At 32.2% G+C, this 57,939-nt stretch overlaps 6 protein-coding genes across 12 annotated transcripts; 4 read left to right on the top strand and 2 right to left on the bottom strand.

Annotated features, from left to right (window-relative positions):
* Positions 1-2,579: 2,579 nt before the first annotated feature.
* On the top strand, positions 2,580-3,716 carry LOC102577578 (hydroxyproline-rich glycopeptide precursor). The gene is given in 2 exon segments (NM_001288316.1): positions 2,580-2,680; positions 3,051-3,716. Coding segments are annotated over 2 exon segments (438 nt in total). The 5' UTR covers positions 2,580-2,595; the 3' UTR covers positions 3,404-3,716.
* Positions 3,717-8,485: 4,769 nt separating this feature from the next.
* On the bottom strand, positions 8,486-13,360 carry LOC102579955 (uncharacterized). Of its 2 annotated transcripts, none has more exons than XM_006366200.2 (6): positions 13,060-13,360; positions 12,277-12,522; positions 12,016-12,189; positions 11,772-11,878; positions 9,768-10,075; positions 8,486-9,288 (listed from the first exon to the last, which is right to left on the bottom strand). In XM_006366200.2, the coding sequence occupies exons 1-6, from the start codon at positions 13,216-13,218 to the stop codon at positions 8,699-8,701; spliced, it is 1,584 nt and encodes a 527-aa protein (XP_006366262.1). In that variant the 5' UTR covers positions 13,219-13,360; the 3' UTR covers positions 8,486-8,698. The 2 variants fall into 2 exon arrangements, with proteins under 2 accessions (XP_006366262.1, XP_006366261.1); XM_006366199.2 differs by having other exon boundaries at positions 12,277-12,525.
* A 10,998-nt stretch (positions 13,361-24,358) lies between these two features.
* LOC102580497 (protein ASPARTIC PROTEASE IN GUARD CELL 2-like) lies at positions 24,359-26,718 on the top strand. Its single transcript, XM_006366201.2, has 2 exons — positions 24,359-24,613; positions 25,297-26,718. Exons 1-2 carry the CDS (start codon positions 24,469-24,471, stop codon positions 26,559-26,561), a joined length of 1,410 nt encoding a protein of 469 aa, XP_006366263.1. The 5' UTR covers positions 24,359-24,468; the 3' UTR covers positions 26,562-26,718.
* A 224-nt stretch (positions 26,719-26,942) lies between these two features.
* Positions 26,943-32,693, bottom strand: LOC102580849 (probable folate-biopterin transporter 3). The gene is made up of 5 exons (XM_006366202.2): positions 31,782-32,693; positions 29,006-29,265; positions 28,614-28,709; positions 28,162-28,332; positions 26,943-28,002 (listed from the first exon to the last, which is right to left on the bottom strand). The coding sequence occupies exons 1-5, from the start codon at positions 32,143-32,145 to the stop codon at positions 27,391-27,393; spliced, it is 1,503 nt and encodes a 500-aa protein (XP_006366264.1). The 5' UTR covers positions 32,146-32,693; the 3' UTR covers positions 26,943-27,390.
* Positions 32,694-34,862: 2,169 nt separating this feature from the next.
* Positions 34,863-39,276, top strand: LOC102581186 (AP2-like ethylene-responsive transcription factor At1g16060). Its single transcript, XM_006366203.2, has 8 exons — positions 34,863-35,437; positions 35,532-35,614; positions 35,896-35,904; positions 36,138-36,226; positions 36,363-36,436; positions 36,538-36,588; positions 37,723-37,799; positions 38,651-39,276. The coding sequence occupies exons 1-8, from the start codon at positions 35,292-35,294 to the stop codon at positions 39,055-39,057; spliced, it is 936 nt and encodes a 311-aa protein (XP_006366265.1). The 5' UTR covers positions 34,863-35,291; the 3' UTR covers positions 39,058-39,276.
* A 2,227-nt stretch (positions 39,277-41,503) lies between these two features.
* On the top strand, positions 41,504-53,832 carry LOC102581520 (probable serine incorporator). 6 transcript variants are annotated; one of them, XM_006366205.2, is made up of 8 exons: positions 41,854-41,941; positions 42,788-43,027; positions 47,108-47,316; positions 48,226-48,418; positions 49,874-49,941; positions 50,067-50,130; positions 52,377-52,678; positions 52,811-53,832. In XM_006366205.2, the coding sequence occupies exons 3-7, from the start codon at positions 47,280-47,282 to the stop codon at positions 52,381-52,383; spliced, it is 369 nt and encodes a 122-aa protein (XP_006366267.1). In that variant the 5' UTR covers positions 41,854-41,941; positions 42,788-43,027; positions 47,108-47,279; the 3' UTR covers positions 52,384-52,678; positions 52,811-53,832. The 6 variants fall into 6 exon arrangements, with proteins under 6 accessions (XP_015160296.1, XP_015160299.1, XP_015160298.1 ...); XM_015304810.1 differs by lacking the exons at positions 42,788-43,027; positions 47,108-47,316 and adding an exon at positions 41,504-41,571 and having other exon boundaries at positions 41,691-41,941; XM_015304811.1 differs by lacking the exons at positions 42,788-43,027; positions 47,108-47,316 and adding an exon at positions 41,523-41,571 and having other exon boundaries at positions 41,733-41,941.
* Positions 53,833-57,939: the final 4,107 nt, after the last annotated feature.

The following is a 57,939-nucleotide window of genomic DNA, read 5'->3' on the forward strand; positions in this document are numbered from 1 at the left end:
TATATATATAGTTGGATAGTGCGGAATTAAGGACCACAAACGCAAAATGGGAATTAATTCCAAGAAGCAGCTTTTCTTCCATATTTGGAATTTCTTAATTAAGTGCTATATGCTTTAGCAAATGTCCTACATTGTAGGGAAGAAGAAAGCCACAGCCATATACATTTTTAAGTAAATTAATTATTTTACCTAATTAAGCTCCCTATTCATGTTGCTAAGTGGAGTTGGTATCTAGTATTAAAGTAGATATGTTAATAATTATTTACTCCTTAATGGCTATGCAAACATTTCATTTGCCCACGAATGACCACAAAAATTAATTAATTACTATCTTAGCTTTTTAAAACATAGTATCTGATTTGACATAAACTATAAGTAATATATTTTTAGCTTATTCTTTATATTTGCATGTCATGTAATATGATGTTTTGTTGGTACATCTCTTTTTGAGCTTTAGTGCTACTACTTTTGCTTTACTACTTTAAGCAACTATATTTGTGGAGCGTGGCATGTTTCCATTAATTATAATCTTTTGATATGATGCCATAATCTATCAGGAAAAAGAAATAAATTAAATCAACAACGCCTAATTAATTAAAATTCAATTGATGAGTGCGACAAAAAGGAAAATTTTGGTTAATTACTCCCTCTATCCACTTTTAATTGTCATGTTACGTTTTTTGAAAGTCAATTTGACTAATTTTCAAAGTTAAATTAGATTACATTAATTCAATATTTTAAACAAAAAATTTAGATATTCAAAAACTATACGAAAAGTACTATAAATTCCATTTTTTGCATATCAATATGATGAAAAAATAAATCGTAAAATATTAGTCAAAGTTATTATCGTTTGACTCTAAAAAAGAAAATTATGACAATTAAAATTGGACGGAGGTAGTATTATTATATAAGAGAGAACTTTAGAAACCTTCTCTCTCCGATTATGCTCTCTCTCTCTCTCTCTCTCTCTCTCATGTTTTGTTTTTCTAAAGCCAACTTAACAAATCTTTCAAAGCTAAATTTGATTAGATGATTAATCCAATGATATTTTCAAATCAAAATTAAATTATGATATTTGAAAATTATACAAAAAGTGTTATAAGTTATTGTTTTTCTTAGGTTATTAGATTATGTACTTTGACACTTGAAAAATTAGAGCGGCTAACATATTTTAAAGGTATTTCACAAATTAAAGCGCGTGTAAGAGAAATTTACTAATATATTTGGTGGAACATATGACTTTTAATTTCTTTTGCATCAATTAGAAATTGTTTCCTCATATAAATTCATGATAAACTTTATCAAATTTGCTTTAATTTTTTTATCAGAAGTAGGCCGATTGAATTAGACCTAACATAGGTCCAATGGGTGAAAATCGAGAGAACATTGTACGTATGTTTTAATAATTAATATAATAAACAATAGTGAATTCAGAGTAAATAATGAAGTAATTTTTCACGTGGTAATTGACTCTATTTGTGGCCAGTTTTCTTGTACTCAAAAACGAGTGAGGAAGACTCACCATTATAATTGACTACAACTTTTAGTGATGCTGACAGCTTTTACTTTTTGGGTTCAAATTTGTCTTTTGAATTTTGCAAAATGATTTGTATTTGTCATGCAAATATATAGCTTGCCGTAATAAAATATGATAAGGATCTGAAAAATATTTCAACTTTGGTCAGATTTGTTGTTGCGATACTAAACTTTCATGAGGACCTAACCTCTCTAGACTATTTAATACCGTATTTTAAATATATATATGGCCACGTAGATATAAAAAATAATGCAAAATTATAAATAGTAATGTGTCCACATGGGCACATATATACTTTTAAAATACACTATTAAATAGTTCATGGGGTAAAAAATACGGTACTAAATAGTCTAGGAAGGTAATAGATCCTTATTGAAAGTTTAGTATCGCAACAACAAATCCGACCAAAATTGAGGTATTTTTCAGACTCTTATTCCTAATAAAATTGGTTAAAGTATGCCTTTAATCACTAACACCACCAGTTTTTCGATGTGTATGTGTATTTATATATATTGGGATTTGGGAAAATGATCAAATGTTTTTCTTCATTGTAGTAATATTGTGGTAGTCAAAGTGGAGTCGGTTAAATGGTAATAGAGAGAAATAATAGATATAAAAGTATGGTATATATATTAGATGTATGTGTTACACTTTTATAGGTAGTTTTTTTTATTTTTATGTATATATATGTATTAGATATTGAAACTCTTTGTTTACTTATTTATATTTTAAATTCACTAGTGAAAATCCTAGTTTCGCGACTAATCCTAACTTAATATTTACAGACTCATATTTTACTCCTATTAATTATACCAACGCAATAGGAACAATAAAAAACTGTGTTTTTAATTTGCAGCATTAGATCCTGTTATAGACTAATTATTAATTGTTTACTAATATATTATTCTACTTGGAAGTTAACATCAGTTCTAATAAAGAAGGTTAATTTGGTGGTAATGCACTACTCACTTTAACTTTTTTTTCTTTTGTTTTTTGTCTATAAAAGGAGACATGAAAGAGAGGGAACAAATAAGGAATTAAGATCAGTAGCTAAAATGATTCTCTTCTTCAGAGCTTTCTTCTTTCTTATAATTATCAGCTTTTTCATTTTCGTAGGAGCTCAAGCAAGAACTTTACTAGGTACTACTAATTTAATTTAATTATTCTTTAGTTAGCTACCTACATATATTTACAACATAAGTATTCATTAATTCTTTTTAGTTAATCCACTTGAAAATTAATGTTATGGTGGGCTGCATGGAGAAAGTAATATAAATTTATAATGTTGTACTAGTAATTAAGAAGATTAATATGGCACTCTTTTATTTTTTGAAACACTTCTTTTCTCATACATATCTACATCTACTTGAGGGGAATAATAATTGCTTCCACAGTTTGAACATGTATATCTAACCTCAGCGTTGCTCCAAGGCTTCCCTTCTCTCTATATATATTATTGAGTACTCTAATTAACTTGAGAAGTTAATAAATTTTTGTTTACTTGGTTTAGGAAATCATCATGGGATGGTGAAGTTGAAGTTGGAAAGTGGTAATTATGGAAGGACACCATATATAACACCTACACCACCAACATCATCTCCACCAACAAATCAGGAAATAGTTAATGGAAGACATGATCATGTATTACCACCTCCTTCTCCCAAGCATGAACCAATTATTGGCCAACTCACAACAATTAGTACTAGTCCTCATCATGACGCCGCCGCCGCGCCGCTCATGATTACAGTTGGTGGGAGGCACGATCATGTAGCGGCACCACCACCACCAGAGCCACAAGATGAGCAAAGGCAGATGATTATCACATCCTCTTCTTCTACTTTGCCTCTTCATGCTTCCTATTAAGTGTTGAAGTGGACCTCAACCCCTGTTCTGATACCATGTTGAAGTTAAGCTTTTAAATGAGATAGTCATACACTTCAACATTAAGCTATGTTATGGGGACTTTATAATATAAGTGTAGTATTTTATTTTATTTTATGTTATAAAAGTAGCTAGAATATATATGTAATCTGGTTTTAGTTCACTTGATGAGTTACCTAGCTCTCCAGTCTCAAGAATAGTATGTGTAATAGACGTCTTGTAATGGAGTAACTACGTAGTTAGTAAATGAATTTGAGGGAGTGATATATGGTTTTAACTTATTATAATTATAAAATAATGCAGTATTGTTATCAAACAAGAATGTATATTTTTTTCTGCTGAGATCGATATTTATTCACGACTTGTAAATATTTGAGCAATATTTAATAATATACTCCCTTTGTCTCAACTCTATGTGCACGATACTATTCGATTTGATATAAACTTTAAAAAAGAAAGAAGACTATTAAAATATGTGGTTTAAAACGGTATTCTGTAGACCATTTATAGTCCGACTACTAATCATTTTCATTACGGATAAATGAGAGTATTAAAATTAAATTGTTTCCAATTATAAGAAGCTGGCATTCCTTTTTAAACGGATTAGTAGTAATTGCATTAATATTTAGAGTCAAAGACTTAATTAAGTAGTTAAGTTACATTTATATAAAATGTTACTCATATTTATAATTGCAGCTTAAGGAAATAGCGAGCTTACTCCTAAGTCCTAACGTACTAATTAAAAATGTGTTTTTTGCTGCATTAGATCCTCTCATTGATGTTCAATTTAAATAAAATTTATAATATTCTACTTAACATTACAGATCAATCAATTCCGTTAAATTTTAATATATTCTACTTAGATGATTAGAAGTACAGAGATTACACTATCTAAGTTTTATTGTGAATTTGAACATAAAACATTCAAGTTTTTAAAAGTAAATTTTGCATATTTAGAAAGTATATAGAAGTATGCAAGTCAGAATAATTCAAAATATTAAGTGGCACATGAACAAATTCTGGTCAAAGAGAAATTCCTTTGACTTCTCATCACATAAATTTGGAAGAGTGAGTACTACTCTATATTTAAAATTAATTTAATATTAAATTTTATATATTATTCTTACAAATTGTCACTAAGATCAACCTCCGTCTAAATACACAAATATTTATGGCTTATTTATAAATCACTTAATATAGGATAAAAGTAATGAATGAATCAAAGTTACTCCGCTTGTCCATCTTTACTTGTCTATTATATTATTTTGGAATGTCCAATGACTCCAATCAATACTTGTCCAGTTTATAAAATCAATGAATAATTTATTTTTTTATTTTTATTTTATCCTTGCTATTAAATATTATTTAATTTTCAACGTTTAGATAACTTATATTATACATCCTTGATTTGGTAAAACTATTCCTATCATTACTGCTTCTAAATCACTGTGTCAAGTCAATAGTGGACTAGAGTAATTTTTTTTCATACAATTATTTAAGTAAATAATTGGATGTGCTCAACAGGCAATTCAGTGAAAAACAAAATTTAAAGACCACACATTCGGCCGCTATTTATTCTAGCAAAGCACAACATATGGGCACTATTAGAAAAAGTGATACTTTTGATATTTGATATATAAATAAACTTTAGTTAGCTTTACGAAAATAGTTTAATCTATATTATATGTAACAAATTTAGTCATGTTCTTATTTCGTTTCAACACTTAAAAACAAAATTAAAGTGAACTAATAGATTAAAGATGAGAATTTTTTTTATCTTTAATATATAGCTTTAATTCGATATGAGTTGTCCTCAATTATTGTAGGCCTTAAACACATCATCTCCATCATGTGTGTAATCACAGTAGGTACTGTTTGCATTATAATTTAGGTGAGTACGTGTTGAAAATTGTGGATATTTATATTACAACTAGTAGCAAAAAGATTTATAAATATTCAAATGAGACAAGGATCGAAACAAGTAGCAAAGAAAAATACAAGACTTTGACTCCTTACCTCCTTTTTTGAGCATGGCCAAGTCAATGTTTTAATTTAAGAAATGGTCTGAATGAAGTTTAATCATTTCACACTACACACCTACTCTTTGTTTTTTTTAAATAATCATAATTGTTCGAGTTTATATGCACTGATGCACATCTCGATTAATTCTACGAAATACTTGACTACCTTTTACTGATACAAGTATTGGAGTTACCTGTCCATCACAACTCAAATACATATGAGATTTTTAAAAAATCATTCAGTATTTTTATTTTCGTCAGATTTGAATCTGAAACCTCATGATTCTCCTAAGACCGCTCTTTTAAGCGATATACCTACTCCTTCAAAACAACATCTATAAATACCCCTTTGTACTGCTCTAGTACTTAACACCAATATAGTAGCTAGTGTGTTATTACTAAAATTGAGAAACATGCAAATAATCATTACTTGTACATTCATTCTCATGGCAACATTCCTTTGTTCCCAACAAAGAAGTGAAGCTAGAATTTTAGCAAGTCATGATGATCATACAATCATTACACAAACCCTCATGACAGAGAAAATAATTGAAAGGCCATCAATTTCATCTCCACCACCACCTAAACCATCACCAAATTCCAAGCAAATCTCAGAGGTCTCTCCTCATTGGGCTAATAATAAATTGGCTCCCAACAAAGGAAATAGTTTAGGAAGAAGGCCAAAGTCCCCTCCACCACTTCCACGGCCAGCCCCATCCACTGGCCATTTGTTTTCATCTTGAAAACCGGGGCTACTCTTTCAAGTCGCGGGTGCCGTTACAACTAATTGGTTCGATTTTGAAGATGGAGCATACATGCATGTTAAGATTAATTATGCTAGCTAGTTGTTACATGAGTAATGCTAATGTAATTTTATTTAATTAATTTGTACGTGCTTGATCAAGTAAAATATATTACTACAAAAATGACACACTGTAATATATTTCACTATGATTTAATTTCCCTTTGACACTCTAATACATGAATGTCTTTAATTACTCCTTTTGTCCTAATTTAGTTGTCGTATTTTCACTTAAGAAATCATAAATATGTAGTAGTATTTTTTTGCTAAGTTACCTCGATTTTTCTTCATTAAATGTGCAATCTATTCAAAACTTGACGGATAGAGTAGTTTGGTTTTTAAAGAACATATGCTCTACGAGGCATAAGTTCAGTTGCTCAAGGGAAAAAATTAAAGATCAATCCATTTTAAGGCCAATCGGTGCCTCTTTTTTTTTGGCAATAGGTTGGCACTTATAATTTTCCTTTCATGATCAAATTTGTTTCCTTTAGTTTATGGTTCCATGGATATTCTTTCGGTCAGATAATTGATAAAGAAACGTTCTCCAATCCCTTTGATTTTTCATGGTTGGACGTTTAAAAATATTCTGACTAGGTATTGCTACTTTGCTGCTTTGTCAATATATACATACTGCTTTGAAAAGTAAACCCCCACCCCCCACCCCCCACAACCATTATAATTCACATTCACATAGGCACTTTCATGTCCATTGAGTCTACAACTCAGAATGATTTAATCATAAAAACCTTTAAAGTAAAATATAGACTGTGGTACAATGGATGGGTCTGCTTCTCCCTTAACTATAGGTTTTCGATTCAAGCTTTGAATATTAAAAAATCCTTGGTAAGGCTGGGCACCGGATCGGGTTGTACCGGTACTGTTCTGGTACCATTTCAGTCCGTTCCGGTCCGGTAGTCTTCGAGACGGAATGGGACACCGTGAACCGGTACTCGGAATGGAACGGTATCACGATTTGATACCGGTGTACCGGTACCGATTTATCCCGGTTTATTCCGGTTCCGGTTAATTATTTTTTATTAATTAATTTATATATAGGCATATTTTCAAAAAAAATAAAATTGAATTGGATTGGATTGATATTTTTTTAATTTGTGTCATTGTTTTATCCTTAATTTTATTTAATTTTTTAAAATTACAAACTTAAGTTATTTAAATTACAAGTTATAAGTATAACTTATAACATATTAATAATTAATAACTTATAAACTTCAAAAGATTCAAAATTTCAAATCTTGAAAATTTAACCTTAAAAACTTTAAAACAAAAAAACTTTATTAAACATAAACTTGCAAATTTAATAAGTAAAAATTAAAAAAAATATCTTTAAAATAAACTTAAGTAAAATTACATTATAAATTTCAAAACTTAAATTTCAAAACAATTAATTTAAACTTAGAAAAATAAGCAAACATCCATATTTTCGTAATTCAAAAAATCAAAACAACTAAAAAAAATTATTATTATTTGAAATAGCTATATGTGTCGTCCCGTTTATCCCATCCCGTTCCATTCCGGTCCGGTCCGGTTCTATCCCGATATATAGTGGGACGGGACGGAACCTAGTATCTACCCGGTAATTCTGGTCCGGTTCAACCCGGTACCGATCAACCCGTCCCGTTCCGATCTGATGCCCAGCCTTAATCCTTGGTAGGGAGTATTTTCCCTCAAATGGGGCCCCACACGGGAAGAACCCGAATTTGTCGAACTCCAATATAGATACCCGAGGAATACAAAAAAATCATACTGAAATGCCTAAAGTGGTTGACATTGACTACGAATATTAAGTTCATACTGGGTCTGATAAGTTGACTGATTCCACTTGTGTAACAGTACAATCTTGACTCGATTCGACATCCCATGGTCAACCTGCAATGTCAGTCACTATAATCTAGTGGGTTGTTGGATTTTATTTTATTTTTGTTAGGACACTTGGAATATACATCAAGGACTCATTTTGGTCGGAGAACAAGTTATCCCAAAATTGGTAATTCATCCACAATGAGAGATAAAAATTAACACTACAATGCCCAGAACAACTAATCCCCGAATAAACTACAGGGAATCTCAAAACCGTTCCAGTATTTCGGTTTTTTTGTCATGCACGTTAAAATCTTGTCCTGTGTTGTCTAATTCTCATGTTTTATCCTGCGTTCACTGGGCAAAATCTGAATATCATGTTCACTGTAACTTTATACTTGGCAAAATAATGCAGTAGTGACAAACAGGAAAGCATTGGAAAACTTTCACAGCACTAAGTTTTGTACAAAAGCACAAAAACGGTCTAATTCTATCCATGAACAGTTCTATAACGATGCATCAAAGTTTCAAGTTCTAAGCTGAACACAGTACTGTTGCTAACTTAGTTTTTCAATATATACAAGAGAACTACAGCCATCCTTTGCAATGATTACCTGATGTAGACTTGAGCTAAGACTATCTAGCCTGGTTACCTGCAGAATCATCGCATAAGAACAAAAAGTGGGGCAGTGATGCTATCCTAGGAAGATTCAGCAACAGATCACCGACAGAGTCCTTCCTTGACATTGTTGAAGTCGGCTTGCAACCAGAGAGATCAGTTGATTCATCCTCTGGCATAGAAGGATCTTCTACATCTTCTCTTCCAAGCGGTGCGGTGGGAATGAAATTTATTTCATTAACTCTTCTTTCATCCGACACAACATCACCACAGTTCTCACTCGCATGAGCTGTTGCAGGATCCTTTTGGAGAAGGCAGCACAGAGAATTGACCCTTGACATAAGAGATTTCTCATCTGATGATGACACATTTTGAGTGTCACTAAGCAAGGATTTGGAGATCTCTTCCAGGATTTCCGAGCTTCGTCGTTCATCATTGGCGAGGTTGATGACTTTAGATGTCGTCTGCTCTGATACACGTTGCTCAAGCTGGCTCACTAAATCACTCATTGATACAGAGGGATGTACTCCAGACACTCTGAGTTGATTGAGGTTACTGAGCCCTTTCCGCTGCTCCACTTCCCTACTTTCCATATCTTCACTCGCCCCTGTATCAATAACAGCACGTTGAATGTGAAGTTACAGAAAAATAAAAAAGAAATCCAAGAGAAACAGCACACTAACGAGAACAATATACATCCAGATAGCAATATAGAAGCAAATCTTGATCACTTAGAATAGGCCATAGAATGGTTGAGAACAATATACTTCAACATAGGATAACATGTCCATAACCCGATTCTGCAATATGGTCATATTCCTCTTTTTGAACAGAGACAACCCCCTCAATGTGGATTATGTTCAAGAAACACACAACTGTACCACCAAGACATGACTACAATAAAATCAAGGAAACGGGTAGCAAACTTCCTCTCCACTCTTTGAAAAGGAAATGACGATCAATTTGTCACTTTTTCAAAAAGGTGGGGGATAAGGGATGATCATCGACATCTTCAAAGACATACTCACCATAGAACTCAATTCAAGAAAACTTAAATGCACTTCTCAGATAAAAAAACATAATTACCTGATCTTGGGGATGGCTTTTCTTGGTGAATACATTCCAAAGGTCTAGGATCTTGCTTATTTTTGGAGGAACACTGAGCTCCAGAAGGTGAAGTATAGTCAATAAAATTCGGACTCCCCTCATTATTCAGATCAAATTCACGGTCCCTTTCATGTGTGTCTTCAAAACCCGACATCTGGGATTCAAAATAAGGAGAATCTAGAGTCATCTCTGCTTGTTGACTCAGAAAATTAAGACGAGGATCACATTGCACAAGCTTTTCAATATGCTTTCCCAACAATCCATGCGGACACTCTAAGTAATGTCGCCTACAACCAAAGAAAATTTGAAGAGTTTTAACATCAAAACTGAACCACATTAAGACGAGCAAGGAAATGCTAGAAATTGTAAACAGACCAAACACACCCTACAACCAGCAGAACTTAAAAACCTAATATACTTGCAATCACTATGATACAATATAAAAGCTACTATAGGTGCAACATGCTTCAAAAATTAGCTTTTTACAACAGATTAAACTGAAATTCGGAAATTTAGTTGGGCTTTTAGATTCAAAGCTGCATCTACTGAGACATTCTATTCGGTTGCAACACTGAAATGCTCTTTCAAAACTGCATTAGGCCACAAGGATAATCATTAAGTAGAGATAGCAACGGGGAAAGGCAGAGAGGTTGCCGTGCAGGTTCAACCTTCACCCGAAAGACTTCAACCCATGCCGCACCACTCCGCATAGAAAACTTTCTATTTCAAACCTGTCCCAGCCCCTACCCGCCCCAACCCACATAAACCTGCCCTGCCACATAGCCACTTAATTCTAAGCATGGGATAGTTCAAAATATTTGTCACTTGTTATGTTTATTACTCAAGAATGTGAACAAATGAACTGTTATTACATCTTAAAGATTGGTTTGGAACTAAGATAATAAAACCTGACGATAAGCAAAAAAATTCATAAGAAATGTCAAGCTCTTCCATTCAACACTTGGATGAATAAATTCGATGAAGAGTAATGCATTCATTTCATTTATATTTTCTCACTTCTGTTCTTAAGTTTTGCCCCCACCTCCCTGACTGAGTACTGCCTTCTAAAAATTGCTTCCTTCTTCATGTTTTCAATTAACATATAAAAAGTGTTAACTTGGCAGAGTCATAAAAAGTGTTTGAAAATTTTTATGGCAACATTTTGTAAGTCCAGACATCTGCAATAAGTGATTGATTGTAGTTGCAGAAATTTATCTAATTTGTAATTGGTCAAAAGTGCTAACCCGCAACGGCATTGAAGTTTTAAAAAACACGCTTGAACCCACCCGCTACCCATAAGTTTAAACCCATACTTCCCGCATAACCTTAACCTGCCCCACCGTGTTGCCATCCCTACAAGCATTAACCATTAGGCACTAAATTGAGTGCACAAGCAACCCACTCCACCTTATCTTTCTAGTATTGCCTCTCTCCTCTTCAAAAATAACTAAGCCTCGATCACAAGTTTCTGTCTCGCCTCGCCTAACGTAAAATAAACTAGATAGGAAAGAGAGAGTTTCTGCATGAATAATGTATTCTACAGTCTTATCATCCTTCCCAGACCCCCACCCCAAGCCATTTTAAAAAGTTCAAATTAAGAAAATGGTGTTTCTTGGCCTTCTCCATATCAACAATTACTACTTGCTAGATGAAATTCCAAATCTAATAAGACCACTACTTATCATATAAATCCCTGTGATAGCCACGAAGCATTTAGAGCACTTTACTCTGTCAATAGAGTTGAGTCATGCCGGGCAAACCTCTTTCTGGATTTAGCTTTCTCTCATTATATTCATGCATCAACTAAGTAGATCAAACAAGTGATTTGAAATACTCGCCGAAGTGGGGAAAAAAAGAAGGGGAAAAGGCTAGACAATAGATGCCCACGGAGATGTCAAGAAAACAAGATAAAATTGGCTAACAACTAACAATGGCATAATTATTACTTGAGGAAGAAAAGAACTACAGGGGTAATAGTAAGACCTGTGTATGCTAGCCTGTCCGTCAGTAAAATCTGAAGTTGCTTGCCAAAGTGTGTGCTTTCTGGGTTGTGGATCTGTCTCCCTAAAGAAAAGAGGTTGCCTTGCCAGCTGCAATACAAGGATACATAGCACCCTCATCAACTAAGGTTAATAAGGAGAGCAACACTGGAGCCTATTCTGCTAATGCAGTTAAGGAAATAACTCCATAAAGACAATAGCAAAAACAAAATTGTTTTACCCCTTACCACTATATCCAAGGTTCCTGGTGCATCATCTGGGTAATTTGCCTTCAACCCTATAATATCAGACCACTGGATCTCTATCTTATTCTTGAGACCACCATCAAGGACTTCCCATACAAGCTTATGCTTGGCAAAGTAACATTTTGCAACCAAATCTCCTTCATATCTCGACTTATACTGTAGAGACAAAAATATTCAATTCACTTGTGGAACATTCAGACTGAACATTATTTACAAATCATTAAAAAAGGGAACTGTGTATACCTCCCAGGTTCCAATTCTCAGAACTGAACCAGGAAAATTCGAGGCCTTGAGCTTTTCTATCATTGCAGTGCTTCTTTTCTGCTCCTTCTTCCCAAGACTTTCCACCATGGAGGTTCCCCCAAGCTTCATTTGGATCATATCCACCAGTGATGGGCTCTTTTTTAGCCGCAAACCTAACGGACTGGGTTCATCTAACGAGACGAACGATGATGAAACAGGAAAATCACAAGCTCCTTCACCCAGTTGCTGCTGCAAAATATCCTTGATTCAGATCTCAGAGAAGATAATACGATTACATACTCAGTATTGTCCTACCGGTAGGGTGTACACGCAGACCTTATCCCTACCTTCGTGCGGTAGAGAGGTTTTTCAGAACAGTTTGAAGGAAGTGCCTCAGAAGATAACAATAGACGTAAATCCACTGGCATCTCCTTAATCAATATCAAGGAATCAATACTGATAAGCCAAGTTCTTATTCCCAATTTGGTAATTGATAATTCTCCTACAAACATTTCTAAAATGGTTATTTATACTCCTTTACTTCATTTATTACTAAGCACTTCCTAATTTGGTAACTCCCTAAATGTTTGATGCAATTCAATAGTAAGTCAAACTAACATCATAAACTCTATTTGTAGTCAAATTCAGAGCACATGTTAGTAGATAACAAGATGCACACAGACAAAAGTGTTAAAACGAAAAAAATGCACAAAATTCTACGGATCAAATAGAGAAACATCGCTTTAAAATTAGAACAGCAAAGAGAAAGAGAGAAAAACCTACTTGCAGAGAAGAGTAAAGCTTGGATCGCTTGTCGAGTTGGCAGCGTTCTTCATCTGAAAAGTTTTCAAGGTCTACCTCCCTCTTCACCGGCAACATTTTCCCCCTCTGCCACCGCAAATCCGACGGCGCTACGCCGGTGTAATTCCTCGACGGATGCATGAGAAAACGACAAAAAAAAAAGTTTCAGATTGAGTGAGTAAGACCAATACCAAAAATATCAGAGCCGTGCTGAGTAGAGTTGGAAAATTCCAGTGAAAGTCACGCTTGTGAGATGAAAGAGAAAGCAATTTGTGTTTTGGCTACTACTAGCAGACAATTACTTCACTTTTCTTTTATATTAGGGAAAATAATTATTTATTTTTATAGTCCCTTAATTCTTACTAAATTTTGCCAAATCCCTCCATCATAAATTACTTGCCATGTTTCATTTTAAATAAGTCAAACTCTTTGAGTTTCAATTAACATTTTAATTGTCTTTTTATTAAATAAATATAAGTAGAATATATAAATTAATTTACTTTTATGGCAGGGGGGAATAAGATATCTTATTATAAAGCATGTTATATTCAATTAATTACTTATAATGTATATTTTTTTGTCCTTTTCAAAATTAGAATTATTGTGTTGGACCAAAGGAAGGGTGTTTGACTCGATGGTCTATTAGAAATAATATTTTTATTTTTAAGATAGTTATGATAAAGTCTACATACAATGTATCTTCTTTTAAATCTTAATTCGAGATTATGTTAATTATATTGTACTGTTTTACTTAAAGAAAAAGTTTTATAACAACATTTAATTACTGGATTGATTTTTCAAAATTAGAATTTTTGTGTTGGACCAAAGGGAGGGGTGTTTGACTCGATGGTCTAACATCGAGTATTTATTTTCAAAATAGTTATGATAAGGTCTATTTACAATGTATCTTGTTTTAAATCTTAATTCGTGAGATTATGTTAATTATGTTGTACTATTTTATTTAAGAAAAAGTCTTATAACAACATTTAATTACTAGATTGATTTTTTTGAAAAAGTGATTTTGAGCAATTTTTTAGGTTAATATTTTTTCAATCATAAATTATAAATACATATTTAAATATAACTTAATTTTTAAATATGTATTTAACTTTTTAAAAAATATTTATATTTTATAGTTCTAGATACCCTATAAGTTTGTAAATACTATAATTATATATTTTAGAGTCAAGTGCTTCAAAAAATGGGATTAATTTTACATGTTTCTTGTGCAAAAATCATTGCGTCAATTGAAACATAAAGTGACGTTTGTTTGCGTAAACAGTTTGACCATTTGGAAAAATAAATTAAAAATAGAAATATTTGTTTAAGTTTTTTCATAAGCGTAAACTAATGTCATTAGGACTAAGATGTAAATATTAAAATATAAGTTAGGACAGAAGTACAATGTACTCCCTCAGTTCTCTTTACTTGTCACTTCATTAATGTTAATATTTGTAGTAATATCCATATTAATGTAGTCTTAGATATAGATATAATTCTGGTACTTAATCAATGAGGAAGGTAGAATAATAATAACATATTTAGGGAAATTCTTTAAATTAGACGCAAATTTTATCACTATTTTTGAGGTAGAGATGAGTTTCCATAGACACTCAACTTAAACAAAAAATAGATCAAAGAGGTATAGAAAAAGAGACAACAAAAATAATAGAGAAAATCCTGACAAAATATCATTGACACTTTATCAAATCATCTTAAATAATAGTGTTTGCAAGAATTTTTAAACATATAGAAAATAAATTAACCACAAGCAAAATCTGAAAAAACATGATTTTATTGGTAAATAGTGCGAGTACAATTTTGTTCCTCCCTTGATTTTTCTCTCATAAAATCTCTTACAAGATTTCCCTCATAAGATCTCTCATAATATTTCCGAGGGCCGTTAGTGGCGTATTTCTCGAACTAGGATGATTTGAATTTGATTTCTTTATGAATATTTTATGAATTTGCGCAATATTCGAGATGTCTTTTTAAGAGAATATAATAATTTTTATATAGGCATGAACTAGTGCTTATGATTGAATAGCCTCCAAGAATTATGTTTGAAATTGAAAACATAGTCTCAACTCGAAGTGAACACGAGTCCCATAAAATTTCAATGACTATAAATAGTCATAACAAGATAAAATAACAATCAACCCATAAATAAATATAATAATCAAACTCGAAGAATAAGAAACTACAAATATAATACAAATGACTAATATCGTATAAAAGAATAAGTGAAACAATGATATCTAACTAACCGCATACCTTAATTCATGTTTTCTATAACTTTTTATCCAAGGACTAAGATCATGTCCTGAGTAAATTGAAATTGTGTCATGTTATAATCACATCTCCTTATTACTTCTACTTAAAACCACTCATTGTCAACCTCTCACCTCTCGGGGCACTAGAGCATTCCCCCACCCACGTGCTGGACCCTCACGATAAAATGCGTGGGAGCCCACAGATCCGAAAAGGTTCGTGTATTTGTACGATTTCCGGCTGTGATTTAAGGACAGGGAACGATAAGAGATCGACACGTAAGATGCTGAATTGGATGCTTCACAGATGGGATAATATTTGGATCATTCTTTTTTTGTCGTCTTATGGATCAAGGAAAAAACACGCGTGTCGGCACGTGATCTCTTCCTTAATAAAAACTTCGGCGGCCTTACTGTTTCTTTTTAAGACCAATCATATGTGATTTTACACCCTTTTTATTATTTTTTATTTATTAAGTGTCTATTATATGCTATAGAGAGTGACTAGGGAGAGTTGGCAAAATAGCTACTACCCGTTTGATAATGCGATATGGAATCATGACATGATATCATAATATGAAATCATGAGATAAAATTAAAGTTTTGCTTGGACATGTGATATATAATTTTTGTGTTGTATATTTTCTCATAAACATAAGAATTTCATAAGTTGTAAAACTATTAAAATAACCCTAATTATTTATTCCATCTTACGAAATAAAATAAAAAATTATAAAATCGCATAATAAATTATTATAAAGCTATTTGTTCTCCACTTAAGTAATTGTTTCACCTAACTTTAATTGATCAAATTTTAATTCAGTAAAAAAAATTAAACATAAATTATAGTGTATTAGTCTTTAATATAATTTTTTCACATAATACGGACAATCTCCTCACGTTGAACTTGCATTTCTCGATCATATGACCGAGAAGACGAACCAACATTGTTACTTTGAGTCATTTGTTGGTCTATATCATCCGCACCTATATTTTCATGTTCATAGACCATAAATATTTCATCAATCATTTGGTATTCTGGCAAATAATTATGTAACACTGCACAAACTATGACAATTTTCGCTTGTGTGTCAATATCATAATGATTCATGTCTTGTTTCACTTGTGTGCAATTACACATTTTCAGTGCATTAATTTTGTGCTAAAAATCAAACATATTGGAAGCAGTGTTTATCAAACATACATCACCAATTTTGTCTTTTTTCATATTAAATTGCTTTAAACATTTTCATATGTAGCTGAAAGAGACGTTTTTTTTAATTATGAAAAATAAAAAAAGTATTACTCCCTCCGTTCTTATTTATATTCACCAAATCAATTTCTACTTTATCATTTATATTCACCAAATTTAAAGTAATAATAAATTTTATGTTGGTGAGAATAATAAATTTTAAAAAGTAATGATGTGATTATAAATTTTATTTACATGTGAAATAAATGGTTAGTAGATATAAATGTGGGTTGTTTTAGCAAAATGTAAACTTGTGAGTCAATTTTTGTATTTAAAAATCTCAAATCATGATATGTAATTTTCATATCATGGTTTTTGGAGAATATAGAATTTCATCCCATGATATGAAATCATGAGATGGAATCAGCATGATTTAATAGGCGTTTGGCCATGCGATACCATATCACGATATGGAATCGTGAGATGAAATCAGCATTTGGACATGCAATTTCACGCTGATTCCATCTCATGATTTCATATCATGGGATGAAATTACATATTCTCCAAAAACCATGATATGGAAGTTCTATATCATGATTTGGAATTTTTACATACAAAAATTGACCCACAAGTTTATATTTTATTAAAATAACCCCACATTATATCTACTAAACATTTATTACATATGTAAATAAAATTAATAATCACATCATTACTTTTAAAATTTATTATTCTCACCAACATAAAATTTAATATTGCTTTCAATTTGGTGAATATAAATGATAAAGTAAGAATTGATTTGGTGAATATAAATAAGAACAGAGGGAGTAATACATTTTTAGGTTTTCATAATAATAAAACTTTTCTTTCGGCTACATATGAAAATGTTTAAAGCAATTTAATATGAAAAATGACAAAATTGATTATGTATGTTTGATAATCACTACTTCTAATATGTTTGATTTTAGCACGAATTTAATGCACTGAAAATGTGCAATTACACACAAGTGAAACAAGGCATGAACCATATGATATTGACACACAAATGAAAATTGTCATAACTTGTACACTTACATAATTATTTGCGATAAGACCAAAGGGGTGATGAAATATTTATGGTCTATGAGTATGAAAATATAGTTTCGAATGATATTGACCAACAAATGACTCAAAGTAACAATGCTGATTTGTCTTCTCGGTCATATGATCGAGAAATGCAAGTTCAACGTGAGAAGATTGTCCGTACTATGTGAGAGGATTATATTAAAAATTAGTACACTACAATTTATGTTCATTTTTTTTATTGAATTAAAGTTTGATCAATTGAAGTTAAATGAAACATTTAATTATAAGTAGAGAACAAATAACTTTGCAATAATTTATCATGCGATTTTATAAATTTTTGTTTATTTGATAAGATTGAATAATCAATTGGGGCTATTTTAATAGTTTCACAACTTATGATATTCTTATAATGTTTATGAGAAAATATACAATACAAAAATTTCATATCGCATGTCCAAACAAAACTTCAACTTTATCTCATGATTCCATATTATAATATCATATCATGATTCCATATCGCATAGCCAAACGGACCATTAGTGTCCATTAACCGCAATAGAGAGTGACTATTTCATATTCGTATGGCATAAGTCCCCATTCGACAAAAAAACTCTCATTATTAAGGATTTTCTTCACATCCAAAATTTGAGCCCGAAACCTCTGATTAAGAAAGAAACAGTCTATTCGTTGATTTTTATAGAATCGTTTAAAAAAAATTTACTCTTTCGATCTTATATTCGTTGTCATCACGGTTTAGCATAAAATCAAATTAAACTAATTAAATTAATTATGAGTTATTTAAATTTAATTTAAATTTTTAAAAAAATTAAACCAAAGTTAAATTGATATTGTTGATTTTATAGAGAAAATATCTTAATATTATTCAAAATAAGGTTAAGCTAATCTTATTGATATTTAAAAAGTCATAAATTCTAAGCTATGTAATTAATATTGTTCACTTTCACGAACAAATAATATTAGGGAAAATGATTTTTTTTTATCAGTTCTTGTTTGATTTTGGTAAATAATAAGTATTCTGGAATAAATATTTTTAGCAACATTATTAACTTATAATATGAGATAGAGATACTAAGAGCTTAACTATTACATTCATTTATATTTAGTTATTATAGTAAGTAATTTATTTATTTACTTAAAATTACAAATTTTATATTATATGAAAAGTTAATTTGAGATAATATCTTAGATGATTATTTGAGTGATTCTTGTTAAGAGAATTATCCTTATTTGAGTGGTTTTTGTGTTGTAAAATAAAATAAAATGACATTTTTAAAAGAAATATTCTTAGTTGAGTGATTTTTGAATTATTATAAAATAAAGTTGAGTGACTATCTACGATATTATCTCAAATAAATCAATCCTTTATACTCATTTAGGCATATCAAATATTATTCACTCAAAACACATCCAACGAGAGTAAAATGATAGGAATTTGAGATTAAAGCATAAATAAGTATTTCCAACATCAAACATAAGTAACTTACACTGATAGAAGAATGTGTTAAACTGTCATTGATGTTGTGTTTTGGTAATAATGATATCATTAAGGTTGACAATAAATTTCGTTGAAGTAAATGAAATGAATAAGAACGGTTAATATGACTTACTTTTATTTTTAGTCCGTTCTAAAATAATAATAAATTTATATATTAAGTAACAATTTAACTTTAAATTATCAATTTTATCCTGAATGAAATGATTTATAGCCACACAAATTTCTATCATTCATTAAACTCTGTGCCGAGTCAAACTATCTCACATAAAATGAGACAGAGGGAGTAATAATTAAGATGAAGCAACTCATGCCTACAAGGACACAAGTCACAATTCGAGTTATTCAAGTTCTTTAATTTATAAATTTGATTCTTCCAAAATCCGAAATATTCATAAAGGTGAAGTACTTGTAACACATTATCATCTTAGTAACATTTGTTTTGAAAAAAAGTTTATTTGTATGTCTTGTACGATTAAAATTGTGTCAAGTTTATTTAGATCTAACAATTTAGTAAATTCAAAGTTTGTGAACTTAAAAGTATAAGATTTGGATCCATCAATTTATGAGATAAAAAAGAAGTCTCACTTGACTAGTACCTTTACGTGAGAAACATAATTTTTTTAAAAAAATATTCGTTCACGTTTCCATGTTTGACATTTTACTTGAAGTAAAAATATCAGAAAATTGATTGAGACTGCTTCAAAAGAGTCAACACCTATAATGTCATCTAATATCGTAAAAAGATAAAAATGAATTAATGATGTACAAGTTGCTTATTAATGATGTACAAGTTGCTTGATTATATATGTTACGTACTAGTAAGACTAATGAGCCAACAAAATTAATGTAATGATCTTAGGACCAAATATGTCAGACTGTGTTTATAAATAATGTACTAACATACAATTTCCTCCGTTTCACAAAGAATGACCTAGTTTGACTTGACACAAAATTTAAGAAAATAAAGAAGACTTTTGAATCTTGTAGTCCTAAATTAAAGTTATGTCAAATGTACAAAATTGCCCTTTAATCTTGTGGCCTTAAACATGCCACGTGAAAAACTGAAATTAAAATGTAACCAAAAAAAGAAAGAGGTTATTCTTTTTGAAATAGAGGAAAATAGGTCATTCTTTTTTAAACGAAGGGAGTATTTGTTTGAAATAGTTATTGATAAGGAGATGAATGATGTCCTCTTAGAAGGAGAAAACTCTGACGAAAAAACGTTGAAAATTCAAAATAGAAGATAGTATATTGTTCTTTCTATTTTAATTTAGACATAATATAATAGTGTGTGATTAATTAACTTGACATGAACTGACATTTATATATAACATCCAATTTTGGATGTGCACGAGTGAATTTTCAACAATATGCTTTACTTAAATTTCAGCTAATAGCTAAAAGTGAAATTCACCTTATTATGTATCATTCATTTTTAGCAGCACTGAATTTCTCGGTACAACATCAACTAATTTTTTTAAAAAAAAAAGTCAAAGAAGAAGCTAATTCTAAGTTGATGCAAAAAGCTAAGGTTGTAGTTTTATATTTAGTTGTTTGTTGTAGTAACACATGTTAAATGTCAATGTCGAAGATAATTAATTTGACACAAAAATTACTATTATTGAAGAAAGTGTGGATACTAACAAATGAAAACATAAAGGAAACGAATAAAATATCTAAAGGAGCAGGTTGGTCGTTGACCCCTAAAAGACATTTTCTTATCGATTAATTCAATAATTAAATTGTTAAGAATCACTAATCAATTAATCGATATTTCATTTTATTTAGCATATTTACAATTCGATAACCACTAGACTCAATCAACAATCACATTTAGCTATATTTAAATGAAAGTCTTCCTTTTATTACTTCCTATACTATTTTTTCGTTGTTGTAGAAGGAACTGAAACAACCTTTGGCGATAAGCCCTTACAGGCCCAATTCATAACTACAGTGCACATATATGTCGTTCGAAAATTTGCATAAAATATCACATTAACCAGAGTTCTCGGGTTTGAGTCTTCAGTATAAAAAAAATCTTATTGGAAATGTTACCTCCGAATGGGCCCTACAGTGTGCGATTCGAATTTAATCAAGGTTCCAATACTTACTAAAATCACAACGTGCCCGTCAAAACTTGTAAACAATTGCACACACAAATTCAATCACTTCGGCAAAATTTATTAACAATTGAACAGGATAATAAAATGAATATTGTACTAAAGTTATGACATATCGATCTAACTTGTGATCAATTGAACACAAACAAATTCTACTAATTTTGAAAGACTTATACATGCATAATTAAATAAGATAGGAGTGATGAAAATTGTACCAAAGCTAATTAATGATGCATCTCTAACTAATAACTTGTAAACAATTGAAATTTGAACATACAAATTTTGTCAATCCAATAATTTATTTTTTTTTTCTTTTTTTTTTAACCCTCCCTAGGAGCTCCCACCCCTTTTTGCTCCCTTGGTGACTCGAACTGGCAACCTTTGGGTTGGAAGTGAGGGGTGGTTCCCATCCCATAAGACTTGTGAATACTTTAACAAAATAAGTAAATAAAGATCGTAGTAAAGATTTGGTGCAACCATCAAAATAGCCCTATTTCTTCAAATATTATGCTTGGACTCGAAAATTCCTTAGAAAAAAAAGGGATAAGAGTCTGAAAAATACCCAACTTTGGTCGGATTTGTTGTTGCGATACTAAACTTTTATAGGACCTATTACCTACCTTGACTATTTAATACCGTATTTTTTACCCCTGAACTATTTAATAGTGTATTTTAAAGGTATATATGTGCCCACGTGGACACATTACTATTTATAATTTTACATTATTTTTTATGTTCACGTGGGCAAATATATATGTTTAAAATACGGTATTAAATAGTCTAGGGAGGTAATAGGTTCTCATGAAAGTTTAGTATCGCAACAGCAAATTCGACCAAAGTTGGGGTATTTTTCAAACCCTTATCCCGAAAAAAAATAATCGAGAAGTTAACTACTCATTCACTATTATTGTTTAGCAAGTCAAATAACTTTTGCTTAAACTGTACGTGGTTCTTACAAAATAGATTAAAAATATGTTTAATTATAAAATGTTGAATTATATATGTAAGTGTAATTCTAAACATGCAAGGTTATTTCAAGATAATTAAAAATAAATATCTTAATGCTCACCCAACAGTAGATGTTTCTCCTATCCCAAAATAATTGTCCTATTTTACTTTGAGAGAATCAAGCTACTCCCTTCATTTAATTTTATTTGTCTTCTATATTTAAAATAAACATATTTCATTTTACTGGTTTATTTTAGTAAATTAAAAGACCCGTTTTCAGTTTCAAAACATAATTAATAAGGATACTTTAATAAAATACACTTTTAATTAAAACTTTTAAAGGAATATGATAAATCAAGGATCAAGTAATATAAAACAGAAAGATTACAATATATGAATTTTAATGTGACTAATAACATGAGTTGTGGTGTAGTTGTGGAACTGCTTCATTATTAAGATCTCGAGTTCGAGTTCTGAGTATGAAGAAAATCATGTTGAACCGCCATCTCCGAAGGGTGCCTTCCGTGTCTGATATGAATTTAATCGAAGCTCCAATGTGGACCCTAGACACCAGCTAGCTCGAAACAAGAAAAAGAATTTTGATGTGAATTAGAGGTAGAAGCTTGATGTGATCCTGCATGTTCCTCTTTTTCGTTTTATGTATGGCAAAGTTGCTTTCAGTGACAAAGACTTGTCAACTTATTAGGCTCTTACTGGATCCATCGAACTTTGAGAAAATGCTCATCTAAGTCATCCGTTAAAAATTTGGCTCATATATGTCATTTCCGTTTGAGAAAAAGCCCATCCATGCCATTATTTGTTAACAAAAAATAGTTCTAGTTTTGAAAAAACTATTTTTTACACGTGGTCAATTATGGTTCGGCCGCGTCATTAATTAAATTATTTTTTCAAAGAAAAAAGGCTCAAATAGCTAGGCATTGAACTTTGAGAAAAGGTTCACCTATGTCATCCGTTAAAAATTTGACTCATATATGCCATTTTAGTTAACAAATAATGACATGGATGAGCCTTTTCTCAAACGGAAATCACATAGATGAGTCAAACTTTTAACAGATGACATAAATAAGTCTTTTCTCAAAGTTCGATGGCATATTTGAGCCTTTTCCAGACAGGTCAGTGCTAAAAAATCACAATTTTCCCACTGAATTTTCAGTTAAAAAATGTTCAGTGACTATTTCCACAAATTATCGAAAGACTCTTGGTGTGTCCTACATGGTGTGGACATATAATGTAGGCTTAGGAAAAGGGACAAATTAAGACACAAAAAATTGACAACACCAGCATAAGTAACTCCATTCCACTGCCTCTTTTTGTTTTCTTTCAAAACTCCACACTGCATTGTTTCACTTTGGTAGCTAGTGTGTGGTATTGTCATAGTTGATTCCGTGAAGGGACAGTGAGAGTACTCTCTTTTATCTATGTTTGTCTAAGCAAACCAATGACATTGCTAATATACATACTCCAACTATATATACAATTAACTTTGTCTTCCCTAGTATCTGCACGTGAACTCTCAATAATTTTTCATGCATTTGTGGGTCCTAGATCCTTGTCAGCCGGGGCCGGAGTTACCATGTTAGATACGAATTTAGATGAACTCAGTAACTTTTGCTTAGATCATATATTATGTTGGAAATTTATTGGATCATATCCATCCATAACTCATAAGAACTACTTTAATTAGTACATTAGTTCCTAAACCCTAGCTTATAATGTATAAATACGCCATTATGCGTGTTGGAAGAACAATTTTTTTTACATTAGTATGATGGCTAGGGTTTACAATCTCCATCTATTGAGGATATCTAGGTTGTGGTTAAAGGGAGTTCATTCTCTTTTGTGAGGATTCTTGACAATCCGTGTGACACGAGTCATAGTTGTTGCAGATCCGTTTTCGTTATGGAGAAACTAGTAAGTTCCTTAATTAATATTTTACCAATTATTCGAGATACTACATATTTGTGTTAGAAAATTCATTACACATGCATCAATATTAAATTCCAGTAGCACTAACGAAAATGAGTTATGGGTTTGTACGTAGCAAATTCAAAACTCATAAACTTTAAATTCTGACTCAGCGGGCTCTGCAATCGCCAGCCTCTATTTTTTTGTTCTCATGCTTAATTCCAACTCATAAGAATCTCATCCACACTCTAGACTCTCTCCCCTCCATTCTCTCTTCTCATTCTTCCCATCTTCTTTTATTTTCCCTAAATACCTTCAAATTCCATCTTCAAAAGTTGTAAACTTTAATAAACAATGTCTCTTTGGCCATATACAGTTTTTCTTCTTCTTTTCATTCTGCTCACTTCAAGTAATGCAAACAATGAACAAAGGCTTCACCTCAAAAGACTTCAAAGAACACATCAGAGCAATAGCCCAAGTTGTTATTCTCAAAAATCAAGTGAGTTTTTGCATAAACAAGATTGTAGAGCTAGCTAGCTAGTCATTGATCATTAATTTATTATTAGAAGGCATTTAGTTTTTGTTTTGATATTATCAACACTTTTATGGGGATCTCCTAATAGTTTTGCTTCTTTTCATGCTTTTATATGCTATATATGTCACCTTTAATGTATTCTTCACTAGGCAAAAAGATAGTAGTGGAATACAAACTACTCCTTCCGTTCACTTTTACTTATCGATTATATTAAAAAAATATTTCCACTTTTACTCGTCACTTTTAGCGTATCAAGAGAAAAACATACATTTTTTCGTGTTTTATCATTAATCTTAATTACTTATTCTCCAAATCATTTTCCAAGACCTAAATTTAAGCATCAATTAATATGTGCATTATGATAAATCACTCATATTGATTATTGTTTCTTAAGGGGTGTGCAAAATCCAGACTGGAGAAGTAAAAGTGAACGGAGGGAGTATTTACAATGTTTTCTATGTGATTCTATTAACATGTCAATATGTGATGTTGCTATACAAGCCAATCTTTAGGTTCTTATAACTCTGTACTACAGTAATAACTTTTTGTTGGTATAGCATAATTTTATAGTGTATGATCTTTTCCCTAACACACAAAATTCCCTATTTGAACTTTGGTGTTAATTAGAAACATTTTTTTTCTTTCAGAAAGTGAAAATGGAGCAACAATATTGGAAATGCAGCACAAAGATTACTGCTCTGGATCAGTTACCAACATGAACAGAAATCACCAGAAACAACTGATAGTTGATGATGATATTCGAGTTCGGTCAATACAAGCCAGTATCAAGAACATCATTTCTGGAAAAATTGAAACTTTATCACAAACCAAAATTCCTATTTCTTCTGGTGTCAAACTGCATAGTCTAAACTACATTGTCACAGTAACGTTAGGTGGTCGAAACACGACAGTAATTGTGGACACAGGAAGTGATCTCACATGGGTTCAGTGTCAACCTTGTAGATTATGTTACAATCAACCAGAACCTCTGTTCAACCCCTCTGTTTCTCCTACTTATCACAAAGTTGTATGCAACTCGTCGGTTTGTCAAACTGCAACCGGAAATTCAGGGCAATGTGGGAATGATTTACAAGATTGTAATTATGTTGTCAGCTATGGTGATGGATCCTACACTCGAGGCGAACTTGGTCAAGATCATTTGGTTCTTGGAAGCACTTCTGTTGAGAATTTTGTCTTTGGTTGTGGAAGGAACAACAAAGGTCTATTTGGTTTAGCATCAGGGCTTATGGGACTTGGAAGAAGTGATCTTTCTTTGATATCTCAAACATTTGAGACTTTTGGTGGTGTTTTTTCCTATTGTTTACCTTCAGCTGAAGCCAAGTCCTCTGGCTCATTAGTACTAGGAGGTGACAGTAACACTTCAATTTTCAACAACTCTACACCTATTTCTTACACTAGAATGTTAGCAAATCCACAGCTTGTTACCTTCTATTTTCTCAATCTAACCGGGGTTACTATCGGTGGGGTGGCTATTCAAGATTCCGGTTTTGGAAAAAGTGGGATGATCATTGATTCTGGTACAGTTATTACAAGGCTCCCACCAACAATATACAAAGCTGTAAAAGCAGAGTTCTTGAAACTATTTTCAGGGTACCCTTTTAAACAAGGAGTTTCAATACTTGATACTTGTTTTGATCTTTCTGCATATGAAGAAGTGAACATTCCCACTGTTAAAATGCAGTTTGAGGGTGGTGGTGAGATGGAAGTTGATGTTACTGGGGTTCTTTTTATTGTAAAAAGTGATGCATCACAAGTCTGTTTGGCTCTAGCAAGCCTCCAATATGATGATGAGATTGGAATTATTGGAAATTATCAGCAGAAGAATACTAGGGTCATATATGACATAAAACAGTCACAAGTTGGATTTGCAAAAGAGACATGTAGTTTCTGAGTTTTCATCATGCAGATAAGACAAATTTATGCCCTGATATTCATCCTCTCAAAAGGAAGTCAATAATGTGACTTTTTGGCAATGAAATTTTAAGAGTGATTATTTTTCTAATATAAACAGGTTTTAAAAAGTTTCAATGGAACTATGTATTTTTATATTTTCCTAAAAGTAAAATTCTTATAAGTCATGATATGTTTTTACATTGTTGCCAAAGACATCTTTATACTGTACAATACTAGTCCTACTGACAAAAAGATGATGAAATTCTTTGATGCTTAATCATCTCGTAAACTTCAAGAACATTGTGCAGATGAGGTTAAGTCACAATTTGGCATACTCTACAGTTTTACAAGCTTATAAAAACATTCATTATGCCAACACTGGAATGTCTCGATAACCGAGCCAGTTGTCGTTTCCTTTTTTCTTTCTTCTGTTTTCTGAGTACATGGCTGATGGCCCTTTGGGTTATGGGAAGAGAATGATATCTGTGCCCTTTTAAAGTACAAAGAAATGGCTAACACAAAAAGATTCTTTCTGCTCCTCTAGCTATAACAGTAAGACCAAAGCCAACTGTACTAGCAAAAAGATTCTAAGAAACTACAAAATACTGGTACATACAGTTTCACAAGGTCAATTTTTCCTCAAGTATTGTGAAGGAATACAAGTATACAACAAATCTAAGCCTTACCGGATGAATAACTTGGCTCAGTCAACTCAACTTCTTTTTACCAGAAAGCTGGTACATCCATCTTGTATAGTTTCTGTCATGCTGCGCGCATAAAAATTCAGCAGCACATGTGCTGCTTCACACTGGTTTTGCGATTTGTGATCATGTATCCACTAAATGCTGATCGACACTGCTCACAAGAGGAGCCATTTCCATACTCTGATTTTCCAACATATCATCCGCCTTTTTACTCTTCAACATCTCAGTTGGGAGAATAGAAGCATTTGGATCACTGCTGGGTATCAAAAACAGAATGAAAACTGGAAGTACTCTTAAAATACTCCGGATTACTATCACTATCCAAAGGTTGTCAAATTGTGTTCTTGTAACATTGAAGGCATGAAGTAAGAGGCCTCCACCCCAGGATGCTGTGAGCATACCAATATGATCAATTGACATTAGCAAAGCAAAAAAAGTTCCTTCAATGCCTGAGGGGCAAAGCTTCGAACTGAGTACAAGGAGAGGCATCCATTTGAGACGCCCAATCATGTGAGAGAATGCTGCATCGCTTACAACAACAACATAATCAGGGATACCAAATTTTAAGTTTACACGTGAGACCAATATTAAATCTACCAGCCCCGAAGCACCATACAGTAACTGAGTCCAGAAAAGTACACCACGAAAAGGATGGTTTTTAAAGGCATTCTGGTAGAGGAGAACGCCAAGAAGAGAGCCCACCGCACCAACAGAAGATATGGACCCTACCATTTCCTGCACAAACATAACAATACAATTCACACTCATGTTAAGATGATTTTTTCCTACATGAAAAGAAGATAATGACCAATTTTCAAATAATGAGCTAGAAGTTAGGTCTTGAATCATTTTCAAAGTTGTCAACAATAGGTTGTAGAGATATAATACAAATACCTTTGAGAAAGATGGGCCATCCTTGGCATCTGTATACCAGTAAAACATTCCCTCATGAATATGAAAACTCAATGCTAGAGAAATGTACATGTATATACATGGCCTCCAAACATTCTCGCATTTCAGTGCCATCCACATAGCCTTGCCAGCATCCATGAACTTTTGACTTGCCTGCCTCAGAAACATAAATAGATGAGACAAATCAGGGGCAGATGTAGCCCTTTGGCTACGGGTTCATCTGAACTCATAAATGTCGATAAGGAGTATGAATATATATGTAATTCTACTAAAATATCAAGAAATATTAGATCAGAAACCATAATTTTAACAGTACCATGAGTACACTACTAAGAATCTTAAAAGTTGAATTCAATTAAATTTTAATCCTAGATCTGCCTCTGAGACAACTAAAAGAAGATGAAAGATTTCTAAGGTGAGCGAAGGCAACTTACACGCTTATATGCAACGTTGTGTACATGAGCTTCACGTGTCATCATTCCTACCAAAATGACCAGTCCAGCAGGGATGCTTAAAACTCCAAATACCCCCTGGCCAGAGTAACATTATTATCAGTAAACAGGGAAATATACCAGTGACAGTAAAACAGTGACTGGTATTTGAACAGTCAGCTAATCATGCAGCACGATGGTTCAGTATGATCAAAAAGTAATCTAGAGTAGTTTAAGGTTCCGATATGAATCAGGAAGTAATAAAATTTATTGAGATAGCACTGCCCTAATTTAATGTAAGAGTCTCAGGCTTAACAAATGATTTGATCAATTTCAAACCTCAACGAAAAGACGAAAGAATACTACATACAGAACAAAGAACTCAGTCAACAAACCTTGGATCCAATTAGATGTACCAAAACCCCACTGATTGCATACCCAATCAGTTGCCCCACTGACGAGCTCAGACCACACAAGCTTTGCATGTCACTAGCAAGAGAAGGATGGCTTATGCTGTTCTCCGTCACACAAGCATCAATAGTGACATCTGCTATTGCCACTCCCGCACTGCCAGCCATTAGGCACAACAAAGCAAATGCGAGGTGTAAGTTCTGGTTGATTGACAGACTAAGCATAGCGACAACGCCAATGAAACCTAAAGAACAAAGGGAGGTAGGTCATAAGAATGATTTTTTGTTTCCCATTTCAATTACACGGCATCTGGAAGTTGGAGATTATTGAATTCATAAGTGGTTAAACAAAGTACATCAAACTAAGACCAGCTGACAAAAACTAGAAAAAGCACCAAGGATATGTTCTCTTTTTTATTCCATGTATAAGGCGAAAAAACGTAAACATGGTTCTTCGTCTTATCAATTTCATCCTTCACACTTGGCTTTACATAGGTTTTACAATAAAGTAACTAGACTAATGACTTGAATGGCTCTACTTCATGCTTTGGAGACTTCACATAATTAAGAGTTCCTCATTCTCCCAGCACAATTGACTGCTGCAAGGCTGTTTTGCTGGAAAGAGAGCATCCAACAAATGAAAATTTGAAAAATATAATTTACTACTCACCCACACATGATGTGACTGATTTTCTTTAACAGCAAATAGATAATTCAATGTTGAGACCTTACTACCTATTTTTATGATGGTCAAAGTCATTCAGCTGATTTTTCAGAAACTAAAAATTTGGAACTTTATCTCTCGTTTCTTCGGTAAACTAAACCAAGTGGAGAACTATCAAATATATTTCTTATAATGAATGGCCTCAGAAACTTTTGCATATCTTCACTGTTCAAGGACTGTTTTGTGGAATGTAATCTAATGAAGTCTACTTATGTCTGACAAAGCATATAAACACCCCGACATGAACTTATATCACCCACATTTTGTATTTGGGAGATACATTAATTTGTTAGTTGCAAATGTATTAGAAGCATTACCCTTATACAGAACCAAAAACTTAGTTTAGATGTTGGCAAATTTGAACAGCTGAACCCCAATTTTCACAAGCCAATTAAGCAGAAAGTGGTGTAAAGAAAGAGAGGAAATAACTCTTGACAAGAAGGAATTGAACTACTTTGAGCGATGAGCCAATGACTTCTCTCCCGCTTTCCGGTGTTAATGTTTTCTTCTTGTAACTATATTACTCTCCAAGCACCAAAAGTTTATCAAAGTTACCATGATGCACTAACCTCCCGGCCTTTGTGAATCAGGCTCATTGAGTCATTTCTATAGACAAACATTACAAGTGCAAGTTGGTATTGCTACATTTTTAGCAATCCAAGTTGTTATCCTTTTGGTTTAAAATGTAATAACAATTTATGATTCTAAAGAAAACTCAAATTAAGAAAAGTGTGAACTTGATTTTCTTTCTTAATAATGTTCTCTACTAGCCTTTCAAACAGTCTATATCTTAAGATATATTAATGTATGATGTAAAGAAGCTATACCCGTTGAATTGCATTTTAGGTCAGTTAGTGAATAGCAAACTCATTCCGGACCCAGGAATCAAACCAAGATACATATTCACTTTATCTTCTTTCCTCCCCTATGCTTTTCTCACGGTCATATCTGTTGTTTTTCCGCCTTTCTCCTTCTAATTGCATACAAAGTCTTTGGATGTACTCTTCATTAAGAAGGAAGACCCTCAATTGTAATCTAAACTCTTCTTATCATCCCAAAGAGCATATGAATTGGACAAGTATTCTTATTTTTGATGTTCACAGCTTCCATGAGCAAGCTCCATAAAACTAGAGCCGGTCTGACCTCAATGAGAGCTCAAATTCTTTAGCATTCAATTTTTTTAAAGGCCTCCTTGATCTGGACAACAGAACACAGTTGCATCTCTCTCACGCTATTTTTCTTATTGGTGAGAGAAACACAATAAGAAGGTAATGAGAAGTGTCACTATCGGGAAAACACAAAAATATTCTTCCATCTCCCAGTGACATCATATTAATGATGTATTAAGCATCATCATTACCATGGATTCCAGAGAAGGACCAGCTTCTGAAAGCTATTGTTACTATTGTACAGCTAGTATGAACAACTCATATCACCAAATTGAAGCTCCTTGGCATATCACATATACAGGAAAGTTAACACACGAAGACAAAGGTCTAGTCAAGTCATATTTGTAATGCATAAAATAGCATAATAAATCATTCACCAAATATAGCTTTACAGCCATAAGGAACCCCTAACACTCTAGGAATTTCAGCTGGTCATCGCAATTGCTCCTAAGTAGATAGTTTCACTACTGATCAATGGTGAAACATATTTCAGTGTTATTATACTACCATTACTTTACGAAGGATAAAATCATAAATATTGAATACAGAAACAAGAAACAGATTGAGCCAAAAAACAAATTAATCAAAATATGGTTACTTAATGATTGAAAAGTCTTGTCTAAGCAAACAAACACAAGTGCTCACAACTCAAATCTTGAAAGAGGAATCACAAAAAAAAATAATGATTGAATAGTCAACGTGAAGATTAACATCAACTTCGAAACATATGACAAAATTGCATCTCTGCTAAATGGCATTGCCAGCTAGCATAATCCACTAGATAGACTATTACAGAAGCATAAAGCACAAAATTGACTTATTTATGCTAAAAGTTAAAACAGATTTCATTTTCAAATCATGAACTTACCACCAAGAATGAAGTATGGCCGCCTCCTATATCCTAAAATAGGAAGAGTATCAGTTAAAAGTCCCCAAAGAGGCTTTACAACCCAAGGCAATTGAATTAATCCAAAATAAACTTGTGCTTCAGATGGCTGTAACTTCTGCTCGTCTTTCATATAATACTGCGTACTAATTCTGCTCATCCCCAAACTCATACCCTGATTGATTCCATACAAAATAACCACAGACGAAACAAAGCTCCAGTGTAGCTCATCAGTTAGCTTTCTTAACCAATAAAATTGCCGCGAAATCAGATCTAATATTCTATCTTTCGGCTTCTTGTCTCTGTGAAGTTGGCCTTCAAATGAAACTGCATCTTCTTGTCCCATTACTGAAGTGGTTCCGATGACAACTGACGAGATTCAGATCTGAAAATTTAGTCTCTACGCAGTACTGGAGGATTATAGAGCGATCGAAGGAGGATTCGGAATTCGAGAAAGATGATGAACTGAATTCGGGTGCATTGGGTATCGGAAACTGGTGAAGTCAACTTGACGGAATGTGAAACACGAAGACGAAGAAAAACGCAGGCCGAGCAACCGGGCAAATCGATGTGTTGACTTCAGTGCTAAGGTTTTTAGCTCGTCCGAATATAATAAAGGTTCAAAATGACATGCTTCAATTTCTCTCTTTGTTTCGTGCATTTTTCTCTCTCTACCTTCACCAACTTTTTTCTCCTTTGAATTGATGACGCCGAGGCTAGTAGCCTCCCTGCATCCTTGCTATGTGACTACCACCGTTAAAATGGACTTAGCTCCGGTGGTAGAGTTGGAATAAAAAAAAACACCCAAAAATAGTTTAGTTATGCTTTATAGTTATAGTTTGCTAATTACAATTCGTAGTTACATGTTATAGGAAGGAGAGTGGCCAGCCAGATTGGGAGAGGAAGGAGAGAGAGGGTGGAGAGAGGTGAACTGTATATGTATATCGGTTAGATAATTGTATATATGTATGTATATTTACCAATTATTGTATTTGTATATCTGCATACAATTTGAATTCGTATACAATTGAATTGAGTTAAAACATTTGTATTTGTATATCCAATCTCTCTCGCTTTATATAAACACAAATTATACATTATATTTGTATAATTTGTGTTTGTATAAAACGCTAGAGAGAGAAAAGCAAAAGAGAACTACACAAAGAAAGATTTGTATTTGTATAATTATAAGTGTATAGGACGGTGATATATATATTTGTATTTGTATATCTTGTCTCTCTCGATTTATATAAACACAAATTATACATTTGTGTTTGTATAAAGTGAGAGAGAGAATGACAGAAGTGAAGCGAGAGAGAGACTAGGCAGGGAGAGGAGAGAGGCAAGGGAGAGATGACTGAAAAGAGGAGAGTAGCGAGTGAGATTCCAGAGAGAGGAGAGAGAGAGGATGTAATTATAGCTAGAAGTAAGTTCCAAATTGTAATTAATGCTAACAATAGCTATGTTAGCTAATTAACTAGTATATGTTTGCTTAACCGCGTAATATTCCCAAATTCCAAACCTATTAGAGTTTATAAGCCCAACTCAAATAAGCTTTGGGCTCCGACTCCTAAGGCTTGATCGAGGTCGGGTTAAGATCAATTCATGGACCAAAAATATTAATTTAATTAAAATAAAAATAATAACTAAAGTTGTAAGGCGTAAATATTTTTTAATTTACAATTTTATTTTTAAAAAATTTTCTTTACTTATTTATTTGTTTAAGAAAATATTATTATATTCTTTAATTGCTAGAATTCTTGAAACAACATCATTGTTTGTTATATTTGATTTGAAAATCTTTTTATTTTCTTGATGTTATATATTTAGATTGTAATTAAAAGCACCAATAATCATATGTATAGTGTATGTTATGATTGTATTCAGTATGTACTTTCATATAATTTTGGTAAACATGTTATAAACTTAATAAATACCATGTAGGGTGTATAACTAATTCATGGATTAGTTATATATATGTTCAAATTTTTACCGAATATAGTACTAAATAATACATGGACTATTTCTCCTAAGACTCCCTACCAAACGATCCCTTACAAAATTTTAAGTTAGAAAAGAAATAAAGGGCTAGCCTGCCCCAGTCCACCCTTTGAGGATTGGGTTGGGTTAATCATTTTCAGGCCCTTTCAAATAAAGGATCGATCAATCCTAATCCATCAAATTCATTGACCCTTGAGGCTTGGATTGGTGGGATTGAGCTGACCCGTTTTGACAACTCTATTTGTGACACACTCTGGGCTCAGTCCGGTATTGGTTGGAAACAAACTGAGAGGCCCATGAACAAAAAAGCTGTGTTGGGCCAAATCTAGCATTTTGAAGTCCAGATCTTCCTAGACCAATAAATCAGGTCAAGAAAACAATAATTTTGAGGTTTTCCTTTGGGCTTTTTAGTATTAGTAATTGTTCAATATCTGTATATTTGGCGCGGCCCACCCTGCACCGTCCAGTCAGCAGGGGCTAGGGGCAAAGACTTAAACTGTTATCAAAATTACTTTTTTGTGTATATATAGTAATACTATATAAATTGAATCCCTTTCATATATTTTTTTTACATTTTGAATCTTTGTAAAGAAAATTTTGATTCTGCAATCGCTAATAATTAGAGGTCCCGAATCATGATCATGTGATTGTCCAAGTCATCCTCGGAAAATTTGCTAGCCCATTGGGTTTGTCTGATTGTCTATGTGTACTCATTTCACTCCCATGGTTCCTACCGTAGCCTTTATTTCTACCACCTCACATCCTTATCGTTACACAATATTTATCTAGATTATATATAAATATTTTTAAAAGCGAAAGACACGTTCATCCATACCCTAGACGATGTACCTTGGCTTAGGGTAGGAGTAGGACCCAACCATAATATGAAATCATGTGCAAAGTAATTAGTAAAATATAAATAATTGAGGACAACGATGTGTCAATAAGGGCCAAGAGAGAAGTGGATCAACGACTAGTCACTCAAGTAGGTGCTCCTACTTTAATTTTACTTGCATCAACACACGCCACAATCCTTAACTCATTAGTGGATCCTTACTATTTAGCTCAACATTTTAGTCCTTATCTCTTTTACCATCTCTTTCAACATATGATATTCTTAATTTTCAACCTTAAATCTTTTTTTGGAAGTAAGTGGCCGGTTTTCGAAAAGAAAATGTCTGCAAAAAAAGTCGGAAACGTGCAAAATGTTTGAAAGTTGACATAGCTTTATCAAAATCTTTCACTTTGTTATACTCAACATAACTGTCAGTATAAATATTTTTTATCTCATCAGGTCGGTATTATTATAACAGGTATGAAGAAGAGATAGAGGCAAACACAAATAAACGTACTAATATTGATCGAGCGCCGGCCATCCATACTTATATATAATATATACAAACATAAACCCCACTATATTTAGTCCACTTTCTATACTTCTTTTTGCCTATTTACTTCACTACTAAATTAGCAATCAAGATATATTCATATATGGCGAAAACCTCAAAACTGAGTAAACAAAACACTTGTTTAAGCAACAGCAATACTGATAATGGCATTTCTAAAGGGAAGAGGAAGCGAAAAGCCAGAGACTCGCCGCCTCAACGACGTAGTTCAATCTACAGAGGTGTCACCAGGTATTTGCATCTTCATTTTCATTATATAGTTTGATTAATATTCATTTTATGATATGATAAGTTTGCAGTATTTTTTTTCCGTTACAATTATTAGGCACCGATGGACGGGTCGATATGAAGCTCATTTATGGGATAAAAATTGCTGGAATGAGTCGCAGACTAAAAAAGGAAGACAAGGTTCATTTTTTTTGTCCCTTTGATTTCCTAATGGGAGTTGTTATAATATCGAAAATAAGAAAGTTTACCTCCTATAATCTGTAAAAGGAAATTTTTCTTATATTGATAATTTGATATGATGTATTTAGTTTAAACTATTTCCTAATTTGTAATTAGTTTCCTATTTAATAATCATTATTTTGTTATGATATTGTTCAATACATCTGATTGGAGGTTTTTTTGTTTTTGTTTTTGTTTGGTTGCTCTTGTGGTGGTTGTGATGACATACAATTAAAATGCAGTATATTTGGGTAAGTTTTCTATCACTATCATTCAAATAAAATTTTATTTTGTATTTTGGCATTATTAGGCAATATTTCATTATGGAAAACCTTTGCATACGCAGTGTATATCGAATCAATACTGTGTATTATGATTTTAATTTTTAAAAAGGGAATTAATCAAGTTCAAATTGTTTAAAAGAAATTAAGCATTTCTATACAATAAGGTGATTCAATGAAATCTTATCTTATTTTTTTTGAAGGGGCCTACAATGAGGAAGAAGCAGCTGCACATGCATATGACTTGGCAGCATTAAAGTATTGGGGTCAACACACAATCCTTAATTTCTCTGTAATTTAATCTTCCATCTTCTATTTAATTACTCAATATATATTAATCTTTGTTAGTGCAAATTTATGTTCTATGATCACTAATCCCAATTCTTATTTGTATTTTCTTTTGTTATGATGAATAATAATTAATGTAGGTGTCGACGTATGAAAAAGAGATAAAAGAAATGGAAAGTCAATCAAGAGAAGAATATATTGGTTCTTTGAGAAGGTATATCGACCTAGCTCCATATATAGAAACAAATTAAAGCTAATTCCCTTTATATTTGTACTAATTTCAGTAAGTAATTAGACTATTTTTTTATTTTGCAGGAAAAGTAGTGGATTTTCAAGAGGAGTCTCGAGATATAGAGGTGTAGCTAGGTACGTAATTAATTAATCAACATCTGGGAAAAATAAAGTAGTGTTTCATTTGCCTTCAGTACTATTAACTTGATACATTTCATAAAGAGCAATAAATAGAATGACAATTTTATATAATAAATTCAATGTTTTAAGAAATGTATATTATAAATGACACATTACCTTTAATTTTTCAAACTTTACACATAAGAATAAAAATATATTTTAATATAATGGACTAATAAAAGTGAACGAAGAGTAATACCTATAACTAGGCTTATATACATTTTCTTGGCTAGAGTTGACTGTGAGTGAATATTTCCATGTCATGTTTCCTGTATTAAATACTCCATTCATTTCATTTATTTTTTATTTTTTTGATTTTGACTAGCTTGATACAAAAGTTAAACAATAAGTATATATACATATATTTTTTAATTTTATTATCATAAATATGTGCTACGTGAAAATTAAAATAGATAAATAAATTAAAAATGAGAGAGTTAGTATATTATGCAGCGTATCTAACCAAATATTCGGCACTTGAAACTTTGTCTCAAAATTTCAAAAAGTCATGTTGCGGTGGTCTAAAAGTTCTGCACTTTTATTAAAGCCATAGACAGGCCCACCCTTAATATTGAAAAGTGAAGGGAAGTTATTGCATGCTTTGGCCAATCTAGGAGGGTTTAGGGGGGCCAACGACGGAGCTGGAAATTGTAACAAAAAAACACTACCTCCTCAGAACCGTTACACGTTTATTTATCTATGTTTGACTTGACACATCATAATAAATAAAATTATAATTTTATTATATCACTTTTAATTATAAATTATTTAAATATTTGAACATCATGAATGGTATTTAATAATAAGAGAGTTTATCGGAGAACCTATTTTGTCAAACTTGTAGCTAACATTTCCCATAATTCTTGCGCCATTTGATATGTCGTCCTGATCTTGACTTTGAACTTTTTTTTATATAATACTTTTCAAGCCTTCTTCTAAACATGTGCTCACAATTTCACCACATAAATTGAAAAAGATTTAACACAAAAAATATATTTATTTTCTTTCTTTAATGTATTTTTATTTATGTTTTATTATATTTCAATTATTTGTGTAACCAAATTTTATATTACTCATGCATATTTGTAGACACCACCACAATGGACGATGGGAGGCTCGCATTGGCAGGGTGTTTGGAAATAAGTATCTCTACCTTGGAACATATGGTACTTACGTTATCCGTGCAAAACATCTATTAATATGAATATTGTGGTAAAATCATGTCAATTATTTTTAAAAGACATGTAAAATTCAAATTAAAATACTGAACAATTAAAAATTAATAGAGAGAGCTTATATATTATACTACTATTATATATAGCTGTGTATATAATAGTGCCAAATGGTGTACGTTCAGTTACCTTAGTTACTATTTCAAGGCCTATATATTCAACGTTAACTATCCCAAAAGAATCAAAATATAGAAATAGATTACAAAATAAAGTAAAGTCAAATTAGAGAAGAACAGGTATGAAGTTAGATTAATTATATTAGTTGGTCGTTGGGTATATCAGATCACCAACTTTCAACTGCTAGATCTGCTATTTAATTAAGCTCTCTCTACTTTTTATGGGAAACCTCACTAAATTAATAATCTCTTTAAAATTATATTCCTTCGATCTTAACTTGGGTCAATGAAAAAAATCATCAATTTCGATAAAATAATCAGATAATATATTTTCAAAAGATCCTGTATAAATATATGATCCCATTAATATTTCTTTAAAAGTACATTAAGAACATTAAATCATATCTCTATAAAATAATAATATTTCATGATCTCACTTATATTAATTTAGTGAGGTTTTACTGTATTAAGTGCATCATGCTCCTATAAGAAATTGAGACCACTTGCTATGTCATGTGGTAGATCAAATGTGTATCTAAGTTTAATTAGTTAAGTAGAGGGGGTGTTTTTAAGGCTGTCAATAGTTCAGGACGAAACTAATAATTTACGTCAAGCTAGTTCAGGGATATTTTCAATACTTCTCTGCGTAATTAAGATGCATGCATGCAGCTAGCGAAGAGGAAGCAGCAATGGCATATGATATGGCAGCTATACAGTACCGTGGACCAAACGCTGTTACAAATTTTGACATCAGCCGTTACAACAACTGTTCAGGTCCAAACCCTAATGACATGAATCCCATGCCTAGCACCAAAGAAGAAAAAGCATCGTCCGTCGTAGACTGCCCGGAGACACCACCGGAGGTGGAGAAATCTAGGAGGAGTACTACTTTCCCAGATGACATACAAACGTACTTTGACTGCCAAGATTCCAGTAGCACCTTTATGGAGGATAGTCATATTATTTTTGGAGATTTAGAATCATTTGTGTTGCCTATGATGTTTGAATGTCATCAACTTGAGGAATTTTTATCTTTTTCTCCGTACTCAGAACTTGAACTCGAGACTTCTGATTAAAGTTGGAGCAATCTCACCATTGCACCACAATCTATATGTTGGTTACGTGAGGGGGTATATTAATTGTTTCTTAGTTTTGATATTTTGAAGAATTAATTATTTAGTACTTTATTACAAGAGAGGAGAGAAATTAAGGGTATGGAGTAGTATTATTTATGTTTCTTAGTAATTTGGTTTTCTTTAGATCTGTATAAGGAGTAATTATTTTTGTCCATGCATGTTGGATGTGGTTGTTTAATTTTAATGTTTAGATGAATGAGGCTCATGTAGTCTCTAGAGTTTATGAGTTGACCAATTAGTATTCCATGTCCACTTTAATTTGTTATGTCGTAGAGTTAGGAGTTGACCAATTAGTATTCCATGTCCACTTTAATTTATTATGTTCGTTTTCTAAAGTTCATTTCACTAATTTTCAAAGTTAGATTAAATTATATTATTTTAATATTATAAATAAAAATTTAGATATTCAAATGTTATACAAGAAGTACTATAAATTGTAATTTTTTGCATATTAATATGATGAAAAAATACATCGTAAAATATTAGTTAAAATTCTTATCGTTTGACTCTAATAATAGAAATCATGACAATTAAAAGTAGATGGAGGGAGTACTATATTTTTGTCCTTAAATACTTCATACTCCTTCCATCAATTTTTAATTATCATAGTTTTGTTTTTAGAGTCAAACTATAAAAACTTTGACTAACATTTTATGATATATATTTTTTTATCATATTGATATGCAAAAAAATTACAATTTATAATACTTTTCGTATAGTTTTTGAATATCTAAATTTTTTGGTTTAAAATATCGAATTAATATAATCTAATTTAACTTTGAAAATAAGTCAAATTGACATTCGAAAAACGCAACATGACAATTAAAAGTGAAGGGAGGAAATATTATATTATGGGACACTTTTCATATTAATTTTAAATATTGAGTTAATCTAATAGAAGTTTAGGCGTTAGTTTGGCCTTATTTGACATTTATATTCTTCAATTTTAGATATGCACAAGTAAATACTTAAACTTATATAAAGTTAAACAAGTTGACATACACATCCAATAACTTGACGTCCTACTTGTCAATTACGTCCTATATGACATCATATATGGTGTCCTATGTGTATTATGACATATAGAACATTTGTATTTACTTTTTCAACTTTATATAAATTTAAGTATGTATTTGTGCACACCCAAAATCAGAAGACATGAATCCCAAGCTAAGGACAAGTTAAAAGATATATTTCCATATTATGCCTAAATTTTTAACTTCAAATTTTAGTTAGATTGAATTTTGGGAAACAAAAAGTATCACATAAAATTAGAAGAAACAAAGTAATTTATTTTTCCTTGCTATATATATATATATATATATATATATAAATATGTTAATTTAGGGTGAGCATGATATGAGTATATATTCTGACCACAAAAAAGATATGAGTATATGCTGAATTATTATATCATACTAAATATTTTGATATCATGATTTTGATATTATGGTATTTGGTATGATAAATGGTATATATATATTTTTTTTTGATATTTGATTTGATTTTTAGGAATAACATACCGAAATATCAAATACTATATATACCGAAGTATATAGTTACATAAATAACATACACAAACATTATATATATATAATACTAGTATAAACTAAATGTTTAGAAATTTAAATTTTGGTCACTCTATTTTGATTGAAATGTATCTTAAATGTAATTGATTAACAAAAGAAATTGTTTGTATTTTCTTTTGCATCTATATTTCTACATATGTAATGTGTGAGTATGATTTAATTGAGACTTTTTTTTGAATTGTCCAAATCATAAAACTCTATTATACGAGTATATATTAATCGAAGAAGTTGAACAAATCAATTATGATTACCAAATTATCATATCGCAAAATATCAAAACCAAACTTCAAAATAGTGAATTAAATTAATATGATAATGATATAATATTTTTAAAATCTCAACCCCCAAAATTACTGTACCGTATCCTATCATAAATTATTATAGTAGCTTAGTATAAATATTATAATAAGAGTGTTTAATATGGTCGATCATATACATATGCTGTATTAATTATTTTTCTTAACCCAAAAAACAACAATAATAAGAAAACTTATCCTGATTCTTGTGTATGCATTTACAAAAAAAAATAAAAAAATCTTGTGTATGCATGCATCTGACAAGTTTTGTCACAGAGGGAGGTGCCTAGAACTTCCCTTTTTTGGTAATCACCCTTCTCGTCGCCGTAATCAATTTATCCTGACCTATTTTTGAATAATTGAATTCATAGATTAATTGTTTTTTCGACATTTTTCTCATTTTTAAAAATTATTCTTATTGAAGGGGAGAAAAAAGTGAGCTGAAGGTTTCATTTTTGGAATTTAGGGTTCGAGTTTGCAATTTTGTGCGATTAATTGACTGTGTATGCATGCATTCTGACAAGTTTTGTCACCTGGCTCGCTAATTCACAGAGAACTTCCCTTTTTTGGTAATCACCCTTCTCGTCGCCGTAATCAATTTATCCTGACCTATTTTTGAATAATTGAATTCATAGATTAATTGTTTTTTCGACATTTTTCTCATTTTTAAAAATTATTCTTATTGAAGGGGAGAAAAAAGTGAGCTGAAGGTTTCATTTTTGGAATTTAGGGTTCGAGTTTGCAATTTTGTGCGATTAATTGAGTCGGAAAAAGCATAAAGGACTGAATTAAGGATGTGGGCAACTTCTTGCCGGACGGTGGTGTCAGGGATAAGCCGGCGTTCAGTTAGGATTGCATACTATGGACTTTTTGCTCTCTCACTCATTGTGTCCTGGATTCTTAGGAAGGTTGCTGCTCCTCTCATGGAGAAAATCCCAGGTAAATCTCTTTTGATTGCACTTGGTGGATTATTATTTTACTTGCTTTGTTGCTATCTCTGCCTATTTGGGTTTGCTTTTCAGCTATGTTTGTTGGATTTTAGTGATGAAAAGGCTTGACATGTTTCGTTTGTGCTTGAGTTATGTTTCTATCTGTTTTCCCTTTCAGCCAAGTGAATGACTTTGAAATGTTATTGTAGTTACATTATTAGTACTTGATTAGATTTGTCTTAATAATTTACTTCTAATTCTTTATATTTTCGGTTTGCCTTGCTTATTGAACAGTATTTTCCATGCATTGTTGCTTTTCTGGGTTCTCTTTTCCGAGTGGCTCTGTAGTTGGAATCTTCAATATTATGAGTTTTGGAAAAGCTGAAGTACTTACCCCTAGGGCTTTGGTTCAATAGCAAGAGTAATGCATTGCAAGAGGTATCATGTCACGAGTTTAAATTTTGTATCGTGAACCAAGTAAAGGAGCAGGCTCATTATCGATCGGCTTGGAACTGTAAGCAACGTATTCTTCGGCTACCCAAAAAATGACTAAAATATGCTAGACTTTACTAGATATGAAACCTTGACAATGCTATATTGTTAGTTCAAACAATCATTATGTCAGAGAATAAGAACTCTGTTTTGGCGCACTTGACTTTATGTTTGTATCTAATTATTCGTTTCAGCCTGAGTTAATGGCTGTGAACATCTTCTCAGAGCTCATTGTTATTTTCTTGCTAACTGAATCAAGATGATTGTGTGGAACCTTGACCTTGATTTGGCTAATAATTTTTCTTTAATGGAGAGAGACATTTTTACTTGTTCAAGATAGATTTACATATCAATTTTATCGCAGGGATTAATAGCTTTCACACAACACCAAGCAGGGAGTGGTTTGAAACAGATGCTGTACTGCGAGTTAGCCTGGGGACCTTTCTCTTTTTCACTATTTTGGCAATCTTGATGATTGGTGTAAAGAGACAGAAAGACCCATGTGATGGTGTTCACCATGGTGGTTGGATGATGAAACTTATTTGCTGGTGCGTTTTGGTAATATTTATGTTTTTCCTTCCAAATGGGATCATCGGCTACTATGGTAAGCATTATCCTTCCTAAGGTATTTGTGCAGTTTCTTTACTTCTACATTTGTGTCTACATAACAATACAGAAAGAAGAAAAGAGCCTTATAATTGTGTGTGTATGACCTACAAAGTAATCCTTGAACCTTGTCTTCGTGCTTTGTGCTGTGGTGGAGTCCGGCTCCATGATTTTGTCCCTTTGATTTGGATCACAAATGTGCTACCATTCTTGATATCTTGTTCCTGTGTCATCCCTTTATTTGGAGCATATTTGCAGTTGAACTCTGTTAGCTGAATTTGTTGATCTTTTTATGCTTGGGTAACTAGTTTATCGGGTCTAAGTGCTCTGTTCAATGAGTGATACGATATGATACATAGAGTAGTGTATCCATTCACAAGAATCCTCTTAAAAAAATGTGTTCAAATCATTCTTCATAGAGTAGCAAATTGTATCTTTTCATCATATTGTATTTGCACCTAAACGTTGTTTGTGTATACAGAGACAGTTTCGAAGTTCGGTTCTGGGCTATTGTGGATTGGATATTGTAAAGTACAGAGCCAATGAATCAATTTCCTTGTTTTATTATTCCAAGGATAAGAGCTATTTGTAGGTGTACAAGTAAATCTATCTAAGGATATACAATCAGAAATATCCCTAAATATCTCTAAGATCCCTAAAGATCTCTACCTATGATTATGCTATGAATATTATGAGTAGATATGACTATGTACATTTTGTAACACTCCCCCTCGAGTTGGAGCATAGATATTAATCATGCCCAACTTGTTACAAAGATATTCCACCCGAGTTCTATTCAAAACCTTTGTGAATATATCACCCAATTGCTCTCCTGTCTTCACATAGCCAGTAGAAATCACGTTCTCTTGAATCTTCTCACGGACAAAGTGACAATCGACCTCGATATGTTTTGTCCGTTCATGATACACTAGATTTGAGGTAATGTGTAGAGCAGCCTGATTATCACACTAAAGTTTTGCTGGAAAAGAAGGATTCAAACCAACCTCAGCTAAAAGGTGTTGTATCCATAGTATTTCACATGTGGACTGAGCCATAGCTCTATATTCGGACTCTACACTAGATCGAGATATAACATTTTGTTTCTTGCTCCTCCAAGATACTAGATTTCCACCAACAAAGACACAATAGTCAGTAGTCGATCTTTTATCAATTCTTGATCCTGCCCAATCTGCATATGCAAAGCATTCAACATAAGTATGTCTGTGGTCGCTATACAATATGCGAAGGCTAGGGGCTCCTTTCAAATAACACATAATTTGTTCCAAGGCAGCGCAATGTTTGACAGTTGGTACACACATGAATTGACTAACAATACTGACTGCATAGGCAATATCTGGCCGAGTCACAATAAGGTAGTTTAGTAAAGGGTCTGCATCATCCTTAGTAAGATGTGCATTAGGAACCATTGGTGTGCCACACGGTTTTGCTCCCAACTTACCAGTTTCTGCAAGTAGGTCAAGTACATACTTCCTTTTAGATAATAAAATCCCTTTCTTGCTTCTAGCTACTTCTACACCCAAGAAGTATTTTAGCTGTCCCCAGTTTTTGGTATGAAACTTGGCATGTAAAAACTGCTTGAGAGAAGATATTCCAGTACAATCATCTCTTGTAATAACAATATCGTCAACATAGACAACTAGAAGAATAATACAAGTCATTGATTGTCTATAAAAGATTGAGTGATCATACTTGCTCATCTTCAACCCAAATTCTTGAACTACATCTCTAAATTTTCCAAACCTGGCACGAGGACTCTGCTTTAGACCATATAGAGTTTCTTAGATGACAAACTTTTCCATACTCCCCCTGAGCAACAAACCCAGGTGGTTGCTCCATATACACCTCTTCATGGAGATCACCATGAAGGAAAGCATTCTTGATATCCAGTTGATGCAAAGGCCAATGTTGAGAAGTAACCAAGGAAATAAACAAATGAACAGAGGTGAGCTTAGCTACGGGGGAGAAAGTGTCCAAATAATCTACCACATAAGTCTGAGCATAGCCTTTAGCCACAAGTATAACCTTTTGTCTTGCTATAGAACCATCAAGATTGACTTTGACCGTAAAAAACCATTTGCATCCTACTGCTTTCTTTCCTTTGGGTAAATTCACCAAATTCCAAGTATGTTTTCATCAAGAGCATGTTTCTCTTGAAGCATTGCATCACGCCATCCAGGATTAGTCAAGGCTTCTTTCACTTTTTTAAGAATAAAGATAGAGTCTAGAGAGCTAATCAAACAACTAGATGTAGGAGATAAGTGGTCATAAGAAACAAAGTTAGCAATGGAATATGTGGATTTACACTGACGTGTACCTTTCCGAAGAGCAATAGAAAGGTCAAGATTTTTTGAAGAATCAAGTGGAGAAGGAACTAATGATGAATGAGTTGATGTAGGATAAGTATCATCATTACCTCTCCTTTTGTTGGAACGGATGAAGCAGGTTTTGGAGGCATAATAGTTAACTGATTCTCAATGAATGAACTAGAAGATGGAAGAATAACATCATCTGATTGTTTTGTTACAACACAAGTAATATGATAGATCAACCACTCATCTTCCTCCACCTCACTTGTAGAAATGGGAGGTGCATTGAAGAATGGTGTAGCCTTTGAAAATACCACATAAGTTGACACTAGGTATTTGCCAAGCTCAACAAAATAACACCGATACCCTTTCTGAAGTCGAGAATAGCCCAAGAAAACACATTTTAACGCCTTTGGATCCAACTTAGTAACAGATAGTTGAAAATCTCGAACATAACATGTGCTTCCAAACACCTTAGGTTCCACCAGAAATAGTGATTTGTTTGGAAAAAGAACACTATAAGGCATATTACCTGTCAACACAATCGACGGCATACGATTGATCAGAAAACAAGCTGTAGCGACTGCATCAGCCCAAAATTGTTTGGGGACTTTCAATTGGAACAAAAGTGCCCAAGCTGTCTCAAATATATGCCTATTCTTCCTCTCAGCAACTCCATTTTGAGAAGGTGTATCAACACATCAAGACTGATGAAGAATACCGTGCTTTCTCATGGAAGACCGAAATACTTCTGACATATATTCTTTAGCATTATCACTCCTTAGAACCCTAACTGAGGCACTAAATTGAGTTTTGACTTCAGCACAGAAAGCAGTAAAGTGAGTAAACACTTCAGATCGACTCTTCATAAAGTAAATCCTAGTCATTCGAGAAAAATCATCCACAAACGTAACAAAATATTTATGCCCAGTTTCAGAATCAACAGGATATGCTGATATGGTCCCCAAACATCTGAATGTGCTAACTCAAAAGCAGACTCAACTCGATTATTAACCGTTGGACCTAGTGAGATGCGATGGTGTTTTGCAAATTTACATGACTCATATTCCAATGAGGAAATATGCTGAAACTGAGGACAAAGCTTTTTAAACAGAGGTAGAGAAGGATGTCCTAATCGACAATGTGCTTCAAATGGAGATACGACACTTGAACAGGCAACAAATCGAGATTATCATTCATCAAGGATATATAGATCAAGGATATATTGAACAAATTAATTATGATTACCAAATTATCATATCGCAAAATATCAAAACCAAACTTCAAAATAGTGAATTAAATTAATATGATAATGATATAATAATTTTTAAAACTGAACCCCAAAATTACTGTACCGTATCCTATCATAAATTATTATAGTAGCTTAGTATAAGTATTATATGAAGAGTGTTTAATATGGTCGATCATATACATATGCTGTATTAATTATTTTTCTTAACCCAAAAAACAACAATAATAAGAAAACTTATCCTGATTCTTGTGTATGCATTTACAAAAAAAAATAAAAAAATCTTGTGTATGCATGCATCTGACAAGTTTTGTCACAGAGGGAGGTGCCTAGAACTTCCCTTTTTTGGTAATCACCCTTCTCGTCACCGTAATTAATTTATCCTGACCTTTTTTTGAATTCATAGATTTATCGTTTTTTCGACAGATTTCTCAATTTTTGATTATTCTTATTGATGAAGGGGAGAAAAAAGTGAGCTTAAGGTTTCATTTTTGGAATTTAGGGTTCGAGTTTGTAATTTTGTGCGATTAATTGAGTCGGAAAAAAGCATAAAGGACTGAATTAAGGATGTGGGCAGCTTCTTGCCGGACGGTGGTGTCAGGGATAAGCCGGCGTTCAGCTAGGATTGCATACTATGGACTTTTGCTCTCTCACTCATTGTGTCCTGGATTCTTATGGAGGTTGCTGCTTTTCTCATGGAGAAAATCCGGGGTAAATCTCTTTTGATTGCACTTGTTTATGGATTATTATTTTACTTGCTTTGTTGCTTTTGTTAGATTTTCAGCTATGTTTGTTGGATTTTAGTGATGAAAAGGCTTGACGTGTTGTTGGGATATATACTATTAAGTATTAACCATATGTTTAGATATAATATTTATTATAGAATAAATATTTATTCAGTTTTAATAGATCATATATTCGTTTATGGTGTCTGTTTACTTATATAGTAGATGATTTAGTGTATAGCGTTTTAGATTAGATTTGGCTTATTAATTTGCCTTTAATTCTTTATATTTTCGGTTTGTGTTGCTTATTGAAAATTATTTTCCATGCATTGTTTTATTTTGTTGCTTCTCTGGGTTCACTCTTCCGAATGGCTCTGTATTTGGAATCTTCAAATTATGAGTTTTTGGAAAAGCTGAAATACTTGCCCCTAGGGCTTTGGTTCAATAGCAAGGGTAATGCATTGAAAGTTGTATGGTAGGCACATGTCACGAGTTTAAATTTTGTCATGAACCAAGTAGAGGTGGAGGCTCATTATCGATCGGCTTGGAACTGTCAACACGGTATTTTTCAGTTACCCAAAAAAAGACTCAAATGTGCTAAAACTTCACAAAATGTAAAACCTTGACAATGTTATATTGTTAGCACAAAGAATCATTATGTCAGAGAATAAGAATTCTATTTTTGCGTGCATGACTTTATGTATGTATCTAATTATCCGTTGCATCCCGAGTTAATGGTTGTGAACATCTTTTCATAGCTCATTGTTAATTTCTTGCAAGCCAAATCAAGATGATTATGCGGTACCTTGACCTTGATTTGGCTAATAATTTTTCATTAATTGGGAGTGGCTTTTTTACTTGTACAAGATAGCTTTACATATCAATTATATTGCAGGGATTAATAGCTTTCACACAACACTAAGCAGGGAGTGGTTTGAAACAGATGCTGTACTGCAAGTTAGCCTGGGGAACTTTCTCTTTTTCACTATTTTGGCAATCTTGATGATTGGTGTAAAGAGCCAGAAAGATCCACGTGACGGTGTGCACCATGGTGGTTGGATGATGAAATCATTTGTTGGTGCATCTTGGTAATATTTATGTTTTTCCTTCCAAATGGAATCATCAGCTTCTATGGTATCCTTCCTAAGGTAGTTGTGCAGTTTCTTTACTTCTATATTTGTTTCTCCATATCAATATACAAAGAAGAAAAGAAACTTATAATTGTGTGTGTATGACCTACAAAGTAAACGTTGAACCTTGTCTTTGTGCTTTGTGCTTTGGTGGAATCTGGCTCCACGACTTGTCCCTTTGATTTGGATCGCAAATGTGCTACCATTCTTCATATCTGTTCCAGTATCATCCCTTTATTTGTAGTTGTACTCTGTTAGCAGAAGTAGTTGTTCTTTTTATGCTTGCGTAACTAGTTTATCTTGTCTAAGCGCTCTGTTCAATGAGTGATATGATATGATACATAGAGTAGTATATCCATTCACAAGAATACTTTTTAAAAATGTGTTAGAATCATTGTTCAAGAGTAGCAAACTGTGAGTGACTAGGCCTGGGCATATTTCGGTTCAAACTGAAAAAACTGACCGAACTGAAATTTTTTTAATTTCGGTTTCGGTTTTCAGTTTTAAAATTCAGTTATTTGGTTAGGTTTTTTCGGTTTTAAACAAAATTAATTCAGTTTAACCGAAAAACCGAATTTTAATACATTAACACTATACTACACTTACGGTCCAACCTATCCAATGTCAATAGCCCATTAAAATTTGGACAATTTGGCATTTGGAAGTGACCCACTGTAGCTCCCACACTTATGAATTACCCAATTCTCAATTCGGAATCCTTAAATTGAAACTCCCATGACTGAAAATAGAAATCCCTAAATACTACACTCTCATAACTCACATTTCGACGAGGGAACAATGACTCTCATCGACCCATCTCACGACACTCGTCCGATAGTCCATTGCCTCCGTCCGTCCTCCGTTCTCGTCACTTGTCAAGTGTAGATATAGTGACTGTCTGACTGAGACTCCGCCTCCGTCCTCGCTCTGGTCTTTCTATGTGTTGGTTGTTGTGTTGTTGATGGCTTGATGCCTCTTGTTGCCTGTGTAGTGTGTACTGTCTTCGGTTGGTTGTTTGGCAGTTCAACAACAGAGAACGAGTCGGCACTTCATATGGGGCTTGGACATTGGCAAATGGCAAGTTTGCTTAATGTTGAATTGCTGATAGAAGTTAGAACACTAATCAAAAATTTTCCTAGCACATATATATGTGAAAATTGTAAAAATTGCTGATAGAAGTTGAATAGGAGGTAAATTTGTTCAACAACACTCAGTGTAATCTCATAAACCGAAAATCGAACCGAACCGAACCAAATTTATTTCAGTTTGGTTTGGATTGACATTTTCACCAAACCGAACCGAACGCCCAGCCCATCTGTATCTTTTCATCATATTGGATTTGCACCTGAAAGTTGTTTGTGTTAAACGGAGACGATTTTGAAGTTTTGTTCTGGGCTATTTCTCCTTGTGCAGGTTGTACTGTTGTTGGATTTTGTGCATAGTTGGAATGATAAGTGGGTTGGATATGATGAGCAGTTGTGGTTAGTTGAATTGTGTATGACATTGACATGTCGTTTTTTCTTATTCTCTCTCTCTTTTTGACTCTAATATCTCTTCTCCTTCTCTGTTTTCTCTCACCCCTCTTGGTTGCCTAATTTTTTTGCAGGTACATTGCACTGCTCGTCACGTGGCTACCTTTGCCTTTTGTTGTTGTTACGCTGCATCCATCGGTGAGTTTTCTACTTTTCTTACTGGGTTCTGGACCGTGGGTTGGTTACTACCGTGGTAATCACACTGGGATGGTTAAAAGATATTTATTATCTAAACCATCTAAAACAAGGTAAAGTTTACAACTCAAATATATTACAAGTAGGAAGTCTAAATCTAGTAGAACACATAATTGCCTAAAATTTGCCCCGTCAATCTATAAAAAGACAATCAGCTAATAGACTATCAAAGAAACAGAAATCTAAATAAAAATAACATATATTACAAGTTACCGATTATCTAGCTAGGGCAAATTTGTAAGAAAAAAAAACGTATCTAATGTCTGGAGAAGATGAAGAATGGAAGCAACAAATCCCACCGGGTTTCAGGTTTTGTCCTTCTGATGAAGAGATACTACAATATTATCTTCTTCGTCATGTCACCGGAAACTATATCCTGCCTGGAATAATACCTCAAGTTGATCTCTACGAATGTAACCCTGATCACCTTCCAGGTATCATAACTTGAGCTTCTTCCTCATGCATGACTTATATAACTTGAGCTTCTTCCTTATGCATGACTTATATATGTAGAGTCCGGAGTCGATAATTTTTTCTTTCAAAAAACATAAACGGTATATCAAAAAAAAATTAAACCAAAAGGGGCAAAATCGCTCTTAAGAGAGCGATATCTTAGTACAAAATTGACTCCGTTTATGCCGTTAAAAAAAATTAAAATCGCTGCCCCAACAGCGATTTCGTCAAAAAAAATTGTTTTTTAAATAACAGCGATTTTCTTAAATTTTTTATTTTTTAAAATATGAACATGCAGCGATTTTCCTCAAACTTTTTTTTAAAATTTACTACTTGAACAATAGGCAGTTGATACACAATTTTTTTGAGGATTTTTTTTTTGAACAATAGGCCAAAGCAGCGATAATTAAAAAAATTTTAAAAATTGAGGAAAATCGCTGCTGAGCAACAATTTTAGGTTTTTTTTTTTTTTTTTGAAAAAATCGCTGCACTTCGTTTTAAAAAATAAAGATCTTTTGACTAAATCGCTGCTTATTTTAATTTCTTTTAACGACGTAAACGGAGTTAATTTTGTACTATAGATATCGCTCCCTTAAGATCAATTTTGCCCTTTTGATATATATATTTTTTGATATACCATTTATGTTTTTTGAAGGAAAAAAGTTGTCTTTTTGGCTCGGGCCTCTATATATGTATGTACCTTGTATTTTTTGAACTTGTTAACCAATTTGAAATCTTGAAATAATATATTAAGAAACTAAAATATTTGATTTATACTTAGGTTTAAAAAATAACAATAATGATAATCATGAATCCGTTTTTTTATTTATAAAAAAATTGATTTATAAAATATGCCTAACTACTGAAATTTATTCTATAATTACATTAATTTTTCGAAAATATAGTAGGAGACCAACCTCCTCGTTTTTTTAAACTGGTTTCAAATTCATATAATGACTTTTCTTTTTCTTTAAAATAAATGGCCTAAATGAGTATGGATAATTAAACTTAAAACGTGAGAATTCCTTTTTCCTTAAAATAAATGGCCTAAATGAGTATGGATAAGTAAACTTCAACCTATTATATTTATTTTTTAGACTTTAAACTAGTTTCAAATTCATTTGGGATTCTAGATAATGAGTTTTCTTTTTCTTTAAAATAAATGGCTTGATAAATAAACTTAAAACGTCAACCATATAAAAATAAGGTTAATGAAATTACTTTTTTACCCTTATAAAATAAGGGAGACAAGTGAATATACCGTGGTAATAACCCTTATCACACTGGGATAGTTAAAAGATATTTATTATCTAAACCATATAAAACAAGGTAAATTTTAGAACTCAAATATATTAGAATTAGGAAGTCTAAAAATCAAGTGACTAAAGTTTACCCGCCATCAACCTATAAAAAGAGAACCAACTAATAGACTATCAAAGAAATAGAAAGCTAAAGAAATTAAAAATAAAACAAAACAATATATATTAGAAATTACCGATTATCTAGCTAGGGCAAATTTGTAAGGAAAAAAAACATATCTAATATCTGGAGAAGAAGAATGGAAGCAACAAATTTTAGCGGGTTTCAAGTTTTGTTCGACGGATGAAGAGATACTACAATATTAGATTGAGGGATTTTATTTAGTTTGCCATACATATTACTTTATACCTAATATAACATCATTTTTTTTCATGTATGTAAGTTTGATGTTGTATTTAATAGTGTAACTATTGCAGGAGTTAATATGGACGGGGAGTATACATACTTCTTCACGAAGAGAGATTGAAAATATGTAAATGGAAAAAAAAATACTGCTCGGGTTATAAGAGACGGAAGAGGATATTGGAAATCAACAAGCAAAAAAACTAAAGTATTCGCTCAAGATGGCTCTGAGTTGGGTAAAAAGACCACACTTAAATACCATTTTAAAAACTCAGCAGGTGGCAAAGTGGATATCCCCGCAGAATGGATAATGCACGAGTATGTAATTTCTAACAAGCTCGTCTATCCCTCAATATCATCAAAAGAGGACGAATATGTAAGTATACCCTCTCTTTTTATTTGTCTCTTGAGTAATTTTTTTTACGTAGATTTTAACTATGCAAATCTTTTCATATTGCTGACAAAAACATAGACTACTAAGATTATTTTTACTTTGTATTACTTGCAGTATGAGGATATTGCAGCCTGCAGAATTTATAAGAAAAAATCAGAAATCAAAGAGCGAAGGAGCTTGATTAATTCTTTAATTGGGTCCAATCTCATCACGACTGATCATAACAATGGAAAACCACAACCATCACTAAAGCGAAAATTCGAAACCCTAATCACATCTGATCAGTCACATGATACAACCATGAATTCGAGTTATCTATGTAATAGCCATGCTACATTAATATTGGATGGTATGAGAACCACTTACGAGATTGGCCAAACATCAAATACTAAGTTAGTACCACCTGAGATTGGCCAAACATCAAATACTAACCCAACACCATTCGAGATTGGCCAAACGTCATATACTAACCCAACACTACTCGAGATTGGCCAAACATCAAATACCAATTCAACACCACATGAGATTCGCCAAACATCAAATACTAACCCAACACCACTTGAGATAGGCCCAACATCAAGTACTAACTCAACACCACTGGAGATTGACCAAACATCAAATACTAACTCAACACTGCCTAGGATTGTCCAAACATCAAATACTTACTCAACGCCACATGAGTTTGGCCAAACATCAAATACTAATTCAGCGCCACCTCAGGACAATATTGTGTTAACGGGAGAAGGGGTGTCTGTGGGTCCCACTGATCAAGCCTCGACGAATATTTACCAAAATCAGAGTAATGACGGGAAAATTGAAGGAACTAATCTTGATTTTGATTTTGATTTGGATGGATTGGATGACATATTACTCAATAGGTCGCCTCCAGATGAGTCATTTGAGAAATACTGGCAATCTCTTGGAATTTGAGGTTCTTCACCAAACACTACCACCATATATAACACACAAGAAGGACGTTTTGTAATATGATGTTTGTGATTCTTTTTTACCTCTCTCTAGAAGCTCGTATCTTTTTTGCTTCCTTAGATATCATTATTTCGCCTCTTTGTTGGACCGCTCTGGGTTATTACTAATTAGGCTTGTAATCAATTTTGTAGAGTAATTGTTTTATAAGATTTCTGCTTTTTCGAATATTTTTCCTAATAATTTTTTTCTTTCTGTATGTTCCTTAGTTTTACTTTTGTCTCCGTTCTTTCTAATTTGTTTTTGGATTCCATTGCTATGTCTACTAGTATTCACTTACTTTGTTTCTTTCTAATTGTTATGTATATTAAAAAAATAAATTGTTTTATGTTAATATAAGAATTAATTAATTTTTTTCGACTTCACTTAGATTTAGTTATTTTAGAATTAAGAAGTACATAAATATTTATTTTTTTAAATTACTCCCTCCGTTTTAATTTATGTGACATTTTTCAAATTTCGAGATTTAAACAAGTCTATTTTTTACCATAAATTTTTCATATATCTTTTAAATATTATGAATTGACAATTATTGTGACTTATAGTACTTTTTATGTAGTTTACAAATATACAAATTTTATTTTTAAAAACTTGAAGCTTTCATATGCAAATTTCTAATTAAACTTGAAGTGTTTGACAAATGAAAAGTATCACATAAATTGAGAGAGAGGAAGTAAAAAATTAACAATGAGTATATTAGTCAACTTAAGAATTGTGCATAACTTTTATAATACCAACTATAAAGGAACTAAGGGAGTAGTACTCATTATAATTTGTGGAGGCATTAATTAGTTTTAATTATATAATAATGAAGCATCATCACGGCGTAATGTTTTTCCATGATTTCTTAAACAAGAGTTGTGGGGGTTGGGTGCGAGAACAAAGTTTTCTATTGGTAGCTAAAAATAACATGAATTAACTATGGTGTAATGGTGCTATTAATGATATGAGACATTTTTTAGGAAAATTAATAGTTTACTACTTTTATCTATAATTTTGATGGCTATAAATACTCGATTGATGAGCCAGTGGCAATCAGTTAATCTGTAAATAACGGTTGGTGTGAAATTTAATTCGAAAAAAGCTTTTTAGTATGCAAACAAAATTTCCACATTGATATGTAGTTGAAAATAAAATGAAGCTACATATATATTTATATAGTAATACTTTCAATGGTGAGAAACCTTTTTAGGAAAATTATGGTTTATTACTTTTATATGTAGCTTTCATGGTTATAGATACTCAATTGATGGGGAACGGTGACACACACATCACATGTAAAGAAAATGAAACTATATATAATAATTTATGTTCATGGGGTGCCAACAAAATTTACATAGTGGTATAGTTGAAAAGATAATGAAACTATATATAATAATTAGGTGTATTATATATATTCTTAATCGAGTGAGACTTTTAGGAAAAGTCACTCGAACTTAATCTAAAGATAAATGATATCACATTTATATTAAGAGTATTTTGAATTATTTTAGTTCAACTATCAATGTATATATAAGTTGATCGATTTCTTTGATTTTCTTAAAGAAGCTTGCAAAATCAGTGTAAATTCATAGACTTGTTGCGTCTATTCTAGTTCTAGATAAAAATAATAATTAGTTATTCTATAATCTTGCAATAAGTTGTCGGAATTATTTATTTTATTACTAGGTACGTATTATTTTTTTATTCTGAAATTAGCAATTTTTGAATTGTTTTTTGATATCAAAATTATGATATTTTTCTATGTATCACTGTACCGTGGGATGATAATCTCATAATTAATCTCGAAATTAAATAACAATATGACATATTTGTCTTTTTATCAAAACTTCTTTTCCATTTTTTGTTTGAAGAAAGATTTTAATGTGAACATAGAAATGATAAAGTTTATCACATTCCGTTCTCTGTTAAAAGTATGAAATGAGTCTGTGGTACGCGAATAAAATTATCACATTTCGTTTTTAATTGAAAGTAACAAATAAGTCTATAGTGCGCGAACTAAGGTTAATCAAACTCCATTAAACCTTACAAACATAACATCTAGTGAGAAATAAAAACAATAATTATAAAGCTTGAACACAGAGTTTACTCAATAGCATTTCTTCCTTTATTAAGTTAGATATTTAAAAATCATCAATAATGATTTCTTGTACTTAAGCCTCATTTGTTTTAATTAAGATTAAGATGTTTGTATATGAATACACATATGAATAATTAAGACCGTTTGTTTTTAAACATCTTAATATATATATATATATATATATATTATAACATTTTATATATATAATTATTATAACATTAATAATAATACTAAACACAATAAAGATTGTAATTCAAATAAATTAGTAGTTAGATATTACATTAACAAAAATATTAGAAAAAACGTCATTTTTTGATAAACGTTAAGATATTTGAATTATAAATAAATATTTTAAATTTGATAAAAATAAAATAGAAATACATGGACTACATATATAACTAATAATAATAAAAATAATTCTTAAAAAAAAATAAACTACCTTATTAGACATACATCATTACCATATATACTAACATTATATATATTACCACTTTTAATATTTTATATAACATATATTATTGAAGATACAATCAGATTCTCACATACCTTAAAATTAGGATTGATTAATTATCTTCTTAATTTACTCTTTACTTCAAATCAACCACAATCTCTTAATTCTCTCTTCCTATATTTATCACTCAATTATCTTTCCTCTCTTTCTGATTCAAGAATTTCACCATACAATCTCACTCCAACAATGACTAATTTACTGCCAAGAAGATGAAGTTTATAATTATTTTGATTTTATGAATTCTATATTTTTGGAAAATTTGATATAGTCGATACGCTGGGATGTCGAAATCTGTCAGAGTAGTCAATTACTTCTTTATTAAGAAAATCAGTTACAACCATTTTATTCAAATGAATAAAATATATATCTCACTTTTTAAATTCGTCGACTGTCGAGTTAAGATACATGTATCCAAAGAACGAAATATATGTAACCAAAGAACGAAATATGATGCATGAAGTAATATCCAAAACTATTGTGAATCTTAGTAATTGAAACCTAAATTAGTTTTACATAAAAAAAATGTAGTCACCATTTTAAAAAAATAATAATTCAATAATGTCCATGTATTCTTCTCTAAAATAAATAATGAACATGACACAAAACGATTTAGAACATATTTATAAAGGTACCATCCTCCGATTTCAATAACACATATTTATGAAGTTGATTTTGTAACACCCCGACTTTTCAAAACGTCTAAATTAACTCGTACCTTCGTGGAAAGACAAAGAGGGTGAGTAATACATTAAGAATGATGTGATATGTCATATTATAAGTGTTCAAGGGTTGTATCTCAAGTTTTGAAGTAAGGAAAGTCGCAAACTAAAAGTCGGCGAAAGTTATTGTAAGTTCCTTTTTAAAGATTTCTCTGAAATTTGGATCAAATGTCTCAGAAGTTTTCTCCCAATATATAAAGATTTATGGGGCCCACGACCCATTAACTCAAAGGTCTACGAGTCTAGTTTCCAACGCATCAAACAGTTTGTTTATACGACTTCAGAATAGAGAGATATTCGTATTTTCGCGAGACTGCGCAAGCAGGCACGTGAGCAGGGTCCCCCAAGTCGGTGGAAGCTTATAAGATAACATCTTCTTCATTTTTCTTCATTCAAACTCGTAAGAAACCCACAAAAATCAGATAAATTCTCCTCAAATCATCATTGTGTGTTCATGATCTCTTCTTGGCTCCTTATCAAAAATTGCCCTACTTCGCGAGCTCGTCGTTTTGGTATAGTTTTCATGGTGAATTGATCGGTATAGCTCCGTCGAGACTGTGACAACATAGTTTTTTCAGTGGTTTGATTTTATTTAAGTGTTCTGGGCATGTAAAGAAATGTACGAGCTATTTTTTATTAGTTTATGGATACCTTAGGTCTTGGATAGTAATTTACGATAGGAATCCGTATCGATTGTTGTAGTAATTCTTGTCCTTAATTACTGATTGATTTACCATTTTTTTAGTGTTGTAGTGGTGCGGACAGAGGTATTTTCAGCATAAATTATAAAGGAAAATGTATGTTAAGGCTATTCCCTTCGTTCGACATATTTCTTTAGAGCTTGGGAGTGATATTATAGGGTAGTTAATGTTGTTGATCTTGTAGATGTAATTGTGAATGGTTGGCTGATTGAGTGGTTATAAACCCTCATTATAGGGACTCATAATCT

Source organism: Solanum tuberosum, unplaced genomic scaffold (assembly GCF_000226075.1).
Source record: "Solanum tuberosum cultivar DM 1-3 516 R44 unplaced genomic scaffold, SolTub_3.0 scf00578, whole genome shotgun sequence".
In the NCBI taxonomy this organism is placed as follows: domain Eukaryota; kingdom Viridiplantae; phylum Streptophyta; class Magnoliopsida; order Solanales; family Solanaceae; genus Solanum; species Solanum tuberosum.

Coding starts and splice junctions, on each gene's coding strand:
- LOC102580497 (XM_006366201.2), top strand. CDS start 24,469: ATGTCTCTTTGGCCATATACAGTTTTTCTTCTTCTTTTCATTCTGCTC. Junction 24,614..25,296: donor TTGTTATTCTCAAAAATCAA/GTGAGTTTTTGC, acceptor TTTTTCTTTCAG/AAAGTGAAAATGGAGCAACA.
- LOC102581520 (XM_015304809.1), top strand. CDS start 52,613: ATGCACGAGTATGTAATTTCTAACAAGCTCGTCTATCCCTCAATATCA. Junction 52,679..52,810: donor CATCAAAAGAGGACGAATAT/GTAAGTATACCC, acceptor TATTACTTGCAG/TATGAGGATATTGCAGCCTG.
- LOC102580849 (XM_006366202.2), bottom strand. CDS start 32,145: ATGGGACAAGAAGATGCAGTTTCATTTGAAGGCCAACTTCACAGAGAC. Junction 28,710..29,005: donor TACATCTAATTGGATCCAAG/GTTTGTTGACTG, acceptor TACTCTGGCCAG/GGGGTATTTGGAGTTTTAAG. Junction 28,003..28,161: donor ATGGCCCATCTTTCTCAAAG/GTATTTGTATTA, acceptor ATGTTTGTGCAG/GAAATGGTAGGGTCCATATC.
- LOC102579955 (XM_006366199.2), bottom strand. CDS start 13,218: ATGCATCCGTCGAGGAATTACACCGGCGTAGCGCCGTCGGATTTGCGG. Junction 12,526..13,059: donor AGCTTTACTCTTCTCTGCAA/GTAGGTTTTTCT, acceptor GATATTTTGCAG/CAGCAACTGGGTGAAGGAGC. Junction 9,289..9,767: donor AAAGCCATCCCCAAGATCAG/GTAATTATGTTT, acceptor TTATTGATACAG/GGGCGAGTGAAGATATGGAA.
- LOC102581186 (XM_006366203.2), top strand. CDS start 35,292: ATGGCGAAAACCTCAAAACTGAGTAAACAAAACACTTGTTTAAGCAAC. Junction 35,438..35,531: donor ATCTACAGAGGTGTCACCAG/GTATTTGCATCT, acceptor TACAATTATTAG/GCACCGATGGACGGGTCGAT. Junction 37,800..38,650: donor TCTCTACCTTGGAACATATG/GTACTTACGTTA, acceptor GCATGCATGCAG/CTAGCGAAGAGGAAGCAGCA.